We start from the raw sequence: 72,089 nt of genomic DNA on the forward strand, positions 1-72,089 counted from the left end.
TGCCTGAATTTCCTCCTTGTCTACTGGGTCCCGGAGAACGTGATCTGGAAACCGCCATCGACACGAACGCGGGGGACCGGTGCAGCGCTCGCGGAGACTCAGCTCCACATGAGCGTGGTCAGAGATGGAGATGTTGGAGTGCGTCGCCGTTATAGTATCTTTGAGCAGGGAATGTGAGACAAGCAGTAGGTCTATACGAGAGTAAGAGCGGTGCGCATGCAAGTAATACGTGTAGTCACGCAGGCCTGGGGAGTGGTAGCGCCAAACATCCACTAAATTGAGGACACCGAGGGAACTCTTCACTGCCGCGGACATGGCCCCCACCCCATGAAAGGCTCCCCCACAGCGATCCAGCTCCGCATCCCACACCAAGTTGAAGTCACCCCCAACTATGAGGTCTGTGGTCACCGGCTCCAGGTGGTACCTGATCAACCTGCGTAGAAAAGGATCCTGACCCTGATTGGGAGCATAAAGGTTACATAGGGTGAGTGTGCGATGTCCTCTCCTGACCTCAACCTTCAAGAACCTACCCTTACTGTCTCGAAGCACCTTAGGTGATCCCCGCCCGGCAGAGAATAGCCACCCCCGCCATCTTCGTGGTCGCCGAGGCCCAGAACTGTCGAGGATAGCGAGGGTGGGCCATACGGGTCACGTCAGCCTTAAGGAGGTGGGTCTCCTGAAGGAAAATTATGTCAGGGTTCTGGAGCAGTAGGTACCGCCACACTTGGCGACGCTTATTGGGCAAGTTAAGCCCCTTCACATTAAGGGAAAGGACCTTCCAGCAAGGCTCAGCAGTCATATTTCCAGATCCACCAGGCATGCTATGACCCTCCCAGACCTCCACTCGCCAGCACGCCCCCCCCGCCGAGAGGGCACCGAGGATGGGGAAAGATAGGGGGGAGGGAAGAACCAAGGAAAACAACACATACTCTTAACCGGCCAACATGGCCAACATGTCCTATTCCAGTCTAGGGAGTAGCCAGGCCTCGCGGCACAAGCTGTCCCAGAGATGTCACTCTCCCATGGATAGGCGTGGGGGTTCGTCATCGCCCGACCATGAGACCACAGCACCAAGAGCCCGCTCCGGGCCACCGCCTCTCCTGTAGAGCCGTTGTGTCGAAAAGCAGGCCCAGGCGCGCCACCCCAGCGGAGCGCCAGGAACAGGAAAGATGGAGCCCCCAGCTCAGGCAATACGACCAACAGTCTAGGGGCCCGTTGACAACCCCCCGGAGCAACTCACTGTGCAAGAGCTGGCGTCGTCCTTAAGCGCCGTCGCCGGTTCTCCACGGGCTCCTGCCCCAATCGAGCCAGTCGCGAAGTGCAGTGCAGGCAAAAAGGCGGCAACAGGTCACCTCTCGGGTCTCCGGAGCTGACAAAGGTCCCCAGCGAGCGCGCAGGAGGCCTCCAGTAGTCGCAGGGCAGCCCCGTGCCCAGCCGCAGAGGACACAGGCAGGAGCTCCAGGGTAAGGCTCCCCACCCGCCCAGGGTCCGATGCAGCCGCCCAGCAGGTCCCCAGTCTCCAGCTGCCAGTCCCAGGGCCCCCGTCCACTCCCCCGAAGCCGCTCTAAGGGCCGCCACACCACCAGGCCCTAGCCGCTTCAAAAGGCCAAAATGGCGGGCGTAGTGCTCCCCGCGGTACCGCTCCCGGCTCTCGACAGAGTCCTGCCCCGACCAACCAGTCTCCAGGGGCGATGCAGGTGAGGCAGCGGCAGCCGGTCGCTACTCAGAGCCCCAGAGGCCCCAAGGGTCACCAGCAGACTGACAGGGGGCTCCCGCAGACACAGGCGCGCTCCAGCCCGCTGCCACAGGGGGCTGAAGCAGGGACCCCAAAGTAAGTCTCTCCACCAGCTCCGGGAGTAAAGTGCCCCCCAAGCAGGCCTCCAGTAAACAGTCCCAGGGCACCCCTCCACCTCCGCCGCACCTCACCGGAGTCTCTTCAAGGGCCGATCACACCACCAAACTCCAGCCGCTCTCGCCACAGAAAATGGCAGCCAGGTCCGCCTCTGCAGCTCTCAACTGCTCCGACGGGGCAGCGCCGTCCGGAGTCCACAGCCCAAATCACCTCTCGGGCGCCGGACCCTGCCTCACCGCCGTTGTCGCCGTCGCTGCGGGTCTGGCCGCCTCACCGCTGCCGGTCTTCTCTATTTTTCTGTGCCTCCAGCAGTCCGCCACGAAAGAAGGCCAGATCGGGGGAAAATGGCAGCCGCCGCTCCGCCAACGGGACCCCCGAGACCGGTATCCCAGGCGGTCCGGGGTCCGGGGCACCACAGGGCAGCTCCGACGAAATCAGCCCAGCACTCCGGGCCTCCGATCTCTCCCCCACTGCAGTTGTCGGGCGCCTGGAGCTTTAGAAGAGCGGCGGGCAAAATGGCGGGCAGTACAGCAATCTCCGAGCCCTCGCCACCGCAGAGTCTCGCGCCCGCCGCTGTCCCAGATCACCTCTGAGCCCCTCGCCGGGTGCCCCCCGTTGTCATCCCCGCACGGGTATCAATCCGGGCCCAGGGTCTGCCGCAACACCGCTGAAGAAGGCAAATGATCACAGCGGCGGCCCGGAGCAGAAGCGGCACAAGTCTCACCCCATTCCTGGTGAGACCACGCCCCGGCGCACGTAGTTTTTTACGAATCGTACGGAAATGGTATTTCTGTACGAATCGTACTTGCTGGTTTGTAAGGTGCATTTCCCGTGTACGAGTCGTACGGAGAATACGCTCCGTACGACCATTCGTACCCGGGTTTTACAGGACCGGAATCGGCACCAAAATAGGTTGGTTAGTTTGTCAATGGCCTCCATGCAAGATTTTCCATTGTTTTAATTATTTTTAGTGGGTAATTAATACTTTTTCAATTAAGTTTCAAAATAAACATCTCTCATGGATGTAGCCTTTGTTGTCAAGGTCACAGATGTGTTTCCTTTTTCAGATATTTATGAATGAATATCATAATTAAGGCTCTCCGTTTTCTCTCACAAATCAGCTGCTTATTCTTTCTGCACAGAGATTGGTGTTTTTGTTTTCTTTTTCTGACTGCAATTGAGAGGTTTTTTTTTTAAGTAAAATATGTGTCAGTCTTGCTGAGGTACAGGGAGTGTGAATGGAAAGCTGTCAGATGTCATTTTTTTCACATACCACAAAATGTAAACACCTGCAAATTAACTGTATAAATATTTCAAAATATCTCAGCAATTGTGAAGGTGCAAATGAAACACATTGTTTCCGTAATTCTGAAGTGTGATCGAAACATAGATTTCAACCTCGGCAAAACAAAACAAGACACTTTGGGCCAGATGTATGGCCATGCCAATTTGTGAGTCGCAAATTGCAGTCGATTGCGAGTCGCAATTTGTGAGTCACAAAATGCAATGTACACCAGTGTTTGAGACACTGTTTGCAATTCCCAATGGGGTAGCAAATTGCATGCCTCATGAATATTTATGAGGCACTTGCAATTTGCGACCTCATTGGGTGTGGTGGACTGCTGGGCTCAGCAGACCACCATGTTTGGGACTGCTTTTAAATAAAGCATTTAAAAAAAAAAATGTAGCCCGTTTTCCTTAAAGGAAAACGGGATGCATTTAAAAAAGAAAATGAAACGTTTTCCTTTCATTTTATAAGGGTACGTGGTGGTCCCTGGGATCTCTGCCTGCCCCTAAAAAATGTTTTCCCCTGCATTTGCAAAAGACCCCTTCCCATTTGCGAGTGTATTGCCACCCTGTTGAAGAGGGCGGTAAATTGTGAGTGTTTTGTGACCACAATTGCGGTCACAAAGCACTCATACATGTGGTAGAGTCGCTATTAGGAAGGGAAGCCCTTGAAACACCCCTTCCTAATAGTGAGTTGCAATTCCTATTTAGAGAGTCGCAAATAAATTGCGACTTGCTAAATAGGAATTGTACATGGCCCTATTGATTTTTGCATGCGCAAACGGGTCGCTAACCCATTTGCGCATGCAATTTAGGGTCGTACATCTGGCCCCAAACTTGTTGATGCACCTGCTTTTTCCTGCACTGCGTGCCTGTCATGTAGTGCAGGGAAATGCACAGCAATACATTTTGACATTGCGTACGATGCTGCAACCAGCAGTACCGTCCACAATATTAAATAGGCAGGATCCGCCCACCATACTGGCGGGTTTATCATAATAGTGGGAGGACCGCCGCATGACTGGTGGGCAGTCCCAACCACTGCAACGATGGCAGGTGGACTCATGTCCACCTGCCATTGTAATGAGCCCCTTAGTTCAGTAAAATGTAGTCAGTTCATAAAAACTTCGGGATTGGGTTAATGAGTGGGCACATTGGACATCTTTTATTACCAATATGATATAGTTGCAAAACTCCCCTGACCTTGTACTTATACAACCCCTGTTTTCATGTAGTTATTTGGTTGTTGGTGAGTTTTTTTTTATTAATTATGTACTTTGTGTTCACAACTCATCATTTATGTGTCTTTAGTGAATAGCACAACGTCACCCTGTCTGAGAGTTTTTGAGTAGAGGCAGGTATGCTGAGTCCCTGAGTCTTAAAATGGCTTTTAACCATCTTTGTTGATGTGAGGCAGCCAATCATATTTTATCTTTCGAACTGCCCATTCCACGGTACTACTGTGGCTGGATATATCTATACATTTTGAATCTTAAATTCTCCAAAACTACTGAACCGATTTACACCAAATAACAAAAAGCACACTTTCTGGGTAAATATGAAGTTTTTTGCCAAATATGTTGCAATTCCATACAGCTGTTTTGACTGTAGCACTGTTCAATTTTTCTTTGGGAAATTGCAAGTGGAAAACACGTTTTGGGACCCTACACTTCTAGCAGTAGGCACTGCTCCTTGTGGTCCATCTCTAACATCTAGATTGAAAGATTGCACCCTAGTCACAGCTCCTGTATTGCCTATTACGGTACACTGACAAATTATCGACACCCAAAATATCCCCATACAAAAATATTGTGACCAAAATATCGATGTCAAAAATATCTACATCCTATACTTATAATGGTAAGTACAAAAATAGCGGAAAAAAATTCGATGGCATAAATATAGTTGTACAAAATATCATTTTTTATATATAAAAGTAAATTAATAAAAATTAAATATATGTAAGAATACATTTAAAAAAAATAAAGCAGATTTAATATACATTTTAACAAATAGACTTAATTTGAAAATCAATAAACACACATATATAATAATTAATATATGTATATATATATATATATTTACTTTAAAATAGTTACTTAACTAATAATTTTAATGTATTTTATAATTTTATTATTATATATCAATGTAACACATAAATAAATATATGTATATACTTAAGAGAAGAAAGTATTGTCAGCGAAAGTGACATCTCCAGCATTTCAGGACGCGATGGGGTAAAAGAACGTATTTTAACAGAATTCACACTTATGGCAAAGGGAAGATTAACAGCAAACAGACTAACATCAAATCGAAGTCGTGGAAGAGGAGGCAGAGGCGCATCAAGAGGAAACAGAACCACATTAGGAGATTTGGGAAGCCCAGTGGGAAGTCGGACAAGGGGCCAGCAGCAAAAGAAATGATGCAACAGAACACAGTGATAAACCTCTCGAAGCGTCCATTGACCGACATTGAGGTAGAGATCCTTTCTATGGGTTTATCTTTTTGTCCCTCGCAGAATTTTAACTACACTCAGAGTCGCATTGATTTATTTTATTTCACACGCAAACTTAGAATTAAGAAATGGTTTGCGACTAAGGTTAAGGACACAAGATTGAGTGTTGTTGATGACACAAGCACAACCAGTATAGGAGATGTTGAACTGTTTAATACTTTGAGGGAGTTGGGAGGTGACAATGATGAAGTTGATTTTGATGTCATTACACGTACTGATTGTAGTGCAGGCACTAGCTTTAGAATCAAATCAATTTTCCTTCCCCAAATCAAGAATGACACCATCGATGTATTTGAAAGAGGGGTAATGCAAGAATTTTCTAAATTATCCAGAAAACGTTGGCATGGTAACAACAATTTATCTGACACCCAAATGAATGCTATTGTAAACCTTAGAAATGATCGCACCATTGTCATAAAGAAAGCTGACAAGGGTGGTAATGTGGTTGTTTTATCACGTGAGATGTATGTTAATGAAGGTTTGAAACAGTTGATGGACCCAGAGAAATATGAGGCAAGCAGTAAAAAAGAATATGAGAACTCTGTTCATTCTTATCAAACACTATTATCAGTCTGGTATGAGAGAGGTATTCTGGAAAAAGACGAGTACAATTTTCTGGTCTGTAAACATCCCAAATTACCGGCATTGTACCTGCTCCCCAAAATTCATAAGGACAAATCAAATCCCCCGGGTAGACCTATCGTTTCATCTAGGGGAAGCTTTCTGGAGAACACATCTAAATATGTCGATTTTTTTCTCCAGCCTTTCGTGCAGAAATTGCCATCCTACGTCAAGGACACAGGGGATTTCCTTAGACTCCTTAGCACAATACAATGGGAAACTCGTTATAACCTTCTATCCCTTGACGTTGCAAGTCTTTATACCTGCATCCCCCATGATTCGGGTATAAGAGCTTGCGAACACTTCTTGAAAGAGAGATCAGCCTCATTTACTTCACACACTGAAATGTTAACCTCAATGATGCTCAGTTGCTTAACACGGAATTTTTTCATATTTGAGGAGAAAATCTATAGGCAAACCCTAGGAACTTCTATGGGTAGTTGCTTTGCTCCTTGCTTTGCGGGTCTCTACCTAGGATTTTGGGAAGAGACCATAGTAAACAAAATGGAAACCAGAAAGAGAAATGTAATTGTTTGGGCACGCTACATAGACGACATTTTTGTTGTCTGGGATGGCAGCGAAGAAGAGGCCATGAATTTTGTTGATGAGTTGAATAGTAATGATTTTAACTTGAATTTTACTAGTCAATTCTCAAGCTCAACACTAGAGTTTCTTGACCTCAAACTGACGGTGGTAGAAGGCAAATTAGAAAGTATGCTGTTTCGTAAAGAGACAGCAGGGAATAGCCTTCTACACGCAAGAAGCTGCCACCCAAGAAATCTGATCCACAGCATCCCCTTGGGGGAATTTTTGCGCGCAAAACGCAATTGCAGCACAGACGATAGCTATCACCTGGAAGAGGAAGCTATGACTAAACGCTTTCTTGAGAGAGGTTACACCAAGACAGTCATTAGAAAAGCTAAAACTGAAGTCAGGGCTCGCAACAGAACTGATCTTTTGACTGAAGCCAATATAAAAGCTGTCATCCCTGATGATAAGATCAGATTTATAACCACGTTTAGCAGACAGGCCCAGCAAGTAAGACAGAGTCTCAACAAATTTTGGAATGTACTTTCCACTGACAAAGACCTGGTTTCACAAGTGGAAACCTACCCACAGATCACGTATAGAAAGGCTAAGTCTTTAAAGGACACTATTTGCAAAACACTAGAGCCATCTAAAGAGAAAGGTTTTAACATCAAGGGTTTTTTCACTTGTCGCAATTGCAAAGCATGCAAATACAGCAAAAACTGCAAAGAATGCAAATTATCACCTTCATGCAAACCATTCACAATCCAAAAACACCTATCCTGCAACACAGATCACGTAGTGTATGCTCTGCAATGTCCTTGCAAAAAGACATACATAGGGAGCACTCTACATAAAGCCAAGAAACGGGTACTAGAACACTTGAGAGCCATAAGAAATGGCGACAAACAATACCCCATGGCTAGACATTTTCAAGCAGCCCACAACAAAGATGAAAGATTATTATCCTTTGTGGTGTTGGATTCGGTTAATGTGAACATAAGAGGAGGCAATCGTGTACAAGATCTAAGACGGTTAGAATCAAGGCTCATTATCCAATACCACACGATGGCCCCTGAAGGACACAATTGTGACGAAGAATTGTCTGTACATTTAGGATAGAAGTCCTCATCACTCTCGCCTTTTATTCCTGCTAGTTTTTTCTGCATCCATGCCTCCACAATTGTCAATGTTTTAAGTAACGTAATGTGATAGGCATTTTTCACAAACTTTATTGAGCTGCATTTATTTGACTTTTCTAACAGTACAACAGACTTTCCTTAGGGATTGTATTTAACACTGTTTTTTAACATTTTTATTCTAAGTAGCAAGATCTTTTTTATAGCCTTCAACATCACACATTTTTGTATGTTTATGTGTATCTGTTTGACATGTATATTTATGAAATTTATTGATCATTGTTGGTTTTTGTTTAGATCACAGATTGGTTGGATTAGGAAGCAGTCATGAAAAGGATGGAGTTCTGTTCAATATTATAGAAGATCAGCTGATTTTCCGTCCAACACCCTTATATATAATCATTTTTGAGATACACAATGATTGCCCACTGGGGCTTTATTATTTTCTTGAGCATCACTCAAGTTATGATTCATTAATTTAAGAAAGGAACAATAAAGTTTTCCTAGGGTTCTATTGAATGGACTAATAGCTAATAATGATATGGTTAATGAATTTCAGGCCTATCCTTGAGACTATTTATCTTTCCATTGTGAAAGCAAACACTGTGAAAAACAATTTAAATCAGCAATTATTTTGTTTCGAATACTTTAAAGAACATTTCATGTTTTTGTCACATTTATTTAATTTTAAAACAACTGTTGGAGTGATGGTAACTCTTTTAGTCTGTTTTCCATTATTATTTGTCACATGATGGTTTGTTTATTTCAAGTAGATTGGCCAAATGATACCTGTTACTCGTGATCAAGGGGTTGTCCCCGAAACGCGTTGGGTTGAGTGTGAAGCGACAATAAATCACCGCTTTCTGCAACATTATGGTCTTCGGCTGTTGATTGAATGAAAGGAATCGACAATTGTTTGGATATATATATATATATATATATATATATATATATCAATTTCACTAAGTACCAAAGTACTGTTGCACTCTTGTCAGGAAGCAATAACCACTACGAGTCCATCCGTCATTGAAAGATCGTATTTTATTCCATATTACAGAGCATCGCCTGATAAAAACCCAACGCGTTTTGGCGAAACTCGCCTTGGTCACGGGTAAGTAAAAGGTCTCAAAAACACAAATTTAAGACTTCATGTTGCATGCAATGTCATATACATAAACATAGACAACAGACTTACACATCAAACCTATAGCATAAGCGTGGCGGCCATTTTGGAACAGTCTTATATCCATTGTAACATAAATATTTAGTAAATAAAGTTCTAGTTGAAAAATACTAACATTTATACACAAACTGGATTTCTCCACAAACTCAAGTGTATCTGCTGGGATCTTCAACAATTCTTTTACACATCTATTCGCAAAATGCTGCCTCCAGTTCCCAGTGGTTTTGTATGCCGCGTTTCTCCTCGTAAACAATTACGTATTATTGAATACCAAATGTATCCTTTATCGGCATAAGAGAACCTGCCACTTACTTCAATGGCTATGAGAGCATGAAGCTAATAAGCTCCCGCTCGTCTCACAGTTAAACTGAAAATTAATAAACAGTTTCTGCCCTACTCTGGTTCCTATATCCAAAGCTCCTGTAACATAGCAGCACCTCTTAAAGAAACACGCCCCAAGTGGGGATAAATTCATTCAAATAAAATAATGAAAATCATACTCAAATGAGACATATCACACATTAGATTCTTTGTCATCATGTCGATAGTACTGCAATATTTATGATAAACCAATTCAGTCCAAGTGGACATAAGTATTTTCCAATATCAGACGTAATAGCCAGGGCTTCTTCATTTCTCATGACAGATCTACAGAGACTGAAATAAAAGGAAGAAGAGATCCAAATGAAGAGATCACATTGTGAAACACAAGAAAAAGACTGGACTTCATGTTATTCAGCTTCGCCTGCCACAAACTATTCAACATACATCCTATAACACACAACAAAATAAACCAGATGGATGAGTAGATATACATAATTACACAGAAGCACATAATCACTTCAATAGCAGAGTTCATCATCACCAAATTGTTCTTCACAGGAAATTCACTAATAAAAATAGAAATAGAACCAGAAAATGAACTAGAAAAACCTCCACCACACAATTAGAAATATCCAGAAATATCAGGGGTATCATCCTATCCCATCAAACAAGATCATTCCCCCAAATGCCAAGACATCTCCTCTTCAGAATTTAATCCTTCAGGGATTTTAGTATTCAGATCTAAAATGTACCTCGACTCCAACTGCGGGAGTTTGCGTATCCTGTCACCCCCTCTTACTGAAATTCTTTGTTATTGATAGGGTGTTGGCAACACAAAGAGGGGGTGACAGGATACGCAAACTCCGGCAGTTGGAGTCGAGGTACATTTTAGATCTGAATACTAAAATCCCTGAAGGATTAAATTCTGAAGAGGAGATGTCTTGGCATTTGGGGGAATGATCTTGTTTGATGGGAGGGGCCATTATTGCCAACTTCTGTCATCATTAGGGTGATATCCCACCCCTGATATTTCTGGATATTTCCAAATGTGTAGTGGAGATTTTTCTAGTTCATTTTCTGGTTCTATTTCTATTTCTATTTTTCTTAGTGAATTTCCTGTGAAGAACAATTTGGTGATGATGAACTCTGCTATTGAAGTGATTATGTGCTTCTGTGTAATTATGTGTAGCTACTCATCCATCTGGTTTATTTTGTTGTGTGTTATAGGATGTATGTTGAATAGTTTGTGGCAAGCGAAGCTGAATAGCATGAAGTCCAGTCTTTTTCTTGTGTTTCACAATGTGATCTCTTCATTTGGATCTCTTCTTCCTTTTATTTCAGTCTCTGTAGATCTGTCATGAGAAATGAAGAAGCCCTGGCTATTACGTCTGATATTGGAAAATACTTATGTCCACTTGGACTGAATTGGTTTATCATAAATATTGCAGTACTATCGACATGATGACAAAGAATCTAATGTGTGATATGTCTCATTTGAATATGATTTTCATTATTTTATTTGAATTAATTTATCCCCACTTGGGGCGTGTTTCTTTAAGAGGTGCTGCTATGTTACAGGAGCTTTGGATATAGGAACCAGAGGAGGGCAGAAACTGTTTATTAATTTTCAGTTTAACTGCGAGACGAGCGGGAGCTTATTAGCTTCATGCTCTCATAGCCATTGAAGTAAGTGGCAGGTTCTCTTATGCCGATAAAGGATACATTTGGTATTCAATAATACGTAATTGTTTACGAGGAGAAACGCGGCATACAAAACCACTGGGAACTGGAGGCAGCATTTTGCGAATAGATGTGTAAAAGAATTGTTGAAGATCCCAGCAGATACACTTGAGTTTGTGGAGAAATCCAGTTTGTGTATAAATGTTAGTATTTTTCAACTAGAACTTTATTTACTAAATATTTATGTTACAATGGATATAAGACTGTTCCAAAATGGCCGCCACGCTTATGCTATAGGTTTGATGTGTAAGTCTGTTGTCTATGTTTATGTATATGACGTTGCATGCAACATGCAGTCTTAAATTTGTGTTTTTGAGACATTTTACTTACCCGTGACCAAGGCGAGTTTCGCCGAAACGCGTTGGGTATTTATCAGGCTGATGCTCTGTAATATGGAATAAAATACGATCTTTCAATGACGGATGGACTCGTAGCGGTTATTGCTTTCTGACGAGAGTGCAACAGTACTTTGGTACTTAGTGAAATTGATGTAAATAATTGGACTGCTTCGGACCCGCAGTTGCACCGACGTTGAAAGTGTCCCGGTTTTTCTGAAGAAGTGAAAGTTGATATATATATATATATATATATATATATATATATAAATACCAATAACATAAAATCTACAAAAAATATTCTATTACAGATTATAATATTATACTATTTAAAAATCTTTAAAGTTACATTTCCCACTCCATTGAGTGCAACAGTGGGGAAAGTGTTGGATAGCGGAGGGGTAAAAATTACTATTCCTACTCCAGTGAGTGCAACAGTAGGGAGAGTGTTGGATAGCGGAGGGTTAAAATTTACTATTCCCACTCCAGTGAGTGCAACAGTAGGGAAAATGATGGATAGCGAAGGGGTAAAATGTACTATTCCTAGTCCAGTGAGTGCAACAGTAGGGAAAATGTTGGATTGCGGAGGGGTAAAAATCAGTATTCCCACTCCAATGAGTGCAACAATAGGGAAAGTGTTGGATTGCGAAGGGGTAAAATTACTATTCCCATTCCAATGAGTGCAACAGTAGGGAAAGTGTTGGATTGTGGAGGGGTAAAAATTACTATTCCCACTCCAGAGAATGCAACAGTAGGGAAAGTGTTTGTTAGCGCTGTGGTAAAAATTACTATTCCCACTCCAGTAAGTGAACAGTAGGGAAAGTGTTGGATAGCGGAGGGATAACATTTACTATTCCTACTCCAGAGAGTGCAACGGTAGGGAAAGTGTTGAATAGCACAGGGGTAAAAAGTACTATTCCCACTCCAATGAGTGCAACAGTAGGGAAAGTGTTGGATAGCGGAGGGATAAAATTACCATTTCCACTCCATTGAGTGCAACAGTAGGGAAAGTGTTGGATAGCGGAGGGATAAAATGTACTATTCGCACTCCAGTGAGTGCAACAGTAGGAAAAGTGTTGGCTAGCCGAGGAATGAAATGTACTATTCCCACTCCAGTCAGTGCATCAATAGGGAAAGTTTTGCATTGCAGAGGGGTAAAATTTACTGTTCTCACTCCAGTCAGTTCAAAACTAAAAACAAACAAAATTTCAATCAACAAAATACCAATATTTTTAAAAAGTAAATATAAAAATATAAATATGTTAAAAATAAAAATATAATATTTTTAAAAAAACACTATAATGTAAAATACACATCAAAAATACCTACAGATATTATATTCAATAAAATATATATATATTTTTTAACAAATAAATATTTTTATTTACAAATTAATACATTTAGTCTATTTACTTCCTATCCTATATAACCACGCAACTCACAACCCACATCAAAAATATAGAAAATGTATTTGCATAATTAACATATTTAATGATTAATTAAACAAATATTATTAATTAAAAAACAAATTAAAACACATAAAATGTAATTAATTCCCCACCCTTCACATCTATAATTCCAACAGTCCACACTTGGAATTAAACTGTAAAAAAAGTAATTACACAATTAATAGTATTTAACTACTATTTATAATGTAAGTAAAATTAATTTACTGCCCAACCTTCATCCCTTTAGACCCAAAGCCCACGAAAAAAGAAATTAAACAATTACACTAATTAATAATCAAATAATTAATTAATATTAACTATTAACTAATCATTCATTAATTAAAAATAAATTACTTCCCACCGTTTACCCCTAAAAACCCACAACCCGCACCTAAAATTAATTACACATTTACCATAATTAATTTTCAATTAATTAATTAACAACTAATTATTAATAATTAAAAATAAATTACATCCCACCCTTTACCCCATAAACCTAACAAACTGCACCTAAAATTAATTATACAATTACCATAACTGTCAATTAATTCATTAATAGTAATTAACAACAAATTGTTAATTATTGATTAATTAAAATAAAGCACCCTTTACCTTTCTAATCCCCACAGCCCGCACCTATATTTTACCCCAAAAAATAAACACATTATTAACATTATTAAAATCTCAATTACATTTTTTTAATATAGAAATATATTCATTCATTTATTCTAAATAAATTACTTCCCACCCTATTCCCATTTAAACCCACAACCCGCTACGAAACTAAAAGACACAAAATGTATTTAAAATAAAATTAATAAGTAAAATGTAACACATATATAAATAAACATAAACAGTACTTATACAAAAAATACATCACATATATTTAAAATATACACTAAAATACATAACACTAATAACAAAATAGATATTTTACCCAACTATATTTTTGCAAACGATAGTAATGACTTCTGTACTTTTACCTTCAATTAGATATTCTTTTGACCACGATATTCTCGCTGTCGATATTTTGGTGTCACGATATTCTATTCTTGATATTAGGGTAAGTGGACATTCAAAACTAGATATTTTGACTGAATACCGCCTATTACTACAGCCACTATTACATTTGCCGGTGAGCCAAGACCCAGTGGAATTGTGGCCACCTGCCCAATGATGCAAGGCAGTGTGGGTAGGGGGAAACCATCAGTAAGACGGCAGAGTGAGTCCATTGATGCCTATAGTTTTTGGGAAATTATGGACTACAATATCATAGGATCAGCCTTGCGGCATGAAGAGCAGATGCACAAGGTCATACAGCTCCTCTACGACAGCAAAGAAATAATGGGTGACATTAGGCAGTTGCATAGGGAGAGCAATGACCTCCTAGAGACGCATATATCTGTCTTGTGCTCCTTTTCTGGGGTGGTAAAAGATGGATTTCTAGACATATGTAGGGCTATATGGGAAACAACAACCATTTTCTGTGAAGCCAGACCATCAGAGGAGCAGACATCACCCTCTTCCACAAAGAGTGAGGTCTTGACCCTGCAACTGCTGAGCCACTGGTCACCCTGAGAAGGGGCCAATCATCAGGACCAGTGTGAGATGTTCACAAACCAACCACCATCAAGAGGCACACGTAATTTCCTCCTGTGCTGCAGCTACAATGACACTTTGGACAAATCTATCCTCACATTTGCCTTGTGAGGATTTATTGTAGAATGGATTTTTACCCCAAATATTTGACCCAGGACCTTTAAAGATCTCATACACCAATATTGTCAATTCTGTGTTTGATCTAACGTATAACATATATGTGAATGGAAACACCCTATAGTTGTTTTGGCTACTTACCTGCTTCAAAAAATCATTTTTTGTTTCAAATTTTCTTTTTTTTACTGTGTCTACACATCAATTGTAATTTCTTAACTACTCTTTTTTTTGGCAATGTGTTGTCCTAGTAAAAGGCTGAACATCTCATTCAAATGTGACTGAAAATAAACCAACGTCTTATGACAATAATAATGTTCCAATACTCCTGTAGAACAACATGCACACAGACCATTTAACAAAATAGAAAACACTGTGATTTTGAGGCAAGATGCGAAGATTTATTTCATTGAACAAAACCATCCTGTTGTGTCACACTCGTATTGCTGTAAGTGTATGCCATTATTCTCACATTACATAAATATACTCACACAGGAGTAACAGCCATTCCTACAAACACCAAATGCAATAATGGCAGCAGTTACATTTTATTCAGTGATGAAAAACAAAACACAAGTAAAGCAACTGGAAAAACATTCACTACATACAACATCCGTATGAGACAAGTAAGCTAATCACTCACCAATGATTCTTTTGTACTACAGAACATGACAGTGTATGCTCATCTAGGGGAAATGCAAAAGGTCTACATTAATATATGACCTAGCTTCAATAGTTAGGTCCACACCAAAGGACTTTTTCACAATGTGGCATATTCAGTTGAACAATCTCCTGATATGAATATGAAAACATTAACATTATCAGATTGTGGACTTTCCATTCAGTCATGTAGTCATCAAACTAATAAACTTTACTATTTGCATCCACATTATATGGACAACAACATGACCGCAATATATTACTACAACTGCAGGAGCCTGCCAACTGTAGACCAAGATTGTTACATCTAAATCCATGTTTATATAGTGATATTTAACCCTATGAGAAGAAGTTAATAACATCTTGACGTAAATCATTATCTTCTTCCTCGCCACTGTGATTTTCATCTGGCAAATGTTCAACATCACCATGGGCCTCCTTATTGTAGTCATCATCTGGAATGAAAGGAATGCTTTGCTGCAGGGCCGTGTTGTGCAGCATACACCAGAGCATTGGAATCTGGCACACTTTCTCAGGTGAGTAGAGGAGGGCTCCTCCAGACTTATCCAGACAACAGAATTTTGCTTTCAGGAGCCCAAAAGCCTGCTCCACTTGTCTAGAAGTTCTACCATATGTCTCATTGAAGCAGACTTCTCCTTGCATTGTTGGATTAGTCAGTGGTGGTAACAACCATTGTCTACAAGGATACGCCGAGTCTCCTACCATAAATCTCAATGAACAGAATGTAAATTATGGTATAGCTATTTTGCCTGGTTTACAGAACTATATTAGATTTTCACATATATTGAAACATAACACTTACCAACAAGCCAGGCCCCCACATTTCTAAGTTGTGCCATTTGCAGTTGTATGCTATTACTGTTTAGTACAAAAGAATCATGGGTGGATTAAGGGAAGCACCCACAGACACTAATGATGCACAGATCAGGTAGGCACACCATTTGTACATTGATGGAATGAAAGTTTTTTCCGTTGCGGTACACTTGTTCTCTGCTGTTTGGTGGTATCAGGGCAATGTATTTTCCAACAGTAGCACCTAGGACATGTGGAATGCCACCCAAACCATAAAAATCAGTCTTCACATTGTTTATTGATTGATTTATACTTTATTCGATAACAAGGTATCATAAAAGTAGTTACAATACATCATGAATAAAAACCACAGGAATTAGTAAAAACATATAGAAGTATACGTTTAGAAGTTTCATAAAAATGATAAAAGAGGAAAATTAAATAAAACAGAGAGGTAAGGGATGTAGGCAAGGGATACATATCCAATAATAGAAAGTTGTTTTATATAGATGGCATGAGAAGACAAAATGGGAGTCTAAGCGATGCTTGCTTCAACCAGCTTAGATCGTAATTGCCATGCTTTCCCAAGATATTTAGCTACCCCACAAATTACCAACATGGATGTGGTATCCGTTGTTAGGATACGGAGGGCCACTGATGACTGCCTGGTTCCCAGATTACTACAAACTGGGGTTAACCAGCGTTTCCTAGGTGCCCTGTATGCCTTACAGGCAAAAAGGAAGTGCCCCAGTGACTCAGTAGGATTGGAACAACCCGGGCAAGCTGCAAGATTAGGTTTAACATTTTTCCAGTTGGTTGTGAAAACATTAAGGGGTAGTGTGCCAAACCTCATTTTGAGGAACAAAGCTCTATCCCTTGATGAAGAGATGAAATCTAGAAACGGTTCCAGCTTCGGTACTGGCTTGCGGGTCATAAATGCGTCAGTTAAAGTGCCCAGCTTAGGATTTGTCAGAGCCATTCCCTCTACGCTTGACCAGTATAATTTCTTAATAATATCTTTTTGCGGGGGCTGCTGCAAGAACCATTCTTCTTTTAGCCCTAGCTTAATTACCATATCCCTCAAATTTTTCAACCATGGGATCAGCCTGGAACCATTTAAAGCAATGAGTTTGTCGAGGACTGCTGCATAATTGCTCAGTTCTGGGGTCCTCCTAAGCCGGACCCAAAATAAAACGGGGCGGAGACCAACAATGTCTTTGATGGAACGACGTCCCAAGTCATAAAGTAACGGCTTAATAGGGGTGGAGGCTGGAAGACCCACTAATTCTCTCATAAATTTGTGTTCTACAGAGACTAAATCAGCAACTCTTTCCGATCCCCACAGTTCAGACCCGTAGGTAGCAGCAGACAATGCCTTACCCTCATATACTAATAAAGCAGGACTAATGGGCTTGGTAGAGGATAAACGATGATCTCTGAGGATAGCTCCTGTCACTCTCTTTAAATTTAGAGACATTTTGACAGTGTGGGAATCCCATTTCATTTTAGAGTTTATCCTGACCCCCAAATAGTCAAAGGCATCCACTTCGTCTAATGGGGTGCCGTTTAGTGCGACAGTGATTTTCTTATGTTTTTTATTTCTGGATAATACCATCAATTTGGTCTTAGCGGTATTGATGGTAAGTCCACGATTGTCGCAAAAGGCACTGAACCTATCAAGCAGTTTCTGAAGACCCATAGGAGTTTTAGACATGAGGAGTGTATCGTCTGCAAAGAGGAGGGTAGGTGTTTTTTCCCCCGCCAGGGCAGGGGCATCCGCTGGGTCCTCCCTCAAATGGTCTACCACCCCATTAATAAAGAGGGAGAACAATGTCGGAGCCATCACACATCCCTGGCGAACCCCCTTCTGAACAGGAATACGGTCGGTCAATTGGCCTTCACTCCCCCATCTAATTCTTGCATATGTACCATCGTGCAGTCTTTTAATAAACTCCAAAAGGTATCGTGGTAGCCCCATTTCATATAGGACCTGCCAAAGTTTGGCCCGGGGAACGAGATCGAATGCAGTTTTGAGGTCGATAAAGGCCAGGTATAAAGATCCCCCGCCAATAAGGACGGTCTTCCAATATGTGGCTAGAAATCTAAACACCTGGTCCATAGTACCCACTTTCTTCCTAAACCCTGCTTGTAAGTGTGTTAAAATGTTTCCCTCATCAAGCCAGGTCCACATTCGCGAGTTGAGAACCCTGCCAACCACCTTTTGGATAACATCAATTAAGCTTATCGGCCTATAGTTGGCAGGGTCCTCTCTCGCCCCCTTCTTATAGATTGTGACCACCTCGGCACCCTTCCATGAGTCAGGGACAGCATGCCTCTTAGCAGTAAGTTCATCACATTAGAAATAAGTTCTGCCCATATAAGAGGGTCATGGAGGATCAAATCGCCTGGTAGGCCATCAGGGCCTGCCGCCTTCCCGGAAGCTATACTTTTAATGGCGATCTGAACCTCCCCAAATGTAAAGAGATCTGTTGGATCAGGTTGAAAAAAGGTTGGGTTAGGGTCTGTCCTATCAGACGCGAGGTAGACGGGCTCTACCTCGTTACAATATAGTTTCGAAAAGTGCACAGACCACTGCTGTTTAGTTATGTTATTGGGGATTGGTTCAGAGTCTCTTCTGGTTAGTTGAGTTATTAAAGTCCAGAAGGTTTTGGAATCTTTTAAAAAGGCTGCGCTCTTTAGTGCTTGCCAATGTTCCTCCTCCCATGCCCGTTTAGTAGGCCTGGGCGGTAAATTCCGTTCCGCTCGCGAAATTTGCGGAATTTGGGTAATTTCGCGTTCCGCGGAGAACGCGAAATTGCCCAAAATCCTGCGTTCCGCGACTTCGCGAAATTTTTGCTTGTTTGCGTTCTCAAAATGCGTGTTCGCGAGATATTTCTCCCCGAGCACGCAAACAGCAATTGTGAACAGGAAAAAAGCATCGCGAACAAGCAATTCCGCGTGTTTGCGGAATTTCTGCGTGTTCGCGGAGATTTTTTACCGTTTCGCGGAGATTTGCGTAACGCGATTACGCAAATTCCGCCCACCCCTACCGTTTAGCAGCTACTATGGATTTTTTGTAAGCTTGTCTAGCCAACCTAACAGCTATCGGATCTTTTTTGCGAAGTGCAAGTGTGATCTCCTGTCTCTGAGTTCTGCATTCATTGGTAAACCATGGGTTGCCTCTCTTGGCTGGAAGATTTATACCAGCTTTTGGTCCTTTTATTATAAAATACGAAACTATGTCCTCAATAAGTGTTTTATAGGAATTATTAAGGTCAGCATAGTTTGACTCAAGCGACATGGCATTGAGGAAAGCAAATTCTGCAGCCTTAGAGGCCACTTGAAGATTTATGGAGGTTAGGATGTCCTCGTGACATGATACTTTGTGCCATTTCAACCTTCTATTGCAGTTTGTAGGGATTACTGCTTTTGAGGCAAATTTCAGATTTGAAGACTTTATCCTTGTATTCCATTTAAAAACTGCACAGAGGGGATTATGGTCGCTGTCTGGCATCTGTTCTACCTTCATGTCAACCACATACTCCCAGGATTTTGCATCTATGATAATATAATCGATGCACGATGGCCCATTTAATCTATTAAAGGTCATAGCCCCATGTGGATCAGAGAGAGTTCTTCCATTTAGGGCTCGGAGGTTGAATTCCAAGGTGAGACCAGTCATCTGAAGTGCCCTCGCTGACCATCTCATAATAGGACTCAAATTTAGAGGGGGGATACAGTTTTTACTATCTTCCTCAATGAGCCCATTGTTTATTTGTCTCCATCGTTAGAAATTATATGAAGCTGTTACTGTGGCTCAGCATCACTGCCATGAATTCTCATAGCACACCACTAAAACTAGCTTGTGACATTCCATTGCAGTCACCTATGAAATGGTGGAATGTTCCAGTGGCTGCAAAATGGAGAACTGCCATGATTTTCACAATATGTGTTATGGAAGTAGGATTTTGGTTCAGGGGCTAAAGTCGTGGCTGAAGATGATGGCATAAATCCAAGACTGTCTGTCGGTTTTGCCGGTATGTTTTTTATCATCTCACGTTCTTGCATAGCTGTAAGGTCTGAAAAAGGGTGGAACATCCTAGGCTGGTGTCTTCGTACTTTTACAGAGTTGTTGTCTTGAGTGTAAAAGATGCCTCTGAAAGACAATGTGTAAAAACATAAGTACACATGGACAATGTTGTCCATACCAAAACACATTATAATTAACATACAGCATCTTTGTATAATAAGATATTATGATAGCCTCTATGCATAAAGTCACATTACAACACATATATTTACACACTTTTCAAGTACATGTGTGTTAACCGTTCACCAAACAGTGCTGTCAATGGTCAGTTTTCATATCTATTAGCATCTATTGAAGTGCCAAGAGTATATTAACTAACACTTCCAGAAATCCATGCTGCTTTAACAGTGTTTTAAAATGTAAAAACAGGCATTTTAGGTGTTGTTACGAAGTTCTGATTTATTTGTCTAGTATTCTCTCTTGAAATGTTTCGTGCCTGACCTGTACATCAGGACAAATGGAAATAGTACATCTTGTAGATGTCCCCTCCGGACACGTACTGCACACCCATAGGTTAACGTGGGGTGATTGCTTAAAAAATGTCCAGTGGTTTTGTAATATGTCTGTTGACGCATGTAAACGTCTTAGTGATGTTCATGTTTTCCAACAGAGTATTACTTGCCTCCTAGATTTGGTACTGTTCGCACCTCCTCTGAGTTTGCTGCTCCACCTGAACTATTTGTGATCATGGCATAACGTACTGGTGACATGGTCCCAAACTTCACACCTGAAGAGTTGGACATCCTAACAGATGAGGTCTTATCCCGGTATACCCAAATCTATGGGATGCCACAGCAGTAGATAATAATGTATATTCCTATATTCTGACTAATAAAACTTTTTTAAATCTCACAGATAGCCCTATACTCCTATGTTAAGACATAGTGGATATGCAAGACAGGTAAAATGAACTTATGATTATAATAATGTGGTTTGTGTTCTTTACGATTGCCTTTTCTGAGTTTATTTGATGCAAGTCGGACATACATACTTCAGTCTGTGTTGCATGTACTAAGCCCTTACATGCTGGTATGGAGTGCATTGGTTCTGTAACCTTACATATATATGTAAAAGTGAATAATTACAAGCCAATTATGCTTCCACCCTATGGAGCAGTCATACTGAGCTGTATATAAAATGTTACAATTGTCTACTCTCGATATGGTAGCTCCTGATACTAGCCACACATTATTTAATGTAGACACACATTGACAGAGAGTAAAGGACACACAACCAATATACATTAGGAATAGATATACATTGTTTAGGAAAACCTAGATCAAAAGAATAGTATTTTCTAAAGTATTTATAATCTGCAAGATTAGTAGACGTACATATTTATAGGTTTTAACAAGATATTTTGGTGGAAATTATTTCTTTAGTATCATAGATGACTATGACATTTATATTAGTTAATCGGATTTGCTGGTACTTTTAAATATTATGTACACAGGATGTGTGGACACACACACACACACACACTCACACACACACACCCATTGATGAATGTTCGCCAAGTGTTTCAGACCTGGTGCACATGTTTAATTGTCGAAGGACTGAAAGTTTTGCGCCGTTTGGTCAGAGGGGTGCAAAGAAAAAAGGGGAGTCTTAAAATGATCTTGAAATTCAAAGCATTTTTCACAAAGTTTAGTATTTTGTGTAGCGTGAAAACCATCTGTTGGATTTTGATAACATTTGGCAGCATTCCATATTAGGGTGCACAGGTGATTTTGTGGGGTTTGTGCAGGTAAGTAGAGCAAGTAAGTATTAAGTGATAAGGTACTTTAACTTAGTGATATCTTGTGCTGCGATAGTACCGGGATACATAGGGATGACAAGGGATTATCTGATTGGCTAAGATGTTTCTTTCCAAAACATTAAGGCTGCAATGTTGTTTTTTGCACCACTGCCTGTTGTTTGTGTTACACCTTAAAAATAATTTGATTACTAAGGGGGTCGTTTCGATGGCGGTCAGACTTTCGTCCGACCGCCATCGTTTGTGGTGCTTGGGACTGGCCGCCTGTAAGGCGGCGGTCCCACACATGTGATTATGATGCGACTGCCACTGTGGCGGTCACATCGTGTATCTCTAACATTGCGGTGGGTGCTTCTGGGTGCAGCACCCACCGCAATGTTAAAGTGCCATGCCGTACATTTCCCTGCACTACGTGGCAGGCACCACGAGGTGCCTGTCACGTAGTGCAGGGACATGTAGGGGGATACCATGGATACCCCGTGTACCCCCCACCCCAGTTGCGGGCACCCCAAAAACAATCCCCGACAGCCTGTGAATGGCGGTTCCACCGACATACTCTGGCTGGCGGGGATGCAGCATTGTAATTTGGCAGACTGTGCCTGCTAGGCACCGCCACCATTTTATGGATGCTGACTGCTCCGCCAGGCAATCAGACCGATCGCTTGTGGCCGATCTGTGGCAGGCCATCTTTGTGCCTGCCGCAGTCGGATTCCCCCCGCCATCCTAATTTGGTGTGGGGAAAATTGTGGTCCGATTGCGAAAGGCCCGCCACCACATGGCAGGCAAGGTGGGCTCTCCACCATCATAATGTCTCCCTAAGTTTTGTCTGTCATTTAAAAAAAATATTAACACCTTAGTATAGTGGTAATAGGTAGGAAAAATTATTAAAATGTCGCCATATGCTTTGAATTTGTTTTCACAGAGTATCATGATGCTACCTCAATAATGATAATGAAAATAATAGGGTGATACATAACAAATATTATTGAACTGTAACAAAGTTTGTTATTGGACTATTTTTTCATTAGGCTACAGACCTACGTCAAACTACTCGATGTATGCAAAGAGCACTGAGACTAGGTGAACTGCTGTAGTACAACTGAAGTTGAACTGAAGCTTGGAGATAGAGCTAATTATTTGTTTATTTATTGTCCTCATTTGCCATGCTTATTCCCACTGAAAACTCCAGACATTATCTTAACCAACCGGAAAGCCTTAGAGATCGCAGTTAGTTGAAAAAAGAGTCTTGACTGCCTCATCCTCTCTCCAGATGGCTGTCATCATGGACCCAACCAAAGCATGTAGGTTTTGCTCCTTCCTAACTAACCTCTATTCTTGTTTCCCTCAAGCCATACCGTCAGGGTTTTTTGGCCCATAAGGTGGATGACCAACCTGTAGACGTAGATGACTGAGGGGGACTCCGACGAGGTCCATATTTTACAAATCTGCCTTCTCCCCAATAAAATCAGATAGAAAATTAACTCATTTTGATAGTTCTTGTACTCTCCACCATCTGGTGGTAACCCAAAAATGATCAATTTCAGACTTACCTGGATTTGAATGTGCAGGAGATCGTTGACAAAATTACACACCTCATTCCAAAAATCTAGGATTTTAGGACAGGACAAAAACAAATGGACATTGTCCACCAGTCTCCTGTCACATTTCTTACAACACGGTTCAGCAGGGCCACTCAATTTTGCCAGCCTTTTTTGTGACCAGTAGAGAAATAATGATTCTGCCTTAAGTACGCTGGTTTAATTGTACTATACAATACTTGAAAGGGTACTTGCCACAAATAGTCAAGATTCAAGTTCAGCAGTAACTCTCCCCACAAAGGGGTCGATTCCAATCCGTTATTTATTTTTTTCGTTCGACTTGTATCCGTATTTTTTTCCGTACGAATCGTACAAGTCACGTCCTACCCATGAAGTAAGATTTGTACGGGAAAAAGTACATACGGATCGGCCCGATCCGTACGAATCGTAGTGGGAAAAGTTGTACGAGACGGACCCGGACACTTTTCCGTACAAATCGTAAAAATACAGTCCGAGCGTACAAGTACGATCCGGATCCGGCTTTCCGATTTACGATTCGTACGGAAAACGTCCCGTACACGGGGAATGACTTGTACATATGCAATGTCGGTGTACGCACCATACATACGCAATGTCAGTGTACGCACCGTACATACGCAATGTTGGTGTACGCGCCGTACATAGCAATGGCGGTGTACGCACTGTACATACGCAATGGCGGTGTACGCACCGTACCTAGCAATGGCGGTGTACGCACCGTACATACGCAATGGCGGTGTACGCACCGTACATAGCAATGGCCGTGTACGCAACGTACATACACAACGCATGGGGTGTGTGCCTGTATGACTCGTACCCCTGTACCTTACTGAACCACGTTCAGTACGGTACGGTACGTTACTTTAACCCTTGGTGAATATATAAATATTTTGACATCACTGATGACATTTCAAATCAAATCATTGATGACATCACTGACATTCAACCAACTGTAACATTACTTCAACCTTTGCTTTTTTCAGTGAATTTCCAGGGTTTTTGAAACATAGAGTAACAATTAATTGTAATACGTAAATGCAACCTCCTGCCAGGCCTTGCATCCAACACCCCCATACCGCTGACCCCACAGTGCACATGACTGAATGGGTTGGCCATAGGGCCTGGTGCTGGGGACCCAATCCCACAGGAACACTCATTAAAATTAAGGGGAATAGGGCTGCCTGGCCTCCTCCCCAACCCCTTTTAGGCCCTGAGGATCCCACTGACCAGGGCCTTTTTTGTCTTAAAGGTGAGAGGGACCCTTCCCCCCTCCCGAGCCTTGATGGGCTTTGGTGACCCAATCCTTAAAATTAAGGGGAGGGTGCATGCGGTTCCCCTTCTTCGGCTGAATTTGGCACCAGGGACAAAAGTTTTGCAGGATCGCTGCAATTTATGCCATTTTTTTGTTTACCCTTTGGGAGGTCCCTCTGAATCACTTTCATGGGGCCTAGGTGGTCAAGGTATCCCTAGCCTGCTCCCATATATCTTAACTTCAGGACAGGGTACTGTGGGCTTGATGTACGAAATTGGTCGCAAACTGGTTACTAGCCGCAAATATTACATTTTTTAATGCACTAAAAGCATTCATTGCGCTATTTTTCAGAACCAACAAGTGACAGAATCGGTATTTTAGTGACCAGAGTTTGCGAGTCTCTGTTACCGATTTCCAAATATCGAAGCGCACATTGTATGTATCAACCATTTGCAAATACAGACTTTTCACAAAATGTGGATTTTGCAAATGCAAATTATCACCAACTCTGATTAGGTGATAACCAGGTGCAACATATATAAAAAGGCCCAAAATGCATCAGTGTTCCACAATGGCAGCTCCATATGTGATTGCGAGGAGGATGCGGATCCTCAATGCCCTTCGGAGAAGGAAGAGGTGACAGTAACGGATATGCAGAGTGAGGGTTACACTATTCCGACAAGCAGAGGAAGAAATATGTGATAAATACAGGCTGAGTAGCGCAGGTATTTCAGACGTAATCGCAGAAATAAGGCGTCAGTTTGAGAGAAACACTCTCAGAAGCAATGCCATACCCACCCATGTGCAGGTACCATGCTCACTCTATCTTTTAGCCTCTGGAAGCAACCATGGTGTCATTGCTGCTCCAGGTGGAGTATCACAAAATGCTCTTGCTAGGTTTCTTAAGGCTTTCCTCGATGTGAATGTTACAGAAAATACATAATCATATAACTTTCCCCGGCACAGCAAAGAAGTTGCATTTGCCAAATTGAATGTTTACTGCATTGCTACATTTCCTCATGTAAAAGGATGCATTGATGGCACCCATATTCCCATATGTCTTACATCTTACAATGAGTACATATTTAGAAACAGGAAAACACTCATTCATTCAATATTCAAGTGCTGTGTGATGCAAAATATATCATAACAGATCTCGTAGCAGAGTCCTCTGGCAGTACACATGACTCAGTTACGTTCAGGCATAGTGGCATTTACTCAAGTCTTCTCAGAGAAGAGTTTGAAGATGGCCATCTACTTGGTAAATATGGCCTATGTATATGACATAAATGTCCTAAATGTCTAAACTGTAGATATTGTAACCACATTTCCCAAATGTTTTGTAGGTAACATATGTCTGAGATCATGGAATTTAACACCATACCTCCACCCATCAAACCATAATGAGATAAGCTACAATGCAGCACACAAACAAACCCGAGAGGACATTTGGTTTACTGAAAAGTAGATTTCGCGTGACTCCATAAAAGTAGGGGTACCCTACAATATTCACCAGAGACAAGTTTCAAGATCATATCTACATGTGCAATTCTCCACAATGTTCGGAAGTCATGCCTGAATCAGAATCTGATGATGATGAACTCCAAAACCAACCATCACAAACAATACAGGATAGTTTATTGTCAGCAGAAAGAAGAGCCAGATCTACAGCCATTACAAATAATTACTTTTAAGGTATGTAAATTATGTTGTTTGTTACAGTTTGTACAAAGCTATACACAAGAAGTGCAGTGTTAAACAAATTAACCTTTATTTTTCAGGTTGTAAAGGGAGTCGTAACGTGCTTTTCACTCTTCAGAATGTTCAAATGAAATAAAAACATCAGTACTCAATCAAAGCTTTATTTCGACATGTGATGTCATAAAAGCACAAAATACATAAAAACAATTACAAATACATTTTAAAACATGTCGTAAGAAAATCCAATTGGGTAGTATACAATAAATATCTAAAAATTTATTACATTTGGCAGCTTTGGAAGTAAAAAAAGATAAGAGGATTTAACTGGGACTAATAAATCTCTGCCTCATCAACCATGCCCAACCTAGGAATTTGGCCACCCCGCAAACTATAGTAGTATTAGTAGAAGTTTTAAGAATTCTCAGAGCATCAATATGATCCCTTGTTCCTAGGAGTAAACAAACAGGCCTAAGCCATTTCATTCTAGGTAATGAATAGGCTGGGCAGGCGAAGAAAAAGTGGGAGGTATTTTCGATACCGCCAGAGCAGAATGGACAATCTGGAAGAGTCTTATGGGGGGGATTCCACTTGCTGGTACGGTCACAAAGGGGGAGGGTCCCAAATCTGAACTGAATAAAAAGAGATCTATCCTTGGGCTTGGTGATAAAGTCCAGGTAAGGTTCTAAAAGAGGAATAGATTTATGCTGGTAAAATGCCTCTGTCAACCTACCATGGTTAGGATCTCTTAGTTCCGAGGCATCCACCCATGCCCAGAAAGCTCGTTTGGCTTCCTCCTTGGATATTGGTGCCCCCAAAGGCCGGTCAGAGGTGAGGCCAATTGCGACCAAAAGTTTTTTGATATTTGTAAGCCACTCAATTTTATGAGCTCCTTGCATGTTCATAACCTTCCTGAGCCCATCGGCATAGTTAGAAAGCTCAGGGGTGCGCCACAGCCGCGCCCAGTATAACAGAGGGCGAAGGGTGGCTAGGTCTCTAATTGAGCGCCTACCGAAGTCACTCAAAAGTGGTTTGGTTGGGGTACCCCTAGGGAGAGATACAAGCTCTCTAAAGAACTTGTTTTCATTGGTCACAAGGGCGTCTACACAACTGAAGCCCCATAGTTCCGCGCCATAAAGAGCACTACCCACCGCCTTTGCAGCATAAATGTTTAATACTGGGGCAATGGGTTTGGTGGTAGAGGCACGGAATTCCTTTCCCAGGGCTCCAGTTACCCGTTTGTGATTGAGGGCCATTTTGTCTATGTGGGGCTGCCATTTGAGCCTGTCAGAGATTCTGATCCCCAAGTAATCAAACTCCCTGACACGCTCCAATGGTTTCCCATCTAGGGTCAGGGTGGAGCCGGAGGATCTAGAAGGATTAAAATAGAGGAGTTTGGTTTTGGCGGTGTTAATGACAAGACCTCTCTGCTCGCAGAACAAGGAGAAGCGCTGTAAAAGCTTCTGTAGTCCTGACGGTGTTTTTGAAATTAAAAGTGTGTCGTCCGCAAAAAGAAGGGCGGGGACTTTGTCACCCGCCAATGCGGGGACATCCGCATCAACTTCAAGCAGGTAGGAGACTACGCCATTCACAAACAATGTGAAAAGTGTTGGTGCCAGGACGCAACCTTGGCGAACTTCTCTGTTCACCGGTATTTTATTGGTTTTTTGACCCTGGGTCCCCCATCTGATACAAGCGAAGTTGTCTTCGTGCATCCGGATAAGAAGTTTCAAAATGTAGGATGGAATTCCCAGCTCCTCCAGAATCAACCACAAGCGATCACGAGGGACCAAGTCGAAGGCGGTCTTGAGGTCAATGAACGCGAGATATAGGGCGCCCTTGCCAATGGTTACCGCCTTCCAATAGAGAAGCATTAGCCTGAACGCTTGGTCTATTGTGCTGGTGCAAGCCCTAAAGCCTGCCTGGAACTTTGTCAAGATCCCTTTTTCATCCACCCAGGAATGTATCCTCTCCAGGAGGACCCTACCGACCAATTTCTGGCCAGAGTCTATAAGGCTAATTGGGCGGTAATTCGCTGGGTCTCCCCTGGAGCCCTTCTTAAAAATGGGGATTACTTCGGCACCTTTTCAAGACTCTGGCACCGATGATCCCTTCAATAAGCCGTTGATAAAAATTGTAAAATACGTAGCCCAGCCCTCGGTGTTGGCTTTGAAATGGTCTCCCGAGATGCCATCTGGTCCTGGGGCCTTGGCGGATACAATCTTATCAATGGCAATTTGAACCTCTTTCTCCTCAATCCTTGGAAATGGAATAGGGTCAAGAAGTTCAGCTATGGGCCTCAGGCAGGTGGAAGGATCCTCCACAACCTCCACCCCCGCATACAGGTTCCTAAAATGGTCGAACCAATCCCTGTCCGTGATGTAGTTAGGGATTTGAGCCTGGGCATAGTTGGTAGATCTTCTCAAGATAGACCAAAATAGCTCGCCATTTTTTGTGTGGCTCGCTAGTTTTAGAAAAACCCAACTCTGTTCCTCCCAGTCTTTCTTTGCGGAAGTAAGTGCTTGCCTGTAAAGCAACCTCGCTTGCTTGACCTCACCAGGGTTGCTAGATTTAATCGCAGAGATTAGACTGTTTTTCTTTAGTCTACAGTCTTTGTTAAACCACTCATTTTCTGGCTTAACTCTAGGGTTAGATTTTTTCCTATGGTCGAGGAACAGAGTGCCAATTGAGTTCATAGTTTCCTCGTAGACTTTGGTATGGCTGGGCATGTCCTTAGATACTGAAGAAAGCCTAGAAGTATGGTCAATAAGGATATTCTCCAGCGTGACAAGTTTTGTATTGCACAGGACAAATTTAGACCATTTGAGGAATCTATCGCAATTAGAGGGCTGGAGCATCTTGGTCATCATTTGCGTTCCAGAGTGAGAGGTTGTATCTTGTCTATGCCAAATTTCCCGCATACTGAGGGACAGAGGGTTATGGTCGCTATTGATTGATGGTGTTACAATCATGTCGACGACAAATTTCCATCCCCTCCTGTCGATCAGGATGTAATCGATTCTACTTTGGCTGGCAACCCTATTGAAAGTATTGGCGCCCGCTAGATCGGAAGGAGTACGCCCATTGGCAGCTCTTAAGCCAAATTCTAATGCTAGGGCGTTCATTTGAATTACGGCGGGGACCATCTTTTTACGGTGTTGAGAGAAAGTAAGGGAATGCCCCATCTAGTGTCCTCATCTTGTATGCCCAATATGTCATCTGTGGCGAGCGGTTCAAAAGAGCAATTAAAGTCACCAGCGACAAGAAGATAGGAGTTAGGGGGGCATGTGGAAAGTATTTCTGAGAGGGCTGTGATGGTAGAGGACTTAGCACCCCCTTGGGTACCACGAGAATAGACATTAAAGAGTTCCCAAGAGGAACAGCTCTGGGTACCTTTGATGATAAGTCTCATTATGTCTGGCGTAGAGCGGCTATCAATGGTGACCTTCAGATTGAGATCTGCCCTAATCCAGACCATGAGACCACCAGAGGGACGGCCACGGCCAGATGAGATGGCTGATATAAAGAAACAACAGAACCCCGGCTTGTACAGTGGTTCGACACTCCAAGTTTCCTGGAAAATACATATGTCATGTTCCTCTATAAATTCACTCCAGTCAGGGAGATCTAGCTTATTACGTAGACCAGCTACATTCCAAGAAACAATCTTAAAAAGACTAGAAGTGATCACCCTGGGAGTAGAAGCACTTGGAGGATGGTTTTGGAGGGGGTCAGGATTGATGGTGGACCTCTTAGGTATGGTTGATGAGGTGAGTGGGTCCAGGCCCGGGTGGTCAGAAGATGTGATAGACTCTAGTGAACGACAGCCTGGGGAAGGCGGAGGAATGGCTAAAATAAGTTTGCTACCCTCCAGTCAGTCAACAGCCTCTAGACTGCTGTAACGATTTTCCGTGGGGATGATATCTAGGGGCAATGGGGGTGTGGACCAACTCCCCAATGGGAGACCCCTCCCTTTCCTATGTACAACCATCCAGGGTTCCGTGAAATGCCCAGGGGGATAAAAGTAGGTTAAGGGGAGAGCTGTGATATATGATCCTGGGGTGGTATATCTCCAATGGCAGATGTACTCAACAGTTTTAGTGTCATTAAAATTAATTAAAATGCAATGCCCCCTTATGTTCTTGGGTAGGTGGCCTACCCATGGGACCCTTCTTACCGTGAGAATTTTGGAGCTAATGTGCAACGGTAATGGTCTGTTTTTGTTGAGCCAGTGTACAACCCTGTTCCTTAGGGTTGTGGGTGACTCAACTTCGTTTTTGGCCAGTTCGGGGACTCCTACTAGAATTACAACATAAGGGGCAGTTTCAGGTGGTAGGTTGGGGATATTAGCCCTAATAGGGGACCTAGGTGTCAGTGACCTAGCAGCCTCTTTCGGTTGAGTTATACTAGGCGGATTGGGTTTCCTATGGTTACGGGCTGGAGTGGACATGTTAATTGCAGTTGTGGGTTGACTTTCAGAGTGGGCTGTTGATGGAGCTTTGGGGGCCACCAGAACTTTCTCTGCTCTTGGATTAACCGATGTATTTGGGGCCCCTGGGTGGTGAATAATATTAGGAGCGAAGGTCAAGCCCCCTAGGCTACGTTCAATCCTGACTAGATGTTGTTCAATTTTAAGTAATCTGTCCTCCACAGGGCGAAGGGAAGACCTGATTACATCCCGTATATCGTGTATATACGATGGATCTGGGGTCCCTCCCTGGCCCACTTCACTATTCCCCCCTACATCGTCCTGGCTTGCTATCCTAATTGGTGATAAGTGTGATTGGAGGGCAGGCTTGTCCGGTAAAACCACCTGCAGGGGTTGCTCAGGAGCATCAGGGGTTTGTTTCAATTTCCCAATTTGATTTGGCGCTTTATGCTTACTTTTAGTGTACTTGCCCTTTCTGCCGATATTGGGTGGACACCCTTGTTTGCTTTTAGGAATTGCCCCGGGATTACGTTCTCGAAGCTGCCTAGTGCTACACTCTGGAGCTGTACTAGGGGCGGTTGGCAACGGGCAAGGGGATAATAGCAAGGAGTCAAGGGCCATGGACTGGTCCTCCACGGGGACAGCAGCAACCGTTCCACTGGCTGGCAAGTCCTGGGCCGTTAGATCCACATCAGATCCGATTGTGTTTGTAAGAGATGGAGTTTGTCGTACAGGAGAGCGTGCATTAACAAGGTAGCCCAGGGAGGACCTCCTGGCTGCTGCAAGGTCCTGGGAAACACGGCGCTCCAGAAACATAATTTCTTGGTCAATGACACTGTTGACCTTGGTAACAAATTGGTCCATTGTACCGGAGAGATGTGCATTGGCCACCCTAGCTTTGGGGTCTTTTGGTGGCATAGTAATGTCCAAAGAGTGGGCTAAAAGGTAACCTGGCACAACAGAAACAGTAACAATGACTACGCAGGTATGCAGCTTCAAATGGCAGTGTTGCTTACAAAAGACCTGGTAAAACAAGAGGACGACAGTACCTTAACTTGTGTAGCGAGTAAGAGGCGTTAGAGGGATTGCCCAGTTCAGTCCGTTCCAGGCAGTGACGGGCAAGGACGGGCCCGCCCTTGGCCCGGGCTTCGCCCGGGCGCTGCCCGCGCGCGTCCCGCGCTGCGGAGGCACCCGGCTGGTTTTACGGAGCTCCGGCGCTCCCAGATGACGTCGGTCGCTGCGCCGGAGACAAGGGATGCTGGGGAATCATGTTCAGATCAGCCGTTCCCCTCACGGCGATGGTAGAGGGAAGAATGTGCAGGATTCCCCCGTCTGAAGAGCCGTTCACCTCACGGCTGGTAAGTGGATTGTTTGAGCAGGTAATACTCAAGCCTCTGGTCTCTGAGCGCGTCAGTACATATGTTACTGAAATAGCAGAAATGACAAAATAATACATAGTGCAAATGTAAGACTTATTACTGTTTGCATCTAATATGAACTGAACTTCGCCGCACAGGTGTAGTGGAGCCTTCAGTACAAACAACACCACCTTGTGGTGTATTGCAACGCACGTTCATTGCCTCATTCATAGAGACACTGCTAATTCTTTGTAGCTCCTCACTTTTGGCAGGCCCAACTGCTCCACTTCGTGCATTTTGAGTGGTCTTTAAACTCTACTGCAGTGGTTACTTGCAAGAGGTCCCATGTGACATTGCTACTATAGGGACCCATTTCATAATGCAACCCCACAGTTCGGCCTGAGAATGATGATGTAGCCTGTGCAAGGTGATTTATTGGCCGACTCCACATATTCATAAGTGAAAATAAATGATGTTGAGTATGTCTGTGCTTTGCATTGCCCAGGTATATTTTACCACATAAATTGTTCACTGCCTCTGTCATAGAGTTCACTTTTTCCTCCAGAGAGTTTTGAGATTCTTCAATGGTTGTTGCTAGATGTTGGAAGCCACTTGTGATGCTTCTTTTAAGTCCAGATATATTTTTGGTCATTATTCTTATTTGCTTGTGTTGTAGGTGCTGTACCTTTAACATAGAGGCTTCAAGAACACCAAACACCTGTGTGGTATTGCCCATATCTTGTGTGGACCCTGATATGGGATTAGGTTGCATGACAACACTGCAATGTTGGACACAAATACCCATGTGCAGTTGTCTGCACCTCATTGCTGGTTCTTTTTTTAACACATTTTATTGGCATTTTACAGTGGTACACTGAAGGCACAACTTTGTGATCATCTTCAAATCCAGTATACATCTTCCCTATGCAATGGGTATTCAGCAGTGCACATGCATAAAACAAAACGTGTATTTCATGCAAGGGGCATAAGTGCATAAGTGCACAGCAGTGCTCAGGATGCAGCAATTCCTACAACAAAGACATGTAACATTTGGTGGTTGCATCCATAGGCCCAAACCATGAAACAAGAACCCCTATCCAACACCCAGTCCAGTCAGTATCCAAATAAAAGTATACTGGTGGTAGAATGGTATTGGCTATGACTATGAAGAAACCATGAGTATAGGAAATGGGGAGGTGGTCCCAGCTAAGCCAATACTACAGAAAGTCGGTCTGAAGAGTCTTTGGGCCAGGTGGCATGTCAATCTGGGAAAAGGGTGTACATCCTTAGGCACCACTCCCGCGTCCTTTTGTGGTGTGGGTGTGTGGGTCCTCATGGTCAACATCCCAATCCCGCTTTAGGTCCTCCAGTAGTCCCTACAAGGCTCAGGCTGTCCCCAGTGGGACCCGCCCATGCTTGGCATCCCTCATCAGAGGCATACTTTAATACTCTGCCCAGTGTGTGAGATTACTGTTCCACCTTGCCAGTTGCAGGCCCCTGGCACTGTTCCAGTTAATAGTAATTTGTCTCTTCGCTAATATCAGTACAAGGTCTATGAATTTAGTGGTCACCTTGCACTTGGCTGGTCTAGGAAAAAGACCTAGAATGCACATCAAGAGGTAGAGTTCCACGCTGCCGTCAGTGATGCTATTAGTGACTGCAAGCACATATGTCCAGAACCCCATAAGATGTGGGCAATCCCACACCATGTGCTGCAGTTCAGCTCTTTCTGTATTACACCTAGGGCATGCAGCATGGGCAACATAAAAAAATCGATTAATTTTGCCTGGCATGAGATACGCTCTGTGCAGGTAGAAAAATTAATTAACTAGAACCGGGTGTTCCACAAGATTCAGGGGGTGGTGGTGGCAAAGACCCATACCCAGTCTTTCTTGGAGATCAGAGTACCGATGTCAGCTGCCCATTTGTCTTGCAGTTCTAGCAGTATAGTAAGCACATCCTCTTGCAGAGGCATGTAGAGGATCATGACAGCTTTGCATTTGCCTGAGGCCATACAGAGGGCATGACACTCCTTATGCGTTGTAGGTTCATCCTGTTCATCCCCCACCTCCGGCGCAGCACTGCCGAAAGCATCTCAAATAGTACGAATTGCTCTGCTGGCAAGTTGAACGCAAGCTGTAAGTCTTCAACAGTCTGCAGGTGGCCACCAGCATAGAGATCTTCCACTTTCTCTATACCTAACATGATACAGTCTGTCAGTTGTGGTTGGCCTCCCCATACAATAATATTGAGACCCAGCTGAGGGGTTTCTCCAGAGAGTATGGGGTTACCAGTTTACATTTGTGCACGTAGTGGATCTAGCAGTTTCTGACTACAGCCTGTAGGCTCCCCAGTTCAGTCTTGATATTCTTATGCTCCAGGATCAACTAGGCCAACAACTGAGGTGTGCGCATACCCACTCCACCACTGTACCCCCCTGAAGTCTGGCCACCACCCAACACGTCACCGACTACATCTGAGCCGCCAGATAATATCATTCGAAATCAGGGGCTGCAAGGCCTCCGTTGAGGCTAATGTGTTGTTGCTTCATAAGTGCCACCCTGCGCTACTCTTTATTCTAAATTAAATCCACCAACAGTGAGTCCAGGTCCCTGAATGTACCTCAGGGTATGATTATGGGCAGAGTAGCAAAAAAATAAAGGAGCCTGGGCAATGCCACCAAGTGGGCCAGTGTAATTCTAACCATCCCAGAGAGGGGGAGCGTCTTCTAGAATCCCACCCCGGCTTGGAGTGCTGCAACTGCCTTTCCAACATTACCCTCAAGGATGTCGAGTAACAAAATGAGGTCTGTTCTGATCTAGGTCCCACATGATCCTCTTCTTGTTCCTTCATGGGCCCTAAGGAGAAGAAGCAGGGCCTCTTCAAATCTAAGCGCAGGCCAGACAAAGCTCCCAAGTCACCCAGGACAGAGAAGCCCTGACAATGTCCGTGTGCCTATCATTACGAACAAGGAGCATACTGTCCACGTACAGTGCTATATGGTGCATCTGCTTGAACATGTTGAGACCCACATAGTGCACACCCTGCAGAGCTCTGCATTCCAGTTGTTCAACTGTGATGGCAAAGAGCAGGGGGATAAGGGGCATACCTGTCTTGTACCTCACTACACAATAAGCATCAGAGATCAGCCCGCCAACCCTCGCCATAGATCCTGGCGAAAGTACTATGCTACGGCTGATAAAATAGTGTTCAAATCAGCGATTGTGAGCTACAAGCAATCTCTTCTGCTAGCTAAGAAAGAATACTTCTCCTCTCAAATTATGAAAGCGAAATCTGATACAAAAGAGCTTTTTAAAACAGTCATTAAATTATCCAATCCCAGGACACCTAATGTACCTGTTATCCCTGATTTTTGCAACACTGTTGCCGTATTCTTTAAGTCTAAAGTGGAAAGCATTTTTTCCTCCCTGTCGGATTTGGTTAACAAAAATAACAATGATCTTACTGCCAATATCCCCCCGCCTCCAGTTAGTATCCTGGATCATTATCTTCCCCTGGACACTGAGGACACGATTAAACTTATGAACAATACAAAATCTGGGGCTCCTAGTGACCCCTGTCCCACTTGGATTATTAAGCAGAATGCAGATATTACTAGCAGGGTTCTAACTCCTCTGTTTAATGAAGTATTTCTCACCGGAATCTTTCCCATCTCTTGGAAAAAAGCATCAGTGCTTCCACTGTTAAAAAAACAATCTCTTGACCCTAAAGATCCATCTAACTATCGCCCTATCTCCAGACTTCCCTTACCAGCTAAAATGCTCGCGAAAGCCATTAACAGACAACGTAGCGATTTTCTTCTGTCTAACAATTCTCTGGATCACTCTCAATATGGCTTCAGAGCTTATCATAGCAAAGAGCTGGCGCTTCTCAAATCTACTGAGGAGATTCGTAAGGCATTGGACAAAGGAGGAAACGCGATGCTGATCCTTTTAGACCTATCCGCGGCCTTTGATACCGTGCATCATAAGGTACTGTTAAATCGGTTATCAGAGATCGGGATAGAAGGACAAGCATGGAATCTGCTAGCTTCCTTCCTTAAGGATAGATCACAAATAGTCGAATTAAACAGTGACACCTCTGATCCTTTTTCCCTGCCATGTGGGGTGCCACAGGGCTCATCCCTTAGCCCTACACTTTTTAATATTTATGTGGCACCCCTGGCTGGCATTATTAGATCCTTTGGGTTTCAGCTCACCTCATATGCAGACGACATGCAAATTGTGTTGTCTGTGATGGAGGGAGCTGAAAAGGAAACGGGCATTCGTTTCTCTGAATGCATGGTGTCCATCTCCAGGTGGATGTCGGCTAACTGCCTTAAGCTAAACTCAGCTAAGACAGAAGTGATGCGTTTTGGCAATAATCCTCGGATGTGGACACCAGATTGGTGGCCTGACTCGCTTGGTCTCTGCCCCACACCTTGTATTAAAGCTAAAAACTTGGGAGTGGTGGTGGATGTTAAACTCAACATGGGGGACCAGGTGAGCAGGGTCACATCTGGATGTGCCATGGTTCTCAGAATGATCAGAAAAATTAGGACATATCTTTCTGAGGGGTGTCTCCGCACAGTGGTGACTGCACTTATTTTATCGCGTCTTGACTACTGTAACGGCCTTTATGTCAATATGCAACTTCAACATCAAAATAGGTTGCAGGTCATTCAAAATGCCGCAGGCTTCTGACCCGGACTCCCAGGACTGTGTCAGTTAAAGGAGATTTGAAGAAACTGCACTGGCTTCCCATCCACCTGAGAGTTTGTTTTAAAGCCGCGTGCATAGTGTTTAGAGCCCTGAATGGGACGGGACCAGAGTTCTTCATAGACAAGTTTTCCTGGTACACCCCTGGCAGAATTCTTAGATCGGCCGAGGCTAAGCTAGTGAAAACACCCTGCATCAAAAAAGTTAACTGGGGAGGAAGGAGTTTTGTTCATGGGGCATCAAAGATCTGGAACGAACTCCCTTTTATGTTGAGAAATGCCTCTGATTTCAGCTTTTTCAGGAAAAATCTTAAAACCTGTTTTTTCTCTCAGTTTTAGCTCCTTCAGCGTAGGTTATCAGTGCTCAGCGCCAGGACACCGTAAGGTAATTGCGCGCTTTATAAACTTTATTAACATAACATAACATAACATAGGTGAAGCATACAGCAACCTAGTCCAGTCAATGAAGCTCCTGACAAAACCTACTGCCTCTATCACAGCATATAAGTATTCCCAGTCCAAGTTGTCAAAAGCTTCCTCTATGTCAATTGGCAGTATCACCACATTAGACTATGGGGCTGCTAGTAGGATCTCCATTACCCTTCGAAAGTTTAGGGCATGCTGAGTTATGGTATGAAACCAGTTTGATCAGCGTGATTAATGTGCGTCGTATAGGATAAAAGTCACAAGGCCAGTATTCTGGTCCAGATTTTATAGTCGACGTTTAACATCTACAGGGGTTGATATGCCATGAGATCCTGCACCGAGTGCCCCGCTTTGGGAAGCGGTACGATTGATGCCCCCGCGACATTGGCAGCAGGTATTGAGTGTCCCTATCCATCTAAAACACCCCCAGGAGTTTAGGTGTTAGCTGGTCACTATATGGGGCCCTAAACTCCACCGGGAGCCCATCAGAACCTGATACTTTACCCTAAGCATGGCAGTGATAGCGGGCACTATTTTCTCACTAGTTATGTCTGCCCCAAGCTTTTCCGCCACCTCTTGAGGGAGGGAGGGCATGTGGAGCTACACAAGGTATGTAGACATCGTTCCGGAAGATGAACGGCCGCGGGAGGCATAGAGGGTAGTGTAGTAATTCTTGAACAGCTCGTTAATTTTGAGCTGTTTATATGCTCTGCCAGTGTGAGCATTCTCCAATTCTAGTACGGGTGATCCTCTTTTTGACAGATTCACCAGCCAGGCTAGTACAGAGTCGAACTTGTCACGTTCCGCATGTGCTCGAGCATTGCATTGCCGGCAATTGAAGCAGAGGAGCTGTTAAACAAATTTTCCGTGCCGCCAAAAGAGTCTGTTGCCGATTAGGGACTTTGTATCTACTCAGCTGTAATTGTTTAACTATGCCCTCTCGGTCTAGGACCTTACGTAAATGGGCTTTACTGAGCCATTCACATGAGTTATGCACTGGCCTTAAATAAAACCTCCCATTCCATTAGAACAGAGGTGACACTAAGCGCATTCACTGTGAAATATTGATGGATTCCTTCCGCTATTGCGTGCCCGAAGGCTGGGTTCGCTGGATTGACACTTTTGAGACCCCAAGTTGCGATATTAGTATCTTAGTAGTAGTAATCTTAGTAGCAGACAGCATCATAAGCAACAGGTTATGGTTTGATATGGTCCTAGCTAAATACTCTGAGTGAGTCACTAATGTGTGTACTGATGGTGTTCACAGAAAGGGATGTAAATGCACATGTAGATCATGCAAGGAGGAATTAAAGGAGTAGTCCCTGTCGCCCTGATGAGTGCTCCTCCAAGTGTCCACCTATCCCCAGTGTGTTTGCAAAATCCAGTACTTATTGGCTAATCGCAGCACAGGGGAGTCCCTCATTGGAGCATGGGAACAATCCAGTAGTGGGCCAGCTATGCAATTGAAGTATTCGCCTAGGATAGATAGGGTGAGGTGCAAGTGGCACCAGCACCAGGTATACTTTTTCAAAGAAGCAGGCCTAATTCATGTTAGGGGTGTACACATTAATGAGTGTGAAATCCCTGCCCCCAACCTCCCACTAAGCATGACATATCTACCCTCAACATCAGTTTGCACATCCAAGGTCTGGAAATGTACCCCTGGTCTCACCTATATAAGCACCCCCCTAACAAAGGTAGAATATGTAGTATACTAAAGTTGTCCCCTCTGTCGTTTATGAAGGGCAGCCCCTTCCAGTACAGTTAGGTGAGTTTCTTGAGCAGTGCAATATGGACACCCCTGCGCTTCAAATAGGCCTGAACCTTATATTTTTTTGCCATGATATTGAGACCCCAGACATTCCATGTAATCAATTTATAGTCCATACCATGACTGGCAGGTAGGTGAGACTGTCTAGACCTCCAAACAGTCTGCCCATCCCACAGAATATTGCAATACAGATGGGCAATATGCCACTGGACTCTGATAGGGTCTCCCCACACCAGAACAGAGAGGCAACATCGCCCCATCCAAACTAAGATAGAATAATCAACAGCTTGTGAATAGATCACATGAAAAACTCTGAGTGGGTACAGGTTGGCTTCATGGAGATAGGCTCTTGGGTCTAAAACTGCTTTCAAAACAACAATGTTCCTCATATGCTGATGTGTCACACCCATGGTTCCTTCAGCATACACCAATGTTCAACAGTTATGTTGCCCTTTCTCAGTTCAGGGGCCGACCGTCACAACTGAATAATTGTACAAGGCTTTCCGCTCCGCCCAGATCATCCGCCAATCTCGGCATGATTTGTGACAGTTCAGTCTCCTCCACCGATCCCTAACACCTCGCCCGGGAGAGGGTGCACTGGATGATCCAATGTTGGCTGCTGCTTCAACTATTCAACAACAATTCTGTTGGGTCTGATCTTTTGTGAGCAAGGTACTCCTTACAGTCCTGCATTTGGCAGCCAGGCCCGAACGTCGTGGCCCCTGCAGAGAAGTCTGCAGACCCCAGCCACCCGGCAAAGGGGCCTGTGGGTCTCCGAAGAACCTGGTATCAGCAACGGTCATGACCTTCAGTCTTGCAGGAAAGAGCATGGCATACTTGATCTCCAGGAGGCAGAGGCACCTTGTGACCCTTTGCCTTTGGACCATCATGGTAAAGTCCAGGAATTTCAGCACTTTATGGTTTTCAACCATAAGTTCCTCTTTGGAACAGGCTGCTTGCAAGATGTGATCCCTGTCATTGAAGTGTAATAATGCAGTCACTACTGGATGGGTTGGAGATCCAGGTGGTGGTGGGAGGCCAGGAAGGCACTCTGTGGGCCAGCTCCAATGCAAAAACTGGGGACAGGCCCGAGTGCCCCACAGTCTCTTTCAGTGACGCCTCATGGAAAGTGACCATGTCTCGCCCCTTGCATCGCTCTGGCAGACCCACTTCTTGAATGTTATTTCTGCGAGCCCTGCCCTTGCATCTTCCGCCCTGTGTTCAAAGATTTGCAGTCTCTCCATCACATTAGTTATGCTAGTTTTAAGGGATCCAACCCCCTTCTTTGTCTCTCCAATACTGCACTCCATGGTGGCAACCCTCTCTGACAGTGTTAACTGGGGTCATCATGAAGGATCCTTTAAGTCTGCCACAGTGGTATCTATTTTATGTTCCAGTGGCTCCCTGGATGCATTAATGACAAGAAGAATAGAGTCCAAAGGGGTACCAGCAGAGAAGGGAAATGCTGTGTGGTTCCCCCCTCCTCGTCACTGGGAATGTAAGTTGACTGTGTTGCGCCTCCATCTGCCCCCAAAGTTTTGTGCTCTTCCCAATTGTCAGCAGGGGTCCAGCAGAGCCAGGTAAACAACTGTGCAAATGTATATATGTAATACCGAATGGCAGTCGCCAGTAGGTAGATATAGATAGGACCATGTTTCCATAGGAAAAGCGTTTTTTGACTTACCTATATCTTGGCGCCCTTTGACGAATCTTTTCAAAATGTTCCCAAAAAATAGTGACCCATCAAGTAGGGGCTGAGAAAAAGGGAAGGGGGGGTCAAAAAAGTGTGTTTGCTATGTTTATTCCCATAAACTTTTGAGACGCCTTTATCCCGAACTGCTGGATGGAATTACACCAAATTTGGCAGAAAGCTAGCTTTTGGTCCACAGATTGTGCTTTTGTTATTCGGTGTAAATCCGTTCAGTAGTTTGTTAGATATTAAAGGAAATTCAAATTTGTATAGCTATGATCACAAAGTCTTTGCAAATAATGACGAGCTCGTGCAGAAATCTGCAGAGCTATGATTGGCTCCCAACACCTCAACCAGAAAGTGTTGGCAGCTATCTTAGGACTCGGCTTCAGTCAAGACCCAAAATAAATTGTGACAAAGAGGAAAAGGAGGTAGTGTAGGGATACCCTGACCCCCCCAAACCTTGGTCCTGAGGTCTTAGAGGGACCCAAACAGGGTAAAAAGCATTTAAAAAATTGCAGTGAATTCACATTTGGTAGCATGCAGAGATCTAATAAAAAATGGAGGGGGGCTCATGGTGCCCCCCTCCAAGGGCTAACTTTCCTCTGGGTACTTCCACTTCCCCAGGGCTTATGAACATTATAACGGGGTGTGTAACGGACCCCCGGGGCTCTAGGGGCTGTCAATTCCCCAGGCCTATAGTAAAAAAACACAGATGAGGGCTGTGCAGACCACCCACAGACCCCAGGGACCACCACTCCCTGGGGCTAAATCGAAAGTAATAGGGGGGCCTCGCAGACCCCACAAGGCCCCGGGGACCACCACCACCCTGGGGCTAATTTGAAAGTAATGGGGGGCCCGGAGACCCCCCTGGCACCCAGGGATCACTACTAGTGCATTGCCGGGCATAAGTTATTGTTAGCTCAGGTAGCTATAACTGCTTAATCTCTATGGTTTTGTATGAGTAAAATCTGAGCCTAACTATAATGTCCCTGTAACGTATGTTTTTTCTTTGAATTACTAAGGTCTTTTAAATTCTATTTCCTAATTATAACGTCCCTGCAACCTTTGTTTTTTAATTGAATATATATATACTGTGGTGTTTTAAGAACAGAAAAACAGATTTGACGAGACACGCTCACTGTAGTGACAATATGAACTCAAAGAACCAGAATTCCTTGTGAGTCACGCCCACTGGGCGGGATTACAATGTTATAACCAGGTGAAGAAACAGTCTTGCTTTGGAAAGTATCGCCATGATTAAGGGAATCATCCTGAAACGCGTCGGTGAAATGATACTATTGGCTGTTTCGTTCTTGCTTCAGAGGCTGCAGTTTCAAGCACAATGAAAGGGAGAATAAAAACCTACCTGTGTGGATCTCCGCCTGTGGGAGGAATTTCGTTTGGATGTATGAGCGGCTGGCCCCCGGCCGCTGGAGAGCCCCTCCGCATAGCAGCGGTCCCTGAGAGACAGAACTGGAAGTCTCCGCCAATTTGGGAGGTAGTGCCCATACTTGAACACGAAATGGCAGCCTTTGGGAGCGGGACTGTGCAGCCAACCCACTGTGGTGTTTTAAGAACAGAAAAACAGATTTGACGAGACACGCTCACTGTAGTGACAATATGAACTCAAAGAACCAGAATTCCTTGTGAGTTACGCCCACTGGGCGGGATTACAATGTTATAACCAGGTGAAGAAACAGTCTTGCTTTGGAAAGTATCGCCATGATTAAGGGAATCATTCTGAAACGCGTTGGCGAAATGATACTATTGGCTGTTTGGTTCTTGCTTCGGAGGCTGCAGTTTCAAGCACAATAAAAGGGAGAATAAAAACCTACCTGTGTGAGCAATTTCGTTTGGATATATATATACACATATATATATATATTCACTGAAAAAACCATAGGTTTCAGGGGTGTTATAGTTAGCTGGACTTTTCACTTGTACAAAACCATTGAAATTCCCCCGTTATAGTTAGTTCAGCTAACTATAACTTGCGCGCCCGCAATGCACTGCTGATGACGTCACATATTACATCACTCATGACATGGTCAGTGACATCACTCATGACATCACTGATGACATCTCAAATGACATCACTGATGACATCATCCAGTGAATGTCTGTTTTTCTGAAAATTAAATATGTTTTATATATGTATATCTCAAGGTCGATGGAAGAATAAATGGGTATATAAGTGTCTAAATGGATGATTTGTTTTTGAAAAATTGATTGTGTAACTGACTGATTAAGTGTATAATAGTGAATACATGGCTTAGTGAGTAATATTTAAATATGTAAATATCTGTATCAGTCTCTCACTTTGTGTATAAGTGGCTGCATGGGTTGGTGAGTAGTTACATGGGTGTCTATATAGGTTATTAGTTGGTTTTTTGAGTATCAGTCTGAGTGTCTGCATGGTTCGGTGGGGGGTATTACGTAGTGCATAGGTGCATGAATGAGTGACTCACTGTTTGTATGTGTTGAAGACAGCATGTGTGCAGGACTGTATGGGTGGATGAGTGTGTGCATGGGTGTGTTAGTGAGTGATTGACTGTCTCAATAGTGTCTTTATGAGTAACTACATATGTTTTAAACTAGTATATGTGACTATTGGTGTATATAAGTGAGTATATGTGAGAGTGAGAGATTGAAAGAGTTCCTGTATGAATAAGTATGTGTTTCTATAAGTGATTATTTAAAAGAGTAAGTATGTGTAAGTTTCCGTAGAAGTAAGTGTGGTGGTGTGTGTATAACTGTATATGCAAGTAAATGTATGTTTGATTCTTTATTAGCATGAGTGACTATGTGTGTGAGTAACTCTATGGATGAGTGGCATTGTGTAACAGGATGTATAGGTGTATGAGTACATATGATGAGTGAGTACACGTATGAGTGACTGTACAGGACTGTTGGTGAATGAGTGGATGTGTATGTGGATCTTAGAATTACTGAAGAGGTTGTTGTAACTGGTATTGGTATGTCCATTTTTTTGAAAATTTCAGTCTCTATTTTTGAATGTGTGTATCAAAGGTTATATTAGGGTGAGAGGAGGTCTACCACTCTGTCACAAGGAAGATGTCATCAGTGATGTCATCAGTGATGTCATTTGAGATGTCATCAGTGATGTCATGAGTGATGTCACTGACCATGTCATGAGTGATGTAATATTTGACGTCATCAGCAGTGCATTGCGGGCGCGCAAGTTATAGTTAGCTGAACTAACTATAACGGGGGAATTTCAATGGTTTTGTACAAGTGAAAAGTCCAGCTAACTATAACACCCCTGAAACCTATGGTTTTTTCAGTGAATTTCTGAGGTTTTTTAAATGCTAATTCCTAACTATAACGTGCCTGAAACCTATGTTTTTTTCTGTGAATTTCAAAGGTTTTTTAAATGCTAATTTCTAACTATGCCTACAGAGATAGGACATGTGAAGAAAGAAGAAAAAATGCACAGAAAGAAAAAAAAGAAGTGCAGAAAGAAGCAACAGAAGTCCTCAAAGACGAAGAAAAGTGCAGGAAGAAGGATAACGTGCAGAAAGAACAAAAAGAAGAGCAGAAAGAAGCCTTGTTGCAAAATCATCCTGTACCCTCAACTTTTTCAGACGGATACTGGTGGTGACTGAGTCTGACTAACCAGTCCTAGAGCCAGTGCTATGTTAAAAGACACTTAGAATACAGTGAAAACACCTACATACACTAGGGAACATTATGCGTTGGGGTCCCCCTGTGATTAGCATGACCTCCTCTGTAAGCCCCTAGTATATAATAGGGCAGAGGGATTAAAACTAACTCTTAAAACAGGCCACAGGGCGTTTTTGCACACGTTAACTCAGGCCCCGTCCCTTCCCTTCACCACTGTGTAAACACGCCCTGTGTCCGTTTTTAGTTGGGAGATTAAGTTCATTTGAATCCTGAGGGTCCCTAGGGTCCAACTAGCCCACTAGGTACCTCCAGTAAGTGCCACAGAGCTGCGTTGCAGAGAGGTGTAAAAAGTGGCACGGCCTGGACCACCTCTCTGCAATGCAGCTCAGTGGCGCTTACTGGAAGCACTTGGTGGGCTAGTTAGCCCCCAGGGGCCCTCAGTATTGAAGGAAAATTATATCCCCAATTTAAAACGTGCCATAGTGCGTGTTTGCACACGTCACCTCAGGCCCCGTCCCCTCCCTTCACCACTGTGTAAACGCGCCCTGTGGCTGTTCTAAGTTGAGAGATTAAGTCCCCTTGAATCCTAAGGGTCCCTAGGGTAGGGTCCCTAGGGTCAAACTAGACCACTAGGTACCTCCAGTAAGCGCCACAGAGCTGCGTTGTAGAGAGGTGTAAAAAGGGGCTTGGCCTCAGAACACCTGTCTGCAGCGCAGCTCCCTGGTGCATACTGGAGATGCCTTTTGGGCTAGTTGGCCCTCAGGGACCCTCAGTATTGAAGAGGAATTATTTCCCCAACTTACAACTCGCCAGGGGGAGCGTTTGCAGAGTGCTGCAAGGAGGGGGCGTGGCCTCCGGCACGATGCCAGTCTTTTATTTATTTTAATTTTTTAAGAAGGGGGGCTGTGTGGTTCCCCTTCTTATTCTAATTTATTGGCCCTGATGACCCCATCCCCCTGGGCCTGTCTCCTAATTATATTTTTTTGACCCCAATCCCCAGGGCCAGCCACTGTTTTTTATTATTTTAAAAAAATATCTATTTATAGACACACCTAGGACATGCTGGACAAACCGTACGTACCTATCACCATGACGATTTGCGTGATATTCATTAAAAGGCGACTATGCATACAATGAATCCACGTGGAATGTATTTACACCACTAGTGAAGCTCTGACATGTCTGATGCCCTACCGTGCCTAATCCCAGTAGACACCCTTGTCGTTTATTTATACAAACATGGGTAGCTATTGACGGGCACATTTAATACACATGCACACCAAGCCATTCAAAGGAGTTTTCTAAAAAAATTCGACCAAAACTATGCAAGAAACCCCCCTCACGGTTAATAAAACACACATCCACTGCCGTATGTGTAATACTTTTTATTTTACTCTCTGGAAAGGGGACGAACATCACTTGACAGTCACAGCGCGCTCCTGACAGAGCCCAATGCTGTGTTACACCCACCATTGCCTGCTGAGTGCCACACACCTCTGTGTTGTATTCCACTAGCTAGTGCATATGGTATGACACTCTCTAGCCCATGTGCACTGTAACACCACCCCGTGAATATGTCATGCCACACTTGTCTTCGCACAGGTTATATTGCCCCATCTAACGTGCCTTCCTCGATGCTTATGTTATAACGCACAGTGCTATGCCATACATATTACAATCTGGGATCCATATCTTTGTCACAGTGCATATGCAACGTTACACTCCCCAGCACATATTTTATATTACAACTTTAGAGACTAGTTAGGTTACACAACACTGCCCTGTGCATATTACACTCCAAGGCGCATATCGCATAGCACGCGCTAGTGCCTGTGCTATCTTGCGCTCTCCAATGAATCAGTCATTGCGCACAATGTATTGCATATTATATTTCACGCCCGGTTCATCTTATATCACACTTTTTGGTGCATAGTTTATACCATACACTATCTAGTTTTCATTTTCAATCGTGCTCTCAGGACTATGTTCTATATAACACCGTGTTCACCTACCCTTTTCATGGGCATTACATTTTGCGATAGGGGGTGGAGGGTCAGGGGGTGTTTCTGCCAAGTGAGCCCGGAGTCACAGTCACAAACGTCCTCTTCTTCCTGAATAAAAGTGAGATTATGCTGCATACTTGTTCATATTTTAAGTAGTTCGCACAGACACACGTTTTAAAAACAATAAAGTTCCTAATACCCGCCTTCTCTGAACAGTTAGCTTGCTGCCCCATCCCCCTCCTCCCTGTCCTCTGTTGTGTGAATCCATAGACTAGCCTCCTCCCTCCTGCCATGCATGGTCTGATGGGCTGCCACTGCCCTCAATTTAGTATGATGTACCAGTCCACTCCTCCTGCCCTCCATTGCCCAATTCTATGCCCCATCATTGACCTCCTGCTTAAACTCTGTGCTTAGCTTGCTGCCCCTATTCTCCTTTCCCCTGCCGTCCGATGTCTTTGTGTATGCCCCTGCTCCATCCTTTTTGCCCACCATGTTCCATGGACCTGCCACTCCTATCTACTCTGAGTGTTCTGTTGAGCTGCCACTCCCCTCCCACCTGCTTAGCATTGTCAGATTACTGTAATCAGTCCCTGCCGCCTCCACCCTGCCTGTCCACATGCCATGCCCCTATCCTCTTCCTCCTGTCCTACATGGTCCATTGTACTGCCACACCCTTCTGCCCTCCCTGGTCTGTTGTGCTACAACTGCTCCTCCTGCCTGCCCCGTGCGGTCTGTTGTGAGGCCCCTTCCCCTGAACTTTCTTGTCTGTGCACAGGTCCTGACCCTCCCTTCTATCCTCCATCGTCCTTTGTGCATGCCCCTGCACCCTCCTTCTTGCCCATCATAGCCATTGTGCTACCACTAACCCTCCCACTTGCCATGCATGGTCTTCTGTGCTGCCATGGCCCCTCCCACCTTCCCTGTGTGGTCAGTTAGCTGCCCCTGAACCCCTCCCACCTTCCCTCCATGGTCTGTGTGTATGTCATCACAGTCTCACTGTTGCTCTTCATGGTGTGTCTTGCTTCTAGTGCCCATCCTGCCTGACCTCCATGGCTATCTTGCTGCTCCTGCCCTGCCCCCTTGCCCCCAGCCCTCTGTTTACATGTGCAGACCCCTACTCCCTCCCTCCTGGCTTGTCTGTTCCATTGTAATGCCCCTGATCCATCCCTCCTGCCCTTTATGGTCTGTTATGCTGCAGCTTTCTCTCCTGTCTGTCCATTATGGTCCTGCCTCTTGCCCCTCTGTTCTCTGTTGTCCATGTGCATGGTCCTGTCCCCTCCCTCTTGCTTTCTATGGATTGTTGTGCTGCACTCCCGTCCCGCATGGCCTGTGTGGTGTATTGTGCTGCTGCAAACCCTGATGCCTGCCCTGCAGGGTCAGTTTGGTGCACCTCTCCATGTCCCTCCTGTCCTCTGTTATCCAAGTCCATGTCCCTACCCCATTTCCTTCCATGATCCAATGTACCATACTTGCGAACATTTTGAACTTGGTAAGAGGGAGATTTTGAAAAAAAACTGGGGTATTGATTTTCCCCTTTGAGTTACATTGAAAAAGAGGAGATTGTAGACAGCAGACAGATAAAATAAAGCCCATTTGAGCTTAAAAACATTGGACGTTTCCTGGCTGAATCAGGTCTGTTGGCATGTATGGTTGTACTACCATTGCCTCTTCCTTCTACCCACAATGGTCTATTACATTGCCACAGCCTCTCTTGCAAGTCCTGTATTGTTGGTTTGTTGCCCCTGCCCCCCTTTCCACTGCCCTCCATAGTCTGTTGTGCTGCCACGGCCCTTCCTGCCTGCTCACTGTGGTTACATTGTTGCCTTTGCACCCTCCTACCTGCCTTCAATTTTCAGAGTCCGTGCCCCTGGCCTCTGCCTCTCAACAGTATCCTAATGAACAACTAGATTGCTAACATTCTATATTTATTACAAAAGTGTGGAACGCCTGACGTCATCTTGATGTAATCAAAACTGTAATACCTAGAGCATTTCCTTTAGAAATTACATATATGAGAGGGTCTTATTGGCATCAAAATTATGGTTAGTGCTCTAAAAGACTAAAATAAGGACATATTTTCTGAGTTTTCAAATAGCGAGAAAGCACTTTTAAATTATTTGTTACCTTTATGTTTTTTTATCCAGTTGACCACTTGATTAAATGCTGCACTTAGGGGAGAGGATGTGGTGTTACTTCCAGAACTGCAGACTTTGCAACTGGGGAACCAGGTTGGAGTTTCTGCTTCAGCTCGACATTCTGTGATTCTGGTCAAATCACTTAGTCTCCCCATGTCTACAACCAAAATGAATTTGTTCTTGTGTGATGTAACCAATGTTCATGTAAAGCACTCCAATACCTGACAAGTCTGCACTATATAACACTGCAAAAACACAAAATAATAAGTGTTTTGCACACTTCTGTCATTGGGCTATATTTGGGCTACATCTGGGTGATTTTGGGCTACATTTGGGCTCTTTTGTCTCCGGTGGCCATCTTGGGAGATTTATTTGTTATGAAGTTTCCTAATTTCCTCATGTACTGCAGTCTCCTCAGTAGGAAATGCTTTCAGTTTTTTACTTTGATTCCATCATGAAGGTATTCAGATATGTCACACATTTGCCATAAATTCTGAATGTTAGCACTCTAGTTGCTCATTAGATCACTGTAGTAAAACTACTGTTCACCATGGAAGTCTGCTCCTGGTATTAAAAGTGCATGTTTCAGTCTGCATGTCAGAATTTTTTAATGAAATAGAAGAGGATTTGAGAAGTCACTCAAAATGTGCCCTCATTTTCTTTCTTCAGCATTAATCATAATTGCTATGGCAAAATGAACCCCCTCATTGTGTTCCTTTTTAAATTAAATGTTTTAAGTGTTACCACTTTATTCCAATCAAGATGGCTTCAGGTGTGCCATACGTTTGTCATAATGAAGACAGTAAGCGCTCTAGTTGTTTTTAAGAACACTCTAGGACATTCTATCATTGGGCTATACTTGGGCTACATCTGGGTGATATTTGGGCTACATTTGGGCTCTTTTGTCTCTGGTGGCCATCTTGGCAGACTTATTTGTTATGAAGTTTCCTAATTTCCTCATTTACTGCAGTCTCCTCAGTAGGAAATACTTTCAGACTTTTACTTTGATTCCACAGGCATTCAGATGTGTCACACATTTGCCATAAATTCAGAATGTTAGCACTCTTTTTGCTCATTAGATCACTGTAGTAAAGCTACTGCTCACCAGGGAAAACTGCTGCTGGTATTGAAAGTGCATGTTTCAGTCTGCATGTCAGAATTTTTTAATGAAATAGAAGAGGATTTGAGAAGTCACTCAAAATGTGCCCTAATTTTTCTTTCTGCAGCACTAATCATACTTTTTATGGAAAAATGAACCCCCTCATTTTGTTCCTTTTTAAATTAAATGTTTTAAGAGTTACCACTTTAATCCAAGCAAGATGGCTTCAGGTGTGCCATACGTTTATCATAAGTAGGACTGTTAGCGCTCTAGTTGTTCTTTGGAACACTCTGGGAAGCTGCAGTAGAACACAAAGGAATCAACTGACAGTCTCTGCCCTTGTTGGATGTACATGTTTTACTGAGAATGTCAGACTTCATTCTCACATGACTGAGAAAGATAATGTGAATTTACAGAAAATAAGCTCTCAGTTTAGCTTATAGATCACCTTCCAAACCTCTGTGGGAAAAGCATGAGAAAATATTTTTCTCTCAATCATGATATCCCAGCAGAAGGCTTTTTCACATGGTGAAATCACCTTAGAACATACCACAATTCCTAAAATGAGTATGGTACCATCAACAAATGATTTATAATGTAACTAAAGTCTTAAAACCTTCTATTAACTGCAATGCTTTTTAATGAGGTGCTATCATGTATATTGGTCCCAAGATGGCTGCCAACACTTCTTGGATGAAGTGCTGACAGCCAATCAGATCTCAGGATGAGATGTGTGGTTAGGCTCCGCCCATATATATATATGATTTTACTTTTGATTTTCTCAGGAACTACTGAACAGATTGACACCAGACCTGCAAAAGGCACATCCCTGACCTGAGGACTACCTCTCTGGCAAATTTCAAGTAATTCTGTTCAGCCGTTCAGGCTGTACCTTGGACTAAAGGTCCCTATGGAAATATTTTTCTCAGCCCCCGCTTGACGAATCCCCCCGAGACTTTCAGGGTAGGAGCGGAGCGGAGCGCCCCACCTATTTTGAAAATTTCGCGAGGATTCGTCAACCGGCGCCAAAGTTATTCCAAATAGAATGTTGCGGATTTCCTATGGAAACACGGTCCTAACTATAACTATCTACTGGCGACCGCCAGTAGATAATATATATATATATATATATATGAATACACAGGATGGATCCCTTTGCGGCGCCGGCGCTCTATTTTTAGCGTGGTGCAGAATCCATACGACAGGATCCAGTCGTTAAATATTCAAAGGTGGGTTTCTAGTCCTCTGGTTTTTGGGCTAGAAAAGGATTGCACTCACTCGTAGTAGTTAGATGGGAAGGTCTTTATTCTTGCCAATAAACCCAACGCGTTTCACCTCTTCACGGAGGCTTGATCACGGGATATGGTTACATTGTATGTCTGTCTTTTATGTTTAACATACTGGCATTTCCTGTTACGTAAACTATTGCATTGTGGTAAGTGTAGTTTATATACAGTGTGAGATTATTTTTAACAGTGCTCAAAAAATAAATTGTGAATTATACGATTTATACTTAAGCGGACTCATGATAAAACGAGGTTTGTTCATGATGCTTAAAGTTTTTAAAGGCTTTTTAAGTTTTTTCGATTTCCTGCTCCCTGGTGAGCATGGATTTTCTCATCCCTTCGATTTTCATTATTAATTTGTAATAATGAAAGTGATGATTTGTTGCAGTTCTGTACTCTCCAGTGAGTATGTTTTGCAGTTCAACGAGATTTTCAGAGTACGGGGTGAAGGTCATGCAGTCGTACTTAATTTCAGTTCTCAACACAACTGACTGTTGATGTTCTTGTTATCAGACGAGGATTTGTTTGAGATGAGTTATCTTATTTACAAATGCATCATGAACAAACCTCGTTTTATCATGAGTCCGCTTAAGTATAAATCGTATAATTCACAATTTATTTTTTGAGCACTGTTAAAAATAATCTCACACTGTATATAAACTACACTTACCACAATGCAATAGTTTACGTAACAGGAAATGCCAGTATGTTAAACATAAAAGACAGACATACAATGTAACCATATCCCGTGATCAAGCCTCCGTGAAGAGGTGAAACGCGTTGGGTTTATTGGCAAGAATAAAGACCTTCCCATCTAACTACTACGAGTGAGTGCAATCCTTTTCTAGCCCAAAAACCAGAGGACTAGAAACCCACCTTTGAATATATATATATATATATATATATATATATATATATATATATATATATATATATATATATATATATATATATATATATATATATATATATATATATAAGAAATCAACTTCCTGGATACCACAATCTATATTGAGAATGGCAGGATCTGTAGTAAATACAGAAAACCAACAAACAGCATACTCCATGCCTGTCTGCGCCCGTCCGCGACTGGCCGGGACTAGGGGCGCCTCACCCTGCCCCACTCACCACCTACACCCCGGACCTACTTCGTAGCTACCAGGGCCACTGGCCCATTCCGGCCACAACAATTTCCCGGATATCTGCTCTTGGCATAACTCCCCCCACCCCCCTGTCTTGCCCTGTTCCCACAGGTGATACCTCTCCTACGAGTCATGAGTCAGTCCCTTTGCCTATTCCTAAAAACTTCACTGCCTTCTATCTTAATACTCGGTCCGCTGTTGCCCATGCGCACGAACTCTCGGTCCTGTTGGACCTTCATGCTCCTGATCTTCTCTTTTTAACCGAGACCTGGTTCGGCGATGACTCCCTCCCTGCCCTCCTTTCCACCTTACCGGCCTCCTACTATGCCCTTAGGGCGGATCGTTCTTCAGGTAGAGCCGGGGGCGGCGTGGCGGTCATCGCACGTACCGATCTCCCTTTCCAAGTTCTATCCTTACCTACCATTGCCACCACCGAATTTCTGGTGATTCGCACAGTTTCCACCTCCCCCCCTCTAACCTGCTTCCTCACCTACCGTCCTCCTCAGTCCCCCCTGCAGTTTCTCCCCGACTTTTTGGAGGCCCTGGCTACCATTACAGTCAATAATTCCTCCATCTTGCTTCTTGGCGATTTTAATTTCTGGCCCTCTGATCCCGCCGAATGTCCGTCATCAAAGGAATTTTCCGAAACCCTTCACTCCCTAAACTTTATATCTCACGTTCACTCCCCTACCCACATTAAAGGTCATCGGCTTGACCAGATCTGGTCCCTGAACTGCCCAGTGGAATCACTTTCTATCTCCCCTTGTTCTTGGTCTGATCACCACCTGATCTCCTTTCTCCTTCCTATTCTCCCTCCAGCTAAGCCCCCCCGGCCCAAAAACACCTGGGTCCGCTCATGGGGCCGTGTCAACCTCGAGAATCTCTCCTCTCTTCTTACCCGCTCTCTCCCCTCTCTTCAGGGCCTTACCACCGCCTCCCAGGTTGATACCATAGATCAGTGGCTCTCCCATAGCCGCGACTCCGTTGCCCCGCTCAAGCGCATCTCTTCCAAACGCGACAAAGACGCTAATCGGTGGTTTAATAAAGAGCTCAAAACCACCAAATTAACAGTCCGTCGCGCGGAGCGGGCCTGGAGGAGAAACTATTGCCCCACTTTGAAACTGGAATACTCTAACATCCTGAGCCAGTACAAAAAAGACATCTTGGAGGCTAAAACATCTTATTTCTCCTCCAAGATTTTAGCAGCAGAGAACCAGTCTAAGGAGATCTTTACCATCGTTCACAACCTGGCGTTCTCAGACCGAATTACTCTAAAACCAGTCCCGTCTGAAGATCTTTGCCTCTCTCTCAATGATTATTTCATTCACAAAATTTTAACCATCAAGGCCAACATCCCTCCTCCTTCCCCCTCTTTTGATGCCCCTCGATGTCCTCCCCCCAAGGGCGCACTGACCACCCTTCCTCCAATCACTAAGGAAAATCTTACCTCTTTGATCCCTTTGATCAAATCTGGCTCCCCGCACGATCCCTGTCCTGCCCATATCCTCCGCCACATTTTTGTCTCTTGCCCAGACCCTCCCCTTCATCTCCTAAATAGCTCCCTCTCTCAAGGCATAGTCCCCAGCTCCCTGAAATCTGCGGTAATTGTGCCCATTTTGAAAAAACCGGGGGCAGACCCTTCTGTCCTAGCCAATTTCCGCCCCATCTCCCTTTTGCCATTTTTGGCTAAAGTGCTCGAGCGCCACGTCACTCGCGCCCTGAGTTCCTTTGTGGAGAAACACGGAGCCCTTGCCTCCCGCCAAGCTGGCTTCCGCCCCGCACACTCTACGGAGTCCGTTGTTATGTCGGTTCTAGACACCCTCAGGGAGGGCATGGATACTAATCAGTACCAGGCCCTTGTGCTCCTCGATCTCTCAGCCGCCTTTGATACAGTGGATCATAACATTCTACTCTCCCGTATCGGGGCGGCGGGGATCGGGGGGACTGCCCTGGTCTGGCTATCCTCCTTCCTGAGCAACCGCACCCAGGCTGTCCGCCTGGGTGAATTCACGGCGGACATCAGGAAAGTTCAGTGCGGGGTCCCCCAAGGTTCCTCTCTCTCTCCCCTTCTGTTTAATTTGTATATTGCCCCTTTAATTTTTTCTCTTCAACAGATGGAGGTCACCGTTTTCAACTATGCGGATGACCTCCAGCTGGTCTTTAATCTCTCTTCTCCCTCTGCTGTTCTTAACTTCCAAACTGTCATGCTTCATATCAGGGACTGGATGAACCACAACCACCTGAAACTCAACCCTGATAAAACCGAGTTGGTGCTGACGGGTGGTTCATCCAGCCCCTGGTCCCCTCTCTTCTGGCCCCCCGCCCTTGGTCCCTCTCCTGCTCCCTCTTCCTCAGTTAAAACTTTAGGCATAAAAATGAATTCTCAACTCACCCTTCACTCCCAGGTCAGCTCTGTGGTTTCCTCTTCTTTCCTCTCACTGCGCACTATACGCAGGGTGTCCCGCTTCTTCACTTTCTCTGCCCTCAAACTCATTATCTTGGCCATGGTGATGTCCCGCCTGGATTATGGGAACGCCCTGTATGCCGGTATCCCCGCATACAGTTTGCGTCGCCTACAACAGATACAAAACCAGGCGGCTCGCCTGGTCTTCAATCTCCCTAAATTTCACCATTCCACCCCACTTCTGAATTCATTACATTGGCTCCCCGTGCGAGCTAGAATTCAATTCAAGCTCGCATCCATTACCTTTTTGGCCCGATCGGGCTTGGCGCCAGCCTTCATTTCTTCTGAAATTGCCTCATATATCCCCACCAGGACTTTACGTTCCTCCTCCCAGTTCCTCCTCACCATCCCACGCTTCCGGAGAAAGAAGTGGGGAGGATCTAAATTTGCTATCCTTGCCCCTACCCTCTGGAATTCCCTTCCCCTTGAACTTCGTTCCATCACCCTCTATTCACAGTTCCGCAAATGCCTTAAAACCCACTTATTCACAAAATCCCTTGTATAAACGTTCCCCCTTCCCTCCCTGTTTTTAACCTCAGTCTCCCGTCAGCCATAGCGCCAAGAAACCGCTGGTATACGTGCGCTCTATAAATACTTTCAAACTCAAACTCAAACTCAATAGTGGACATCCCCTACCTTTGTAATGGAGTGTCCCATACGGGGAGTTTCTGAGGGTAAGGCATTGCTGCTCAGACGAAAATGACTTCAAACACCAGGCAAGGGAAATGTTTGAAAGATTCTTAATAAGAGGCTATCCAGAAATGGTTCTAAATGATGCTTTAAAAAAAGTCAGTGCAAAAAAACCCGAAGCATTACTCATACTGAAGGAAGCGCTTAATCCGGAAACAGAAATACACAACCAGGATGCGAGGTTCATAACAGAATAGAATACATCAAGTGGAAAAGTAAGAAACATACTCAGGGACAACTGGAGAATTTTGCTCATGGATGAAGACCTCAAAATGATACTTCCAAAAACACTGAATATTACTTACAGCAAAGCACCATCATTGGGGGATCTTCTGACTAGCACTTATATGAAACCAATCAATCTTCAAACTAATATGGTTACATGGCTCTCAGTTCCCACAAATGGCTTCTTTAAATGTGTCAAGTGTAAGGCCTGCAAACATGGCATAAACAAAACAGAATATAAGACAATCTATGGCAAAATGAACAAGATACAGGAGAAGATTATGTATGAAACTGAGTCAGTGGATTATGTTTTAGAATGCCAATGTGGCACAAAATATGTGGGCAGTTCAATCAATAAACTCATGCTCCGCATATTGTAACATCTGAGAGCTATAAAAAATAAGGACTATCAATATGCCATGGCATGACACATATGGGAAATGCAGGATGGGAAGCCAGACAACATGAAATATTATGACATCACACATGTACAGAAAAAAACTCAACGAGGGAACATGGAAATGGAGCTACGCCATGAAGAATCAAAGAACATTCTGATACTGGGGACAGAGACCCCAATGGTCTAAATATGGACACCAAACTGTATATTCACATTTAACCAGTTGATGAGTTGGGGCATAGGAGCCTCGTGATCTTTTTATAGTCTGAATCACTTACCCCTTGGGCCATTAAGAACTCTATGCTGTTAATATATTTGGGTACATTTGGGTTCATAACAGTGTCAGATGCTATTAAGCCTTTGGAAAAAAAGGGCTCTCTTTTTTATAAATGCCTTAGTAAAGAGTTAAAACATGCAGTACCTCAGGTTCCTCAAAGACCTGATGATTGCGAGGATTTGATAGCTCTAGTTCAGCAGCTTGTTGATAGGTTAACTGAAGAATAAAAGGTGAGACCAGAGTTATGAACTGTCCATCTGATAAAGATCAAACAAAAAAGTGTGCTCAGTTTCCAGAACTCATGAAAATGAGGCTATAAGATCACCTTTAACTCAGGAAGATGGCAATATGCACATAACTAATCTAAGGTGTAACTGTTTTAAAGGTCACCCATCTGCACACAAAATTACATGACTGATTTCTCACTAAAACTGTCTTTAAACGAAGACGCCAAGCAGGAGGGCTTATTTTCCACCAACCATTTTTTAGAGGAAGTGGTATCACTGGATTGCCCATCATCAATTTGAACAGGAAGTGACGTCACTGGTTTCTCATCAAAACTGTCTTCACTTAATGGAGGATGTACTACAGAGGCACAGCAGATGCATGCAGTGTCTGGAACCATGGTCCTACTCCCACCTACTTTCCCCGATGCTACTCCACCGCAAGTCTCAATGTCCTGAGTCCCAGTGGTATTTCCCAGAGCTACTGCTGTGCCTTGCTGCCCAACACAGAAGGTGTTGCAACAATTGCCATTTCAAATGTACTCCACTACATCCACCACACGCCTCCAAGCATCTCACATATGCAGCACATTAAACACACATGTCCACACATACCTGATCCCCACTACACCACACCGCTGCCTGTCCTGCATTCTCCTCAACACTCGCTCCTTGACAAAAAGGCATCACCGAAATTTGGGATCTGCTAAACAAACGTTAAACGGACCTGCTCTTTCTGTCCGAGCCTGACTAATTCCCTGGGTCATCCCTGTCATCTCCCCAGAAATCCCCCCTATACAAGATCGCAAGACAGGACAGAACAACAGACCCAGAGATGGAACAGATATCATCTTCAAAGAATTCATCCATGGCCCCACCACCTCAGAAAGCACCACCAGCAACAATGAACACTTGACTTTCAAAGTCCTCATCACTGCCAACTGCACCCTGAGCAGCACCCTCATCTACTTCCCTCCAGACCACCTAATAGCTTTGGCAGGACCATTGCAAACTTCATCACCCCCATGATCTTTGATTCCAAGGCCTTTGTTCTCCTCGGTGGCCTCAACTATCACTTGGAGGACCTCACTGATCCCCACACCACCAACCTCCTTGAAGACCCGTCCAACCTCCGACTCACCGAGTAAATGGAAGTCTCAACACATGCTGCCAAATACTTACTGGATCCCATCTTCACCAGCTTCAGCAACATCACAGTAGATAACTTCAGCATATCCACCCACAGCACCGCAGAAACCTCATCACCAAATCTTCATGATGGAACTGGCAAAAGACCTCAGAAATATCCTTGTCTTTGGGACCCATACACCACAGGCCTCGACACAACAACGACCTCCAAGATTCCATCTACAACTTCAATGCCAGGATCACTGTCTGTACAGATACCCTGGCTGCTCTCAAAGTCAATAAGACCATGAGAACCAGACTACAAGCAAGCTGGTACACTGAAGAGCTCAGGCTCACCAAGTACCATTAATGCAGATGGAAATAAAGTTGAATGACATCCACAAGAGCACTGCCCCTCAGATGCTATCAGCAAATCAAAGCCACCAAGCAATCCACGCTCACTGACCACATCAAAAGAAGCACCAACAGCACCAAGGAAGTCTTTGCCATAGTGAAAGACTTTACAGCTCCGGCAATATGTTCAACCAGCATAACCCCCTCTCAGGACCTCAGCAACCACCTGTCCTTATTCTTCAGAAACAAAATCACCAGCTTCTACGAAAACATCGATACCCAACTGGACCCTTCCACTCTTGCAGCCTCTCTGCCTATCTCTACTAACACCCAGGGGGCCACCCTGACCATCTTGCCCACTATCACCCCTCAAGGAACCACAACAGCCATGAAATCCATACACTCAGGAGCACCCTTGAATCCCTGCTCTCACCACGTCTTCCTCAAAGGACTGGAACCCATCAGCATCACCTTCACCTCAATCCTGAATGACTCAACGATCACAGCCACTTACCTAGACACCTGCAAACATGCCGCAGTACTCCCCTCTCATTAAGAAGCCTTCTGCAGACCTGAAAACGCTTGTCACCTACTGGCCTATCACCCTGCTCCACTGCCTAGCAAAAGCCATAAAAAGATGCTAAACAAGCACCTTGCCACCCACCTCAGTTACAACCACTTCCTCAACATAACTCAATCTGGATTCAGGCCCAACCACGGTACAGACCTCCCCCTCATCACTGCCAAGAATGGCATCTGCATGATCATGGTCAGAGATGACACTGCAGCCTTTATCCTACTGGATCATTCCACAGCCTTTGACACAGTATCTCACCCATCCATATCTAACAACTGCACAAAGATGCCATTCAAGGTCTCACACTTCACTGGATGTACTCCTACCTGACAGGCCACACCCAGTTGGTCAGCCTAGCCCCCTTCACCTTTGTGGAGTCAACCTCATCTGCAGAGTTCCATAAGGATCCTCAATCAGCCTCACTCTGTTCACTGCCTAAATTACCCCACTTATTAGCATTATTTGTACCTACGGAATCAATATCATATCCTGTGCTGATGACAACCAGTTCATTCTCTACCAAGTGAACACAGTCTCCATCTCCTGCTTCCACACACTCAAGTTTCTCAAGAAGATCATCAAATGACTGCTCACCAGCACTCACAGGTCCATCACCCAAGACCTCATCAACAGCAAGCTGGGCTACAGCAGTGTACTGTATGTTGTGATCAACAATCAACTGCCCAGAAGACTCCAGGCCTTGCAAAACTCAGTGGCCAAGCTCACCCTCAACCTCCCAACCCACACTCACATCACCCCACACCTCAAAGACCTCCACTGGCTCCTAATCCACAAATGAGCACTCTTCAAAATCCTCATGCGCACATACAAAGCTGTTTACAACCTTGGTCCATCATACCTGATCAACTACATAAACTTTCCCAAACCTTCCAGATACCTTCACTCAGCCGGACTCCTACTCGCACCCCCTCCAAATATGTGGAACCAAATTCAGCAGTCATGCCTTTTCCTACTTTGCTCGGAAAGCCTTGAACAATGTACCCCTGCACATCAAAGCCTTCTCCTCAGTTCCTGAATTCTGCAAGACCTTGCAGTCTTTGCTCTTTAGCTAGCTCCGACCCTCGCTCAGGTCATACCTATCCTGCTTCAGTGACAGGATATCCTCCTGGGGAGTTGTAAGCTGTACAAATAACATAATGTGTCAGTTCAGCTTCAGTAGAGGATCACATGCTGAGGCCTTCTATTTAAAACCCACAGTTACAGTTGCCAAAGTGTACTATGCCAACTATCATTCACTTACAATTAGAAATATCCTTATATGAAAGTAAGAGAAAAATTTCCATGATGAGGTTCTTGTTAGATTCAGGGTCGACTGTGATATTTCCAAATTGGGGCTGATGGTTATAGCTACTTTATACTGAACCAACAGCTGGGGTACACACTGGGTAGGAAATTTCTGGACCCTGCAGAGTCAGCTGAGGTACAGGGCTGCGCTGCCTTCTGTCACATTTGATATTGCCATTGAAGTTTAAACATTTTCATGAATAGTATGCAGCTTGGTGGCAGAGAGGGCAATATTCCACTATATGGGGATGACCACTTAATATAGTTCAGAAATTACAGCATGGGCATTGAATCATAAGTAACAAAGTTGACGGAGCATGAATGGGCATCATTCCTGAAAGTATATTGGGGGAACCAGCGTTTACTCATTACATTAAAGTGAGGCAAAGGAAATCAAAAAAGGCCAAGACTCTCTCTTCAAATCTGATTGGGACCTACAACCTTAGATACATAGGAGTGCAGGTCTCCCAAAAGATACCTGTGGTAGTGGAGGGAAATGTAAGTAAGGCTTTATCAGCAGTTAGACGAAATGTAAAGTTCTGGACCACGAACTGTGAAAGCATGATTAAATAACACTCATAGGCAGAAGATTCTTTAAGTGGCAAGTGTTTGTTTGAGGTGAAAGAACATTTTACGCCAACCTCGGCTACCACATATCTAAAACGTCATCACTCAGCATAGACATATAAACTCTTGCCAAGCGATCAAAGTTTCCAGACAGTGAACACAGAGAGACAACAAAGCATTAATTAGTAATATATGATAGCTCATCCTGACACAGTTGATTAGACTAGCAAGAAAGAAATATTCTTCCTGCCATGGATCCATCCTTGAAATTCAGCTTAAAGTCTGAGAACAGTGTCGGAACTGGTAAAATATTGTTGGGTTCCTCAGGAGCAGTACCTTCAAGAAGCTCACCTTCCAGCAGCCTTGACTCAAGCTCAATTACACTGAGTATCAAAGTGGCTAGACGGGGGAAAGGGATTTGGGAAGGGTACTGCGGAGAAGGAGACCTGGAATGAGACGTTGTCTTCAATTCGTCTTTTCCTGATATACCATGTGAACTCTGCAACTCTACCAACATGGGTTACATAACAAAAGCGTACCTGTAAAGGAAAGCAGGTTACATATGGAAAGGTAGTCATTCTCATAAACTTCTCCACAGAGGAATGGAATTGCAGTTCCTAATAAACCTCAAAAAATATAATAATACCAAGTATATGAGTATGATTTGCATTTGACACTGTTAAGAATCACAGTGTTGGAGGAGGAGCCTAGCGCGCATCCAAGATGGTCGCGTGAGCACAGGGCTCCCCGGACCCTTGCTGCTCCTCGGAATTTATCCTGAGAATATCCTGATGTGGTTTGTAGAATCTGGCAGATGAAGACCGGCTGAGCACGTATCTCTTTTCAGAACTCGAATCGGACCTGGGAATCCTGAGTTGTCGTTGTTCGATCTTTTGGGACCCACCCGACGGAGGTGCCCGGGGCGAAGGTGAACCGTGGAGCCGTGTCGTAATTGAACAACAGCGGCTGCAGTGCGGTGCCAGTGGCCGCTCTACCACTTTCGGTTTCACTTTCGGACTTCAGGGGGCTGGCCTGCGAATGCAATTGATGTGGCGGGGTGTTTCCTTGGCCTCTGCGCGAGGCCTTGTCTCCACTTGCTACTAGAGTGCCCATCGCCTTGGGTCCCCCCGCACCGTTACATTGTGGTCTCTGTGAGGAGCTGGTCTGCGGTGCCGGTGCCCCTACGACTCTTGATCGGAGGTCCCCTTCGGTGTCCGTGACCACATGGGGGGCAAGGGGGGCCCCGAGGGGCGTAAGACTAAGGCCTCCCTCCGCGGGGGACCGGTCCAGGCCAACAACATGGACCGCTACACTCAGGGCAGAGGGTCCCCTGGAGCGACCGCCCCCCCCCCGGATGCCGTCGGTGGTGGCACGACCATCTCTCCGGAGCTCTCCCTGCAGGACATCATGGGCGCCATTGATGGCATCAGGGAAACCATCGCCACGCAATACGAGGCCCTGGCCCGTAAAATCGACACGGTGGCAATCGATGTCACCTTAATTCGGGCAGATCTCTCCAAAACTAATGAGAGGGTTCAGGCTCTTGATGTGCGGACCTCCACCCTTGGTACGGATGTGTCGGACCTGCAGGCCGCGCTTGGTGACATTAAGGCGGTCAACGACCAGATGGCCCGGCGGCTGGAGGACTTCGAGGGACGGGCCCGACGCAACAACATCCGTGTCATAGGCGTACCGGAGTCCTCCGACAGCCGCCCGGTTGACCTCCTGGTTGAGGAACTCATCCTCCAACAGTTGGCCCCTGCAGGCCTAAGTAAGTTTTTTGCCGTGGAGCGGGCCCATCGAGTTCCGGGCGGTCGGCCACGGCCGGGGGCCCCCCCGAGGCCTATCGTGGCCAAACTGTTCCACTATAGAGACCGAGATGCGATTCTGCAGGCCTCACGGGTCCACGGCCCGGTGCGTCATGAGAACTCATCCATTAACTTTTATCCGGACTTTACCCAACTTGTCCAGAAACAGCGGATGGGATTCCAGGGGGTGAAGCGCCGTCTCCGTGAACTGGGCCTAAAGTACTCTATGCTCTACCCTGCAAAACTCCGAGTGGAACATGAGGATCGGACTGCCTTTTTTGACTCTCCTGTGGCCGTGAGTGACTGGCTGGACTCGCTGCCGGACAGAGGTGACCGTCCCGGGCCCTCTGCAGGCGCCAAAGGTGACGGGCCCCCTTTGGAGTGACTTTTGGTCCTTGATTTTGCCATTTTGCATTGTTCAGCTGGGTTTTACTTCTTTTGTTCATTTTGTCTCACTAGGACCTATGTGGGGGGCGGGCGGGGACGGGTCTCTTTCCTCCTCCGGGGTCTTTTCGTAGAATGGGGTTAGTAGGGCGACAGGCACACTGCAAGTTGGGGGGGTTTTCAGGCCCGCAGGGGTGCAGGGTGGGGGGAGTTGGATTTGGGGGGGGGGTTGGGGGGAGGGAGGGGTTGTTTTGCTGTGTGTTTTTTGTTCACGGGGCGAGGTATTGATTATTGTCCAGATACGGGAACTGTGCTACTGACTGGGGGGCCTTTGATCTATTGGAGGGGATGGGGGGGGACGGGTTGAGACTGATGTCATGGAACGTCAATGGGTTGGGGGATCGTATCAAACGGGGTATAGTACTGCAGTATTTGCGTCGTCTTACTCCTGATGTGGTGTTTATCCAGGAGACGCATTTGGTGGGCAATGTCTGTCATGCGATGAACAGGGGGGGATACCGCCTCGTGGCCCATTCTGGTTTCACAACTGGTTCCAGGGGGGCGGGCATTCTCCTGCGATCCTCACTTCCGTTGGATATCACTAGGGTAATCTCGGATGACAGAGGGCGCTATGTGTGTCTGACTGGGAGGTGGGAGGGGCAGCCCCTTTCCCTGGTCTCAGTTTACGTCCCCCCGGGCCTCCAGAACTCCACCTTCGCGGACTTGGGTCGAATGCTGCTTGAACTCTCGGATGGTCTTTTGCTTATGGGCGGGGATTTTAATTCGGTGGTTTCGGGTGACCTGGATCGTCACCCACCCAGGGCCCTCCCCGCTGCCCAGGCATGGCTTGTTGGCCTGCTGGAGACCTTCGGCCTGGTAGATAGCTGGAGATTAATGCATCCGACCCAATGTCAGTACACCTTTCACTCTGGGGCGCATGGGAGTCTTTCTAGGTTAGACTATTTCCTTATGCCCGCGGCACAGACTGGTCGGATTCGGGAGGTTAGGCACCTGGCGCGGGGTATTTCCGATCATTCCTCGCTGTGGCTGCTCTTTGACACCGAGACGCGGTCTGCAGGGCGGATTGCTCCCATCAACCCGTGGTACCTGCGAGACCCTATGACTCGCGACAGCCTGGTTAAGGCTATGGACCAATACTTCCTTGAAAACGAGGGGTCGGTGTCGTCCGCAATGTCCCTGTGGGAAGCCTTTAAAACCGTAATCCGCGGACACGCCCTCTCCCAGATAGTGGTGGCTAAGAAGCTCAAGAGTGAGGCAGTGGTGAAGCTGGAGACTGACATTTCGGGGCTGGAGTCGGCCTTGGAGACCGGTGTCACTCCGGACGGGCTCCATGCCCTCAGCCTGAAACAGTTTGAATACAGGTCTCTTGTCACTGACGCCGCCAAAACGTTGTATAGGGAGCAGCAGGGTCGATTGTATGATGCCGGGGACAAGGCGGGAAAGTTGATTGCGTGGCTGGATAGGAAGGAGAGAGTGAACCGTGTGGTCCCGGAGCTGTGTGTCTCGGATGGAGTGTGTGTGACTGAGCCTGGTGAGATTGTGGAATGTTTCGCTGACCACCTCCGGGCCGTGTACTCCCCGGTGACTGATAGGGACGAAGAAGACTCTTGCCTTCTGCTGAGGGATATTGCTTTGCCCGGCCTGTCTGTCGAAGACCGTGAGCAGCTGGACGCCCCCTTGTCTGTAGATGAAATTGCAACGGCGATTCGGTCCTTTCGTTCGGGCAAGGCGATGGGTCCCAACGGGCTGCCTATTGAATTATATAAGTTGCGCCCGGATAAACTCGCGCCCTTCCTCCGTCGTATGTTTCAGGAGTCCCTTGAGGCAGGCTCCCTTCCTGACGACCAACGTCTGGCAACGATAGTCGTGATCCCTAAGGACGGTAAGCCACGAGATCGCTGTGCCTCCTACAGGCCCATTTCGCTGCTAAATGCAGAGCCTAAAATCCTGGCGAAAGTCCTTGCCAATCGTCTGTTGAGCGTCATCTGCGATTTGATTCATCCTGATCAATGCGGCTTCATCCCTCACCGTAACACCGCTCTTAACTTGCGGCGTCTTCACGGCGCCCTCGCCAGGGCGGAGTACCTCTCCGAACCAGCCGTGCTGGTTTCTTTAGACGCCACGATGGCCTTTGACACCATCGAGTGGCCATTTCTCTGGGCCGTCTTGACCAAATTCGGCTTTGGGGAGGGATTTCTTGGCTGGGTGAAGCTTCTTTACACGGGACCCATGGCTCAGGTGGTAGTTAATGGGCGGGTCTCTCGGCCCTTCGCTCTCGGGAGGGGTACGAGGCAGGGGTGCCCGTTGTCCCCTCTGCTCTTTGCTCTTGCCTTGGAGCCGCTCGCTGCTTGGCTCCGCTGGGAGCCCTCGCTCAGAGGGATCCGGTGGGCCCCGGGCTTCGAGGATCGGGTCTCGTTGTATGCGGACGATATTCTCCTGTATCTCACCTCGCCGCGGCAGTCGCTTAATGTTCTCTTTGATGTTCTGACTTCCTTTGGGAGAAATTCGGGTCTAACGATCAACTGGTCTAAATCCTGTGTCTATCCTATCTCCGGGGACCCTCCTCTCTTGCCGCCTCGGCTTCCGATCCAATTATCTCTGTCCGGCTTTAAATACCTGGGAATATACGTCTCGATGGACCCGGTGGCTCGCTATGAGCAGAATCTCCTGCTTCCACTTCGTCGTCTGAGGGAGGACACGGCTCGGTGGTGTAAGCTGCCCTTGTCCCCGCTGGGTCGGGCAGCACTGTTTAAAATGATGTCCCTTCCCAGATTTCTCTATGCACTTCAGAACTCCTTCGATGTTATTCCTGTGTCCTACTTTCGGGAGGTGGAGAGCCTGCAGAGGAGACTGGTGTGGGACGGACGGGCACGTATCGCTCTGGCAAAGCTTACTCTCCCCTGGTACGACGGGGGCATCGCGCTTCCCGACATTCGCAGGTATTATTGGGCCTCACAGCTGTCGGCCATTAACCATGCCACGTATGCGCCTGGCTTGAATCCGGCGTATGAGATGGATAAATTCCTGCTTCCCGGCGGAAACTATAACAGGGCACTTTACTCCGGCTCGGCTGGACGGACCCTTACGGGCCCTACTAAGATTGCGGTACGGATCTGGAAGGCGGCCAATGTAGCCTTGGGCTGGAGTGAGCGATTAACATGTGCTACTCCTCTGTTTGCCTCCGACCGCCTGGGAAGCCTCTGGACAACGAAGGGGTTTGATCGTTGGGACACGATTGGTATTAGTAGAGTGGGAGACTTATGGATTAAGGGTGCTGTTAAAACATTCGCGGCGCTCCAGAGCGAATACGAACTTACGGAAAGGGAGTTCTTCCGCTACGCCCAGATCCGGCATGCCCTGCTCTCTGTTTTTGGGGAGGGGGCCAATATCCCGGCTTCTTCGCCCCTCGAGGACCGCATACTCGATGGTCATGTCCCCGACAGTACTATTTCATTAATTTATAAAAAACTTATCAATAATCGGGCTGACCTCTTGGTGCGCCTCCGGGAGGCGTGGACGGGGGATGGGGTGGAACTGGACGACGAGGACTGGCAGTCCGCACTGTCGTCCCCCAAGGAAGTGGCCATTCCAGCCCGTCTCCGCCTGGTCCAACTTAAGATTCTCCACCGGGTGTATGTGACGGGTCCCCGTTTGGTCTCGATGGGATTTTCTGAAGACGGGCTCTGTAAGCGGGGATGTGGACTCAGTGCCACCTTTCTCCATATCCTTTGGGAGTGTCGCGAGGTGGCGGAATACTGGCGCCGGGTTCATGTGGTCATGGGACAAGTCACCGGGGTTGTGCTGCTGCCGGAGGTGCGTCGCTGTGTCCTGAATGTGTGGGAGCCCAATGATTATAACGCGGCTCAGACTCGGTGGGCGGCCCTGGGTAACATGATTGCCAAGAGAGATATAGCGCAGCTTTGGGGTTCCCAGCGGCCTCCCACCGTGTCCGTATGGAAGGAGAACATGGACTGGTGCATGTTCAGGGAGAAGACTGTGTATGTGGCTCGTGGTAAACCGGGGGCATGGGGTAGAATCTGGGGGCAATGGAACGCGTATCGTGGGGGTATCTGTGACCCCCCCCCTAGTGGACACCGATATTGCCTTGTCCCCCTGACCCTTGATGGTTCCTTGCGGCTTTTGGAAGAATCGAATATAGACGTTCCTCTCCCGTGACCCCCCCCCGACCTATCATTACTCCTTCCTTTTAATAGCTATTTGAAGGTCAGAAGTAGAGTCCCCCGGATGTAGCCTGACCCACATTTTTTGGCCCTTACGCCTCGCCTTTTGTTTTTATTTGTTATTTATGTTAAACTTATGTATCCTGCTTCCCTAGGACTATCCGGAGTCATGTACGGGGCTGGACCCCGGGAGTCGACTACTGCCTTAACATCTGTATGATCCTTTCTGAATATAGCGGCCGGCCCTGGTGGTTGTAGGCCCATGCTTGTAATTGATTTATTGTTCAATAAAATTTTCAAAAAAAAAAAAAAAAAAAGAATCACAGTGTTAATTCCAGCACACGTTTATATAAAGCACAATAAGTTTCTTATGCGAATACCACAGAAGAGCATTTCAACTTGTAATGCGAAAGTCAACTATGCACATACTCAAAAAAGGGCTACAGCGCTATGTGGCAATGTTCGATATTCAAAAGCTCAAGAAAGCACTGCAGCGCGATAACTCAATGTTCAAATATTCAAATGCTCAAGAAAGCGCCTCAGCGTTATGTGCCCATGTTCAAATATTCAAATGCTCAAGGAAGCGCTTCAGCGCGATGTGCCACTGTTCCAATATTCAAATACTCAAAAAGCGCTTCAGCGCGATGTGCCCATATTCAAATATTCAAATGCTTAAGGAAGCGCTTCAGCACGATGTGCCAATGATCAAATATTCAAATGCTCCCAAAAACGAGTGCTCAAAATTAGCTTACTCGTGAAAGTCACTGAAATAGCCAAAAGCAGCTTGTTGCTCCTTTCACGCTACTGTCGTGTAAAATAGAAAAATCCTACCTGATTGTAGTTAACAAAGGATCAGTAAGATCAGCAACCTGCCTTATGTCGTCAAGAAACTCCTCACTGCCACCGGAGATCTGCTGCTGCTCACGATCAGAGTTTTCAATAACCAGCAAAGAGAACAGGGTGTGGCCCCTATTTAAAGGGCTTCTCCAGAAGTTTATAAAAGTCAGTTCTCAGATAAACTACTGGAACTGAGAAGGGACAATAAACTCTGGGCAGCAGCCTTGGCAACAAGCATTGGCAAATGAAAAGGGATAGTGCAAACAAAAAGCTCTGGTAAAACAATAAACAAGCACTGGCAAAAACAAAGAGGAAATTATAAAAGACACATCATAGGAAGGCAGAGTGGTAGAATCATTACAAACAGAACACAATGGTCATCAGCATAATTCCATGGTGGACCAGCACAGTCCCATGTGTAACCTGCAAGGATATCAAATCCTTATGAAATGCCAGGGAGAGTATGGAGGGGGATTTGGTGTAGCTCTGAGAATGCATTGTCCAACAAAACACCATCATTTTAAATCTGAAAGCAAATTAGTATTGGCTGTCCTCATGCAAGGATATGGAAATAATGCTGAACACAAATCAACAACTGTAAACCACTCTGCTGTAACAGGGATCTGAGACAGGATCACAGCGGGATAAAGAGCAAACAACAAATTGGTACAAAAGGAAGAGATAAGAAAATAACTTTGGTCATGTTACAGTTTGTTGTAACAATCATGCTCAGACTCAATCAGAAGATCCTTGATGTGATACAGCTAAAGATGATAAGTGTTAACTCATGGCTTTAACAATGTGTTCAATTTATCTGTTACGATATTATTTATCTCCCATTTGATTTTGCCAATGTTTGTTTGAAAAGATGTAAGAAGCAGCACGTTTCTGTTCATGAGAGCATGGCAGCATTGTCACGTTGTTTTCATAAGCACGTTGTAAAGACAGTTGGAAAGTCACGTTCGTAACAGCTACCTTTCAACACGAGTACTTGCACGTGTGCTCTTGTTCCCTCCCGGTGAGAACCCCACCCTCCCGCAAGCTATTTAAACCCCAGACTCGCAAGGAATCATGCTTGCGCTCGTTTGTTCTTCACTTACCTGACAGCGGACTTCAAGCTCCTGCGTTCCGGATTCCAGCCCTTCGCCTCCGCATCGGTGATTCCGGTCCGGTCTCCTGTTCCTTCCCTCGCAGTCCAGGAAACCCCTTGCGATCTCTTCCGGAGTTACAACGAAAACAGTCCCTCGCTTCCAGAAGGGAAACAAAAACAGAAGAGAGATCGTTCAGTGAGTAATTGACGAACTATGCGCATTACCTCAAGTAAGTTCTTTTCATGTTACCAATTTGGCGCCTTGGAATAAAAATATAATGCAAGCTTGCACAAACAATTCCTAAGTACAAGCAGAAAAAGACTTAGCTTGTTTTCTCTTCAAAGAGCTTCAGCTTGGAACGTCATTTTCTTTGCCTAGACTCTGTGAAAGCAAGAGAAAAGATTTTTGGTAAAAGACGAAGAGACATTGAGAACATTTGCGAACTTTGCAGAAAGTGTATATACTAAGAAACAATTGTAAAAATCGACAATCTACAAAAGGTTTTTCTCAAACAAGACTCTTAAGCAGTAATTATTGTCATTGCAGAATTATAAGTTGTATAACGAAGTTCAGGTGATGACTCAACCTGAGTTAAAGAAAGGTACGATTTTTTGAGCTGTTGTGGAAATAATAACTGTCATAACGCTGTTCATTTAGTGAGCTAATGTTCCTTTTGTTTTTTCCTGTTTGCACATAGACACAATCAAGACGAAGCAGACAGCCCATTTTTAGAAGTTTAAGCAAGAGTCGGAGTGTCTTTCTGTTTATTATTTTGTCCCATTTCCCCCTTCCCTGAAGAGTTTAATTTGGGCAGGCTGTTTATGTATTCAGTCTCGTCTGAAGGAGATTCTTGGGGGAATCGGGAATAAGCATCACATCTCTCAAGTTGACCGTCCTGCTTATCAGGTGAGTGAAGGTTTAACAGAAGCGCAAGCCTTCACTACAAATAGGTTCTCCTTGAGAGATATGGATTCAGAAAACGACACTATCGATGGCCAAGCAATGGCGCAGGCATTGACCGAAGATCTAGAAAGAAATAAATCCATATCAGACATGTTGCAGAAAATGCAACTAGAAATCGACTCATTAAAACATGAGAATACGATTTTAAGACAAGAGGTTCTTCGCTATAAGCCAAGAGATTCGTTATGGGGAAATCCTGTTTCCGCGTTTGAGTCAGATTCTTTAAGTTTTGGTACTAAGTCTAAAACTTCTAAGGTATTCACGAGTTCAGATGCTCATTCTTCTCCAGTGCAAGTCACGGTAGCTGTCCCTAATGTTGTTCCTTTGGCAGCCCCAGAACGCTTCTTTGGCGATTCAGGTAAATTCGATGTGTTCCTCAGCCAATGTCAGTTGCATTTCATATGCAAACCACAACTGTTTCCTACTGACGCGACCAAAGTGGCATTTGTGCTCTCCTATCTGGGGGGTACAGCAGCAAATTGGTCTATACCTTATGTAAATAGAGATGATCCCATTTTACATAACTGGCCACAATTTAAAAATACCATGGCAAAATTGTTTGCGAAGCATACTTACGTCCAAGCCAGTGACAATGAGTTGCTGAATCTAAAGCAAGGTAAACAAGACTTGTTAACCTATGTAACTTTGTTTAACAGGCTTCTAACTGAAACCCAGTGGCCGGAGGAAAAGCGTACCTCTCTGTTTTACAGAGGTTTGCGCGATGACCTAAAGGATGCTTTGGCTCATATTGTAGACCTTCCGGAAGAATACTCAGACTTGGTAGATTTAGTTGTAAAACTAGATCATCGCTTAGGAGAAAGAAAAGGTGAAAAAGTACGATTTGAGCCAAGGTTCTCTGTGTCAAAATCTGATAAGAAGGACACTGATACGAAAGTGTCAGATGTTGAGCCTATGCAGATTGGAACAATTAAGGGACCATTATCCACAGAGGAAAAGGACAGGAGAAGAAAGTTGAACCTTTGTTTATACTGTGCCAAGTCTGGGCATTTTGCAAAAGAGTGTCCTATTAAACCAAAAGGACCAAAGAAAATCAGTTCAGTCATAACAGATTCTAGGGAGCAGGAAAACTAAATAACTCGTCAAGAAGGGGGGTCTCTTGTGCGAGTAAGAACCTTTTAATGACCTCCGATATTGCAACTAATGTAGTCCCCAGAATTCCACGACATTTTCTAATACAGGTAGTTTTGATTGTTAATACCCATGTGCGTCATTCAGTCTCAGTCTTATTAGATTGTGGAGCCACTGGAAATTTTATGGATATTAAAATGGCTGAAAGATTACAGATACCCATTGAATGGAAGGCTCAACCTGAAGCTGTTTGTGCAGTGGACGGTTCGGCTTTATCTTCAGGAATGATAACAAAGAAAACTAGTCCTTTGATTATGGTGTGTCAAAATGGACATACTGAACAAATTTGCTTTGACTTAATTGATACACCAACATTTGGTCTTATTTTAGGGGTACCATGGTTAACTTTGCATAACCCTAAAATTAATTGGACCTTACGAACAGTTACCTTAGATTCCACTTATTGTCGAGAATCTTGTTATCAGGAAGCATTGAATGACGCAATGACAACCTTACATTGTGCCTCTACAAATACTGGTCTGGCGAATTTACCATGTGAATATCAAGATTTTAAAGATGTATTCGATCCTGTGAAGGCTGGTTCTTTACCGCCTCACAGATCATATGATTGTCGAATAGATTTAATACCCGGAGCTACCTTGCCTAACACCAGAGTGTATGCCCTCACAGAAGAGGAAACTAAGTATTTAAGAACGTATCTTGATGAACTATTAGCATCAGGTTTTATCAGACATTCCACCTCTCCAGTATCCTCGCCACTCTTTTTTATTCCTAAACCTGATGGAAGTCTCCGCGCTTGCATTGACTATCGCGGGTTAAATAAAGCCACGATAAAAAACAAATATCCATTGCCTTTGATTCCTGTTCTTCTTGACCAATTACGCCATTCCACTATTTACACAAAACTGGATCTGAGAGGTGCATATCACCTCGTCAGAGTGAAAGAAAATGATGAGTGGAAAACTGCTTTCAAAACCAAGTTTGGATTATTTGAATACACTGTCATGCCGTTTGGTTTATGCAATGCACCAGCAGCATTCCAATTTTTTATCAATGAGGTGTTGCATGAATTTCTTGATGTTTGCGTAATTGTATACATTGATGATATACTTATTTATTCAAAAACTCGAGAGGAACATGTACACCAAGTGAGAGCGGTATTACAGAAATTGTCAACAAATCATTTGTTTGCTAAGCTTGAAAAATGTATTTTTAATACAGACACAGTTGAGTTCCTTGGATATTGTT

General features: G+C 44.6%; 1 long non-coding RNA gene across 1 annotated transcript; it reads right to left on the reverse strand.

The window, feature by feature from the left end:
- Positions 1-20,184: 20,184 nt before the first annotated feature.
- LOC146805160 (uncharacterized) lies at positions 20,185-56,508 on the reverse strand. Its single transcript, XR_014967432.1, has 3 exons — positions 56,436-56,508; positions 55,695-55,822; positions 20,185-20,314 (listed from the first exon to the last, which is right to left on the reverse strand). It is a non-coding gene; the product is annotated as an uncharacterized LOC146805160 (long non-coding RNA).
- Positions 56,509-72,089: the final 15,581 nt, after the last annotated feature.

This window comes from Triturus cristatus, chromosome 8, assembly GCF_964204655.1.
Source record: "Triturus cristatus chromosome 8, aTriCri1.1, whole genome shotgun sequence".
NCBI classification, from domain to species: domain Eukaryota; kingdom Metazoa; phylum Chordata; class Amphibia; order Caudata; family Salamandridae; genus Triturus; species Triturus cristatus.